Source organism: Haemorhous mexicanus, chromosome 3 (genome assembly GCF_027477595.1).
Source record: "Haemorhous mexicanus isolate bHaeMex1 chromosome 3, bHaeMex1.pri, whole genome shotgun sequence".
Classification (NCBI taxonomy): domain Eukaryota; kingdom Metazoa; phylum Chordata; class Aves; order Passeriformes; family Fringillidae; genus Haemorhous; species Haemorhous mexicanus.
In genome coordinates, this window is record NC_082343.1 from 94,636,257 (window position 1) to 94,697,204 (window position 60,948).

Genomic DNA, 60,948 nt, shown 5'->3' on the forward strand with positions numbered 1-60,948 from the left:
AACACGAGGTAGGCTGCTAGATGTGGGTTCCCCCCCCCCATGTTGCTGTGGATGCAGAGTTACAGCACTGAGGTTACCTTGGCATTGCACAGACAGTAAGTGACAGCAGAGAGCCATCCAGAAGGAGGGTTTTGAAATTGGAATGGGTAAACAGATTATCTTTCATTTTTCTTGTCTGCTTATCCACTCACTGGTGATGCTGTATAATCCACATCTGCACTCAGGATTTGTTTAAATGTATGAAGGCAATACCCTTAGAGTCCTTTGCAAATACATTGAACATATTTTGGGTAAAGTTTTGTTCAACATTTTTAAAAGAGGAAGACAGATCAAGAGCACAGCATGCCTGCTGTCTAGTCCTGTCCACTACAGCAGTTATTAGTATCCAATGGGTAGAGAGAGAAAGCTGTTTCTGAGAAGCATTTACCCCTTTTGAATGTTGCATTTGAATTGTGCAATTACGAGAACAAGGAAAGCAACAACAACAAAAAAAATTCCCAAAAAAGGTGATTTTGATAAAAGCTTCATCCTGTACAAAATCTAGAAGAGACAGTAGGTGACTACTGCATTTAGGCCTTGTCCTTAATAGTCCGTTTTGCAGGAGGTGTAAGGAATGGCATGAAATTTCAAATTACTGCAAGAGAAGAAAGTGGTTATTGCTCTGCTGACACATGCACTTACACACATCTTTCTGGCAAGATAAAATAGCCTGCCGTGTATCCACGTTTTAAAGCCTATTTCTACTACCAGAGGACACAAAAGTGTTGCAAAGTGCTTTAAGTGGTTTCACTTAAATTATTCTCATCTTCTAAAAGTTAGGATTACCACACAATTTAAGATTTTATGTGAGAACTATTATTTTGTCCTGTTTTCATAGCAAAACCAAAATCTCCTCTTGCTGCAAGCTAAATTTCTTGTGGATCCTGGAAGAGAGAGTAAGAAATCAAGCACAGGATTGTGCAGACATTAGAGCTCATTCTTGTGCTTTCAGTAAGGCCCTCTGTGGATGACTAAAATACAATCATACCTATCATCATATGTTTGGCTTCTTCAGATTCTGCCTGGAAATAAATATTGCACTAGTATATCTTTGGTAGTATTGTAAAAAAATCACAAGGGCAGCTCAGGAATATTTCAATGTTAATAATACCTTGAGCTTGTCTAACAGGCTTACTCAGTGACCTCGGAGCAAGCACTGAACTCTGCAGCTGGGAGGGAAAAGGGGAAAACATGGCTTTCAGGAGGAGTTCAAGTGTGCCCCAGCCATGGCTGGCTGTTTGCCACAGCTGGGGAACAGTTCACTGACAAAGATGGGAAGTGCCAATGCCATTTTCCCCAGCAAAGCATTAAAACTGTTTCCCCCTGCTACCAATGCCACTGCTTTTGACCATGCATTGAAAACAAAGGGCATCTGTTCTTATGGATTTAAAAACATAGTTTGCTTTATATATAGAAAGAATAAATCTGTGTAGCTTTTCTTCATTGTCAGACATGACTCTCTTTGGGCTTATAGCCATGCATGTTCAAATTCCAATTGTTTTCCCTTGTGTTTCCCAAGTGTTATTTTTATAAAACAGTTGTTCCTCTTTAACTGCGTAGTAGGAGAAGTAAATCAGCTTCCACATGTTGAGAAACAAAGGAACAATGAAACATTCAGCCAAGCTTGACTTAACAGATTACTCTATTTTTTTTTATACTTTCAAGGCAATTTGAAAGGAAAACTGCCCAAGAGCTCAGAGGATTTAGGAGGAGGTACTCTGAGCAGCAACTGTGACTCTCTTGGGAGATTAGGGGCCATATCCTCCCCTCACTTAAGCTCCTGGAAATTGTGCAACTGCCCAAACAGAGCTGGGAGAATAATGTGATCTGTTTTCTTCAGTGGCATGCTGAGGGTAAATTACTGTGATTAAAGATTTATGTTTGTCAGTTGAAGTTCAGTAATTTGGTATATGACAGCAGCTCCAAATTTCTCAGCAGAATAAGCAAAATTCAAGTGTGAAGAGACTCTGCTTATGGTTCTGGGGAGAGGTGAAAGAGCAAAGTGGGATCAGAGCCACCAGGTGCCAGGACTTTGGGAGTAAGAACGGCCAAGGTAGGCAGCCCACAGCTCCCCTGTCCCCAGCTCCCACAGCAGCTGCCCAGCCTTGCTTGTAGCATTGATAAGTCCTGCTCTGCCTTTCTCAGCCTGGGGCAGTTGTGAAAGAGAACTTGTTATTTCCATCCCTGCAGCCAACAGGTTTTACATGATCGTCCTGTGGGCTGACAGCAAACAGACAATGGAGGCCAGCTGTCACCTGGGAAGCTGACAAGGCACTTCTGTTCAATTGCTTGGACATACACTTCCTTAAGTAGTAGATGGCACTCATATGCAGGGTCTCTCCTGTCTGGAAGCACATAGCTGTTAATAAGGCTAGGGCCATATTTTAGACCTTGAAAGCAATTTCCAGTTATGTGACCTAAAACCCAGCAAAATTATTAAGCACCTTGCTCTAAGACATGAAAAAGTGGCAGAGATAGAGAGAGGAGGGCATCACCTCCATGCCTTCAGTCAGGAGCTGCAGTAAGGACACGGTGCAGACACATCTCCCCAGCACTCCTAGGACATGCAGAAAGATTCCAAACCTACCTCAAACTGTTGAAGATAATTTTAACAGGTAGAAGGCAGTCATGTGGGCTGGAAAACAGCCAAGATGATGATTAGCACTGTACAAAAAAAGGCACCAGGGATCAGTAATGACGAGGGCTATCTGATGAGCTGCTGCTGGCCTTGGAGCACAGGGTGCTGCATTTCCCACCATGCTGAGCGGTTCTCCTGCCATTTGCTCTTTGCACCAGCTGGAGAGCTGAACAGAAGTGCTGACAGCCCCTGGCATCTTTTCCTTCTGGTTTCCTGCCTTTCTTTAGCAGGAGGGAGGTTCAGGTACTTGGCAAAGCCAGGGAGATGGTTTACCTTCAGCTGGCTGGACTGCTGGTGCTAGAAAATATTTCCAAGAAAGTGAAGCTTACAGCTTCTGTTGCTGTTTTAAAATAAGATATGGTTCTGGGTTTTGCCACTGGTATTTCAAAAAAGAGAATGTTACAAAAGATTTTATATGAATGGATGTATTCTTTTTAGTTCTACAATTTATTTAGGCTGTTCAAATTGCCATCTTTTTTCCAGGCAGCATTTCCTCATTACCATCTCTTCAGACTTCACCTGATTTCTTCTGCTACTCAGCTCTGCCCTTAGGATAACTTCCTTTTGTTTTCTCACCAGTGTTCTACTAGCTTTCAGTTTTACTTTATGACTTTCTCTTTTGATTCTTTTTCTCAGCTAACTGAACAACCAACACCATAAATATTAGTGACTTTGATGATACTATATCATGTAAAAAGACGAGAGGTACAGGAAGGAAGTATATATTTTTAGAAGAAAAAGAGGATGTTCTGAAAGTATCTGAAGACAGATGCCAGCAATGCTGGTATTGAAAAAAAAATAGCATATGAAATGGGTGAATGTTTTTCTGATTTGAATTTATCTGAGGGATGAAACATGGTCGGATGGAGGAACTTTGGTCCTAACCACAGGATTTAAGATGACAACGTGACCTTGCAAATTTTGTGTGAGGAAAGAGACGTCTGTGTTCCTCTAGTGAACAAGGCCCAAACATCCCCATGCTGGGCTGTAAGGGTACACTCAATAGTCATGGTTAGTGGAGCACAGACTGACAGACTGGAAGAGACATCAGCCAGTGGACAGTCAGCGGGGGGAGAAAATACCAGGCAGAGGTTCATGTTCCTAATGCAAAACTGACCTGCAAATGGGCAAGACCAACAGATAAAGGTACTGGATGAGGCTGGAAGCAATTTGGGTCCCAAACTTCTGTTCAGCTCATGTCCATTCAGCCCCAGCCCACTACCCTTCCTGACAGGTAAGCACAAGTCTCCATAGTGGTGCAAGCTGAGATGCTGTGCCAGGCATGGCATCATGACAGCCACATCACTCACTGTTTGCTAGAATTTAAATTATTAAATTCAAATTTTAACAAAAATCTGAACCATCTAAACATAAAAAGATACTTGTAGGTGTCTCACAAAGCAAAGCTTCTGCTAATGATACCTACTGTATAAATACCATGCCCAGGGAGAGGGCTCCAAATAATGCCAACTGATTTTCTCCCTTAAGGTCCAGAAGATCTGCTGAAGAAGCCTCGTAAGACACAAGACACCTCCTCTACAGTCCTTATTTTACTTTTCAAAGCCATGCTCAGGACTTCATCCCTCCTGTCGGTTCTGGGACCCCTGTGCTGCCTTCCCATCTCATGCACACCAGAGATGCTTGCTGTGGCCTGGGCCACTTGCTCCTGGCCAGGGCAGGGCACATTTGTATCTCAGCTAAGGCCAAAGCAATGTGAAGAGGGCGTGGCATAAATAATTAGTCCCTACACATCTGCTGGGATGTTATCAGCACCTCAAGCTGCCCCTCGGGCACCTCCCCAGGCACTCCCAGAAGAGGAGCGAGCATGAATCAAGCCAAGCACAACCTGTTCATGCCTCTAGCCAAAGCTCCTTGGCCTCGCCAGCAACAAAAAAAAAAAAAAAAAAAAAACCAAAAAAACCCGTGCCTTGAAGTTTCTCAGGGAGTGGCCCGCAGCAGCACATCCTGAGGCAGAACTGACTGTGGAAAATAAAACACGAGCTTCCCGGCAAGGGCTGGGCCACAGCCGGCACCTGAGTCACCGCGGCTGCCCTGGGGTGCCGCGACGGGAGCCGGGGCACCCTGCTCACAGAGCCGGGACACCCTGCTCCCGCGATGGGAGCGCTGCTCCCCTCAGAGCCGGGAGGACTCTGCTCCCAGCGATGGGACCGCTGCTCCCCTCAGAGCCGGGGCACCCTGCTCCCCACAGAGCCGGGGGGACTCTGCTCCCAGCGATGGGACCGCTGCTCCCCACAGAGCCGGGGCACCCTGCTCCCCGCGATGGGACCGCTGCTCCCCTCAGAGCCGGGGCACCCTGCTCTCCGCGATGGGACCGCTGCTCCCCTCAGAGCCGGGGCACCCTGCTCACAGAGCCGGGACACCCTGCTCCCGCGATGGGAGCGCTGCTCCCCTCAGAGCCGGGGCACCCTGCTCCCCACAGAGCCGGGGGGACTCTGCTCTCCGCGATGGGACCGCTGCTCCCCACAGAGCCGGGGCACCCCGCTCTCCGCGATGGGAGCGCTGCTCCCCTCAGAGCCGGGGCACCCTGTTCCCCACAGAGCCGGGGGGACTCTGCTCCCTGCAATGGGACCGCTGCTCCCCACAGAGCCGGGGGGACGCTGCTCCCCACAGAGCCGGGGCACCTGCTCCCCGCGATGGGACCGCTGCTCCCCTCAGCACGGACCTGCCGAATCCCATCGGGATCTGAGCCACAGAGCCGGGGGCACCCTGCTCCCAGCCCTTGCCCCTAGAATCTGCAAGTGCACTCCTCCGCTTACAGTTTTTGCAGAATGTTGTCTGGCAGATAAAATTGAACTGAGTACAGAATTTGGGTTTTTTCCCCTTCACAAGAAGGTGGGGTTTTTTTCAGATAAAATAGCATTTAAAAGGAAATATGATAACTATGGGGGTTTTAAATAGCTTTTACCCAAAGTGATGTAATTAGTCATGATCCAAGACAAAAACAGTTTTCCGCACAAAATCCAATTTTTAGTTGTTGTCTAAAATCAATATGAGGCTCATTCCTTCTGCTGTTAGAATCAAGGGCAATTTGAGTTTAAGAAGACGCTGGATCCTGGTTCTGTAAAACTGTAAACCAGATCTTTCCCTCTTTGCCATAATCTTTTTAAAGAAAGAAACCCATCACACCTTAGCTATGTTAGTTTACTGCACCCTACCCAGGCAGGTTGCTGACACAGTTCTACATGTGGGTAATTAGGTGTGCAATGTTGTGCTGCAAGCACCAACTAGGGATGAGTATTTTATAAAGCCAACATTGCACATCATTCATTTGGGATTTGCAAGCTTACCCTGCTGATTCATGTCAAATCAATTCTACATACTGTAGAGTACAATGGCGCAGTAAGAAACACTGATAAATGTATTAAACAGAGGCACTAGTCTGTGGTGCTAATACATACAGAGTGGAGTTCAAAGCCCCTCAGTGCCTGTGTGGCCCATCCTGCCACCCCTGGGGATAGTCATCCTTTAAAGCCGCAGCACTGGGAACGCTAAGCCTCCTTGTCAGAGCAATGTTCCAGAAGAAATCAGATGACTGCAGCTTTTAAAGTCAGTCTGGCAGAGGCTAGGGTTGAGGAAAGGGCAGAGGAACAGCAAGCACCTTGAAATAAAACACAGGATCCAAGTATAACAAAGCCATGTGTTGGAAGCAGGAGGGGGGGTAAGCAGTCTTGCCCACAGGTCACATCCCATGGAGCTCCTTGTGGATGGGGCCGGACCTCTCTGCAGCAGGCAGAATACAAACACAGTTGAGGAAGAGATGTGCTGCCTCAACCCAACCTGGCATCCAGGCACTCATGGGGCAAACATACATTGCTGCTTCAGTGTCAGAAATCTGCCAGCTTTATGAGCTGAAACACACTTAATCTGCCTCCCTTTAAAAAAGACAGCTCTCCACTATCAAAAGACAAAGATGGACTCAGTTATTCTGCCATTCTGATCTTAATGGGCTTCACACTGTTGGCATTATTAGACAAGTCTTTACAGTGTAGGTGAAAGCAGAAATTCTGCCAAGAGCTCCAAAACAATGTGAAGAATGGGGGTTTCTGATAAGAGCCTCTGATGATGAATCTCCTGCTACTGCATTTGTGAGGACAGGGCAGAAGTCTGAAGTTGTGCACTACCTTTTCTCTGCTGACAGTGCTCTCACTGCAGGGCTGGAACAAAACTGCAATGATTATAAGAAGTGACACGATCAATGATCCATACAAGGGATATAACAAGGCAACTACCTTGTCAAAATGATATGAGGAGTGGCTATAGCAAAAAAGCAAATACACTCAGTGATGCTTTTTTTTCCTCGTAAAAGTAGGTTGAAAAAGCAGGATACATCAAAGCTGACAGTTCATTGAATTTGGCAGCAGTTAAAAGGTAGAATGTCTTGTCCATGCTGTGCAGGGCTCACACCCACTATCTGCAAGAGGTAAGAAACAAGGAGCATGGACACCTCACACAGAATAAAGGAGAGAACTGAATATTCTTCCAAGTTTCAGAGGATGTTTTATGCAGCCCCCTACACAGAAAATGCACATAGGTAATGAGAAACTACTGGAATAAAATAACAACTCCCTGGCTGGCAGGTGGCATAAAGGAATTATGTAAAAAAATACACTCCTTTGAGCCTCTAATGCTTCGACTGGTATACAATAAAAAGACAAGAAGAGCTGTTTACAGAGACTATCCATGTGTGATAAGTCCATGCAAAAACCTTTGTTCAAGTGAAAGGTGAGGAGGGTGTCAGGATATCACCTATCTGGAGCTAAAGCTTCAAAGCAGTTTTTCTCAGTGATAACTGCGCCTGGAGTTGAGTGCATTTCAGCTCAGACAATTTTTAACTTGTCTAATTTTAGCATGTTGGTAGTGATACTATAATTATGAGAAGAGAGGCACTCTCATATACATGCCTAGAAGAGCTGCTGATGCTGAGGAGAGCTGGTAGCAGCAGTAAGTGTCCTCAGCATACACTGCACTACTTTAGCTCTTGTTAAAATACACCTAAGGGCACAGGTGCCTGCAGCTGACTAAGTGCCTGTGCAGAAGCAGGAACTGAAAGCTCTCAGTTCCCAGCAAAAGCATAGCAGGCTACCTTTGATCTGCAAAGGTTTAGACTCATACGCTTCATTTCTCATTTCCAACAGAAAGTAAGAGCACAAACAACTTCATTCTGTGGCTTGATGTGGTAATTCACTAAAGACCAGTAATTTGGCACTTCTGAGTTCCAGCTGTTTTGTCCTGACACAGAGAAGCCATCCTGGAGATGAAAGGGTCCTAGGACATCCCACAACAGCCATTCCCATGCAGAGGCTGGGGGCAGCAGTGAACAATCCACAGCAACTTCCAATTTTAGAATAATTCAGTGAATAAAATTACTCCAACAATAAAAGAAAAGCAGCCTTTAGTCCAACTATGCTAAAGCACTTCCTTTTAAATGAGAAAAACACAATTACAAGAACACAGAATGCCTCTAAATTCAATTAGATACAAATTTGGTATTTAAAGGTATCAAATCATAAGAGTTCAGCAATTAGACAGTGATACAGCCAAAGGAGAAACAGAAATCATAGAAAAGATAAACCTTAAATGCAAGAGACAAAACTGTGGTAGGACTCAAAAAGAAGGACTTGCCACATTTAAAATGGAGTTATGTGGGAGAAATAAGGACAGACAAAAAAACAAGGATTGGATCTTGTAATTCCAATACTTTCATAAAGGTGGCTGCTTAGAGGTGTGGATGCATTAACCTTCTACTCAAGGAAGCAGCCAACATGACTCACATCCATCACATCATCAGCACCATGAAGCTAAGTAGGATGGATATGGATGTGAAAGGTCACTATGTAGATTCTGACAATAGTGTAATCATGCCATCCTCCTTTTCAAACAGACCAATAAACACAAGAAACCATAATAATTGTTAGTCAGATACTGCTGCTCAAGTACTGAAATGAAAATTTTTGTCAAAGGATTGGGAATAAAAATTACAGCAGACAAATAAACAGGTTTTAGCAGACTGCAGCTTGAAAATGCTAAAAATGCAATAAATTATGAAGGCAGGAAGTTGTAAACAAGACTACAGACCGAATTATGTACCAGAGGCACAGAAGAAATGTTTGGTGTCATCAGAATAGGTGTAAGACCTAATGAAAAAAAAGCATAAAACTAAAAGACAGGACTGTAAGCTCAAATGTATTTATACATAAAATACAAGTCTGGAGAAATGTCAGCAGCATTAAAAAAAAAGTTTTGGAAGCAAACGCAAGTATTTTAAATACTATTTTCATGCTGAAGTAAGTAGACACTTTATTTAAAAAGAGTTGTGAGGAAGGCAAGACACAAGAAATTAATGAGACTGACCAGAGCATTGTTTTAAATATAATTTCTTTTCAAAAGTGAAAATCAGGCTTGCTTCTTTGAAGACTAGTCCCCAGAGACTGCAGCCTCTGCTCAAAGCAAGAACTCTTCTTTCCCAGGACCCCATCATGACCTTCTGTAGACTTTAACATGGCTTTGGTTGGCAGGCACAGTCTCAACCTACACACTTGGGACGTGATGATCTGTAGGGCTGGGGATGTTCTTTTTGCCTGTTGACCTTGCACAGCAAGAATAGTTCAGTATATTTGGATATGCAGAGGAAAAATCTCAGTCTGCCTAAGGGTGAGGGAATGGACTCAGCTATCTCTAAGACTTTTGCTTATTTACAGCCTCATGATGAGCCCATGAGGCTGCTCTGGATAGCAACCAGGAGTGTACTCAGTCTTCTCGTAGAGCTCCTTGGGTCATTATCAAAATTGCTCCAGGGAATGTGACATTTTTATACCCTTCTCCCATGTAAGTATTTGGAGTGTACTATGCATGCACATAGTGGGAAAGAGTCCCTGCCCTGAGTTTACAGTGTGAGTGGTCAAAACAACATAAGAATGAGGGAGGAAGAGAGGAATATCCACCATTTTTTATCTACCTGTATCTTGTATTGTTCACTGCTCGGAAAAAACTGCATTCCTAGGAGAATAAAAACCAAACCACCCATCCTTCCCAGGGAAAGCCAAAATACTTTTCATCTGACAAGAAGGAGGGTTATGTTAAAATACCTCCCACACAAAACCTGACCAGGATTGGTTGCTGTATCCCTCACCAGGGATTACTCCCAATAGCTGGCAGGTTGCTAGTGATGGCTTACAGCTGAGGAGCCCCCCAAGGCCCCATCACAGTTCTCCTGAGGTCAGCAGCAGGGCAAGAAACATCAACAGCAGCCACTGCTTTGAGTGGTTCACTGTTCAGCTGCACATCTCCAGAGGGCTCTCTGAAGATGATCAGTGAGAATCTGAAAAACTCCAAAACACATCTATTTTATATGCTTTTTATCTTGGCTTTCTTTTTCCCAACTGCCTGTAAAATATATTCTCAACCCTCCTTTTTCCCAGGCCTTGTGCGTGGAGGTCCCAAGAAGGCTGCAAAGACCACAGAGCAAAGGCAGTTTCTGCCTTCCCAGGTGAGAGCTGGAATAATCCTTAAAAGTGGCAAAGGATATCTGAACACTTTAGCTGAGCACTGAGGCTTTAGTATCCTGCAGCCAGGAAGGCAGGCTGCAGGCTGGTCTGCACAGATAGTGATACTTCAATAAAACAGACTCTTGAAACAGTATAGTTTCAACTCAGGACAAATAGTTTTAACTCAGGACAAATGTCCAGGTATAATGGTTTTCTCAAAATGCGCAACAGATTTTCTATGCACACTTAAAGCTGAAAGAGGAAAGGACTTATATCAGGATCAGAGTGCTCTGCAGGGAAACAGTCTCCTCAAAAACATGACAGTGATCACTTAATAACTATCCTGACTATCAGGAGGTGGCACCATCAGGTCCACCAACAAAGCAGTCTGAATAGATTTAATACTTTAAAAATTCCAACACGTAATGACTACCATTCAGATTCATTACATGTTTCCAGATAAACCAGAGCATTTACAAAAATACTTTCCCTCATCTCTTTTTTTAAAACATGATTCACTGTTTGCTCTAAGCAGTAAGACAGTGTTTTTTCTCAACAATAGAATTATCTCAAACAATTTACACTGGTTGTAATTAAAGAGAAAGGGAAAGGCAGCATGGAGCACCAAGAGGGATCACAAATGCTGCCCTTAACTGATTCTCTAAATCAGAACACCTAATGCTCTTCATGGAAATACAGTGTTGCTCTCTTACCAGCTCCCTTACACTGAGAAATATGACAGGTCCACATCCCAGTCCCACTAGTTCGTTGATTAAGAAGAAAATTGTTGTCAGGCTGCAATGGACAATGATGGATTTATGATTCTTTGGAAAACCACACATTGTTTTGAAGGATTAGATGTTGTAATCCGTAGAGCAAGTCAACAAAAACACACCATAGCAGGAACAGGCAAGGAGCAAGCCATCCAATTACTAATGCAAAATAAAGCAGTTTATACTTTGTTCACCCTACTGTGATTAGCATTAGCTTATATAAAATCACTCTCTTCCAGCAGAAGCTGCTTGCTATATGAAGTGAAAATATACTTTCCCCTTAAAGAGATGTGCCCAAATTTTGAGAGGCCCACCCAAAAGCAGGCAGGAAGGAGAGAGCAGGGCCGGGCTCACGGGGCTCTCTGGGGTCAGAGCAGGGCAGTGGGACAGAGGCACACAGGGGTGACTCTGCCTGCTGGCCTTCCCTGGCACACTGCAGCCACCAGCGAACCCCCAGATGGGCTAAGGTGGACCATGCCCTGCCACAGCCTGGTCTGCCCCAGAGACAGAGGTGTGGGTTGAGTACAGGTTATAAACAAGCCAGTACCGATTTCTACTTCTCCTGCAGCCGCTGTGAAAGAGGCAGCCTGTGGACAGACGGCACTGGCCACACGTTAGCTGAGTTAATCACTGTGGAACTCTGCCTTAAGTGACTGCTTTCTTCATGCCCATGTTGGAAGTACTTGTCATCAGAAACACCTTGTTATTCTTTCTGTGTTAGCAGCCCCGGAAGTGGTACAGGAGCAAACTAGCTGTTATATAGTGGCAAGATGCTTGGGACTCTATTTTCTGAACTTGGGGTAATTAAAGCTGTAGCAGCATTGACAAGGGCAGGCTTCAATCACATTTTCTCTCTCTGAAATTATGAGCATGAGAAAGAAGAACCGACTAACACTAGCAAGGAGAAAATTCCATAATTATTTGACCTGTTTTACAAGAAACAAAATATTTTGGTCTCTTGGGACACTATTTAGGGTAAATATGGCTCTTGAAATACACTTAAAGTTTGGTGAGTTGGTGCAGGTCTTCGATATTATTCAATTTTTTGCCTACAGTACTGCATGCTGCAGGGAGACATAAGAGGAAGAGGAAATGCAGAATAGTAACTACTGTTAATGTAAATGGATTATAAACACAGGGTCAAGATTTTTTTTCCACTCTAGCCCATAAGAATTTTGCAAAAAGCTAAGACCAGTTTGTAACGTAATCATGCCTCAGAACAGAAAGTGAGCACCTTCATACCAGTTCTGTGTTGGAATCTCAAAACAGCAGCTTCATCCAGTCACTTGCTTATGAGTCCTGAAAATACAAACTTGTGAAGAAAGACTTGCTTGGAAGCTTTTTTCTACAACAGTCAAGTATTTAAAAGTTAGACAAAGCTGTACACAAAGCATGAGGCATTTGTCATCTGCACAACAGAAGAAAACACCATATTCAGAAGAAATAGATGTCGCAGTTTCAAGCCTGACTCTTTAGTCCAGTGTTTGATCTAGGAACAGTAATCACATCCCATTTACTGCACTGATAAAGAACATGGAGCTGCCACAGTCAGTTTGGATGGATGCCAAGGCAAACACAGGCAGAACTGAAAAATCAGTTAAGATGACTGAGTGGCAAATGATGGTTATTTATTCTAATCAATTTGTTAATTTACTTCTGGAAAATTTGGATTAATTTGTTTCTAATCAATACAAGGACCTATTCATTACAGTGTGTATGATGAACCACTACTACATAGGCATAGCTAGGATTTCTAACAATCTTTTTTTTAAAAAAAGAAGACAGATTTGGTAACTCACCCCCCAAAAGAATACCATTTGGGCTTGTTTCCGTGGAACACACACTTCTAACCCTTTATCCAGGCTAGTTTCAAACACCATGGTGGTGGGCCTTCCATTCCAAGCTCTTTTGTCCTTTCAGTGCTGCAGCTCTCACTGACTTTTCACTCCACTTCCAAATGTTCCAGCTGTTCTCTTCCTACGCATACTCTCAAACAGTAGTATCTATTTAACCTCTTCTCTTTGTGTAACATTGATTAAGTGAGGATAGCCCTATATGCTGAGGCCTCTTCATCACCTCTGCTGCTGCTGCCTAGGCTGGGTCACCTAGCACTTGACTTTCCACAGTGCTCAGATTCTGCCTCGTCTCTCTCAAAAGGCAGGAGTACAATACAATGAGATACAGATTAAAATTATATGCAAGGTATAACTTATTTTATATAAGCCCTAGCAATCCTTCTGTCTAAATCCTGAATAGTGTTTCGTTTGCCCTTCTTTAAACCCTGAAGCCCTTCCTGAGCAAACATACCACCAGCAATTTCATCAGTGCTCAGTGGAGAGGTCAATGGTAATGTCTTCACTCCTGACAAACCTGCAGATGCTGCAAGAAGATGAGGATGATGCTGGGCCTCAGTACATCTGCAGCCCAGAATGACACTGGCCAGCTCCTACCCTTATTAAATGCCAAACATTAATCCCAAAACATTTGGCATTGTTTGCTTAGTTCTCCCAAATGGGTAATTCTGAAATGACATTTCCCATGCTTGAACATTGCTCTTGTTCTCTGACTGATAATAGCATGAGCACTTTGGAAAGACCTGGAGAGGGATGAACCAGCAGGCCAGCTGGCAGTCTGGGAGTCTCACACTGGAGCTGGGCTGGCAAAACCAAAATCTCACCCCCCAACCTCATCGTTTCCTCCATCAGCTGTTGTGTCGTCCCTCTCCAGTGCCACTTACCTGGCACCCTGGGCATAGAGTCTCATTAAAACTCCACCACCAAACAAGAAAGGCAAGCTCCACAGTGAAGGGAGGCACAGCAGGTACATGCCAGCCTCTGGTGGGCCTGGGGCACGCTTCCCTGCCTGTGGGATGCAGCATGGGGACCAGGAAGCAGCACATCCCCTTCCTGCACAGGGTGCTGCTCACTGCCCAGCCACACTCTCTATGCCCCGCTCCATCCCCTTCTGCATGTTCTTATTGTTCTTATTTTTTATTTTTAAACAGCCAGATTGAGTCTTAATTATTTAAGCACCTTCCAGATTTAGAAAGCTGTTTTGGCTGTGAAAGTAATACTCAGTGCAATCATCTCTCATCAATAAACCATGGAAACAAATGTGTATGCCTGTTGGGAAGGAATTTTATTTAAAGCACACTGAAAAGGGCTTTAAATAAAGTGTGAAAGATCTGAAAAGACCTAATGCTGGTCATGTTTTAGTGAGCTCAGCACATTTTGGCTCCAGTGAGAAAAAATGGGACTTGTGCCTTATACAATTAAGATGGCTTGACTTCTCACAAATAGGAAGGGATGCCTCAGAAATATCCAAAACACAAACATGGGCGAAGGGCCTTCAGAAAGGCATACTCACCTGACAGTTGTGCTGGTTTTCGTAGGGTTTGGGGTTTTTTTCCAAAGTGTTAAAACACATATGGAAGGGTTTGGTCCTTCAGGGAAATAAATATTTGAGCTTTAAAACAAAAAAGAGGAAAAAACCCCTGCAACATCAATCAAAGAGCATTCCTAACATCCTACTCTAATAAAAGAAATAAGATTGAAGAGCAGTGGCATAGCCTCAATGCTTACTTTAGTGAGAGATTTTGTCTTACCCCAGAAGGAGCTTAAGGAACATAATTTCTGATCCCACTGGGAAACACTCTGTATTATTGTACTCATAAGAGTCATAGTATATCCTGGGTCAGAGGGACTCCCCAGGATCATTGAGTGCAACTCCTGACCCTGCACTGGGCACCCCAACAGTCACACCATGTGCCTGAGAGCATTGTCCAAAGGCTTCTTGAACTCTGTCAGGCTGTGCTGTGACCACTGTCCTGGGAAGCTGTTCCAGTGCCCAACCACCCTCTGGGTGAAGAACCTTTTTCTGATATCCAACCTACACCTCCCCTGACTCGGCTCCATGACATTTCCTCAAGTCCTGCCTCTGAGTGAGTGAAGAGATGAGTGCCTGCTCCTCCACTATCCATCATGATGATGTTGAAAAGTGCAGTGAGGTCTCCCCTCAGTCTCCTCCAGGCTGAACAGATCAAGTGACCTCAGCCACTCCTCATATGGCTTCCCCACAAGGACCTTCACATCCTCGTAGCCCTCCTTTTGATACTCTCAAATAGGTTAATGTCCTTTTTATATTGTGGCGACCAAATGTGGTAATTGCTAACTGCTTCCCATAGGGTGGAGATACTTGATCTTGAATAAACCCCATGCAAATTGCTGCTTGACTCCTCTCCTTTGCAAAGCAAAGCTGTTCTTTATTTATGTAGCATTTTCATTTAATTAACAAAGAGATGGAACAAACTCTTACAGAGGGGGGAAAATTAAAAGGTCATCTTCCATCACGAGGGAATACGTGAGAGAGGGAAAGAAACAAACTGGTTTGTTCCTGTTGGCCGTACAAACATCACGCACCCTCACTGTTGCCCCATTAGGACCTCGGGGAGGCAATGAAGTGTCTGGAGAGCGTGGACAGAACTTTTGTTCCTCTGCTGAGCATCCCTGACATTGGAAAGGAGCCAAAGAGGGTGCTTTGAGATTCCTTCCTCAGACATCTGACACTGTGGGGACCAGCTCAGCATATGCATGTAAATTACACAGCAAAACCAGCGGGTTTAATATATGACTGAGTTAAAAATACCATCCACTTAACTGCAGACAGAGCTTATATTCACGTTGCAAAGCCCGTTACTTCAAAACACAGGAAACATCAACTCCATCTGCCCGAGATCCTTAATGTAGGCCCGCGGCTCACCTCATTACGAGAGTCTTTAATTACACGGTCCGATATTGTTTTTCACAGGGCCCCCCGCTGCCGTGGCCGGGCTGAGAGCCCTGAGGGCCCGAGCGGCGCTCCGCGCTCCCCGTCCCGCCCGGGACCAGTCGGACGCGCCGGCCCCGAGGCCCGGGCAGCACGAGCCGCTCCCGAGCCGCCCCCGCCGCCCGATTGGCTCTCTGCCGCCGTGACGTCATAGTGCCCCTCCGCCGCCGCCCGTGAGCCCACCGCACCACTCTGACGTCACCGTCAGCCCACTGCCGGCGGGAGGGGCGGGGCCCGCCGCCCCGCGTCCGCCCCCCGGCCCCGCCCCGCGGCTCGCAGCGGGACAGACCGGCCGGTGCCGCCCGCCGCCCCCAGCGCCGCCGCTGCCGCCAGGTAGGGCCGCGTCCCCGGCCGGGAGGGAGCGCAGCGCCGGGGCTTCCCTCCCGGAGACGGGATGCGGCGCGGTCGCCCGGGCCCGGAGGGGGATGCGGAGGACGAGGGGGGCGGGGGGCACGGCGGGCGGGGGGCGCCGCTCCGCGGGGCGCGCAACAAGTGCGGCGGCAGCGCTGGCCGTGCGCGGAGCGGAGGGGGGGGCTTGGTGCCCGGCGGGGCTGCGGCCGGGAACGGCGCCGGCAGTGGCGGGCAGGCCGGCCGGCCGGGGAAGGGAGGGGACGGGGCGGCGGAAGGGACGGGGCTCTCGCCGGGAGCGTCTTTTCCCCGGTGCAGTTCACTCAAGAACATGATGCAATCCCGCATTGCCATGGATACTGCATCCCGGGCGGCGGCGGCAGCGCTTTCCGCCGTGCGGGGCACGGGTGGGGTGAAATAACAGGGGCAGGAAGGGAGGAGACCCCGCACCTCAGCCCCATCCTCGGCCGTAGCTGCCTTCCCGGGGAGCTCGCGGGGCGCTGAGCGCTGCCACGGCTCCAGACCGAAACCCTGATCCGTCTTTTTCCGCCGTGGCGGCTGTGTGGGGTGTGCATCCCGCCATCCCGGCTCCGCTGAGGCGGCTGCTGCCGGCCGGGGGAGCAGCCCAGCGGGGAGGCACGGTGTCAGCGGAAGGGCTCGTCGGCCTCGGAAGGGAAGGCTGTTACTACTTCTTCCCTGAGCTCTTGCCCGGCGCCCCTGACCGCCTTACTGGTTTAGAACTGGAGCCGCTGGCTCGGTAGTTCGCGGGTCTGAGTGTGGGACAGGGCAGACGCCGCGTTAAACCAGCGCCCTGGAGATGTGCAGTGCTCCTGAAAGGGACCCGCTTGTTTTAAAACCTAGGTGTTTAAAGCGTACATGTATTAGGAAATGAGCAGAAAAGGAAGGGCAGACGACAGAAATGTGTCAGTGTGTCAGATGCCTGTGCAGGGACTTTCTTAAAAACTTTATGACTTTTCTTTTATCTCTTCATCTCCTGGAAGCTCTCGGGCACCAGCAGCATTAGAAGCAGTGCCTGGGGTTATGTGACGTGTTGTCTTGGGCAGTGTGTTTTCTCCTCTGCCTGCGTGTGTTGCTTTTCTGCCCTCATTCCTTTCCCCTGATTCCCAGGGATGCAGCATCTGAGGATCCCGCTCCAAAGAGCTTTCCCGTATCGATCTGTGCTGTGAGTCTGCAGACAAAAGGTCAGTTTTGCAGACCTGGGTAGCAGCAGTAGCACCTTGGCTCAGCAAGGAGGGCTGCTGGCAGACGACAAGGGGCGTTTCTCCCTCCCTCCCTCCGGCAGCTGGGTGCATTGCCCGCTCCGTGCCCCGGCCGCCGCTGAACGGCAGTGCCCCGTACGGCTCATTTGTATTCTCAGTGCTTCTGGTGCGCTCTGGTGCTGTGGGATTCAGTGCCATGGCCGAGTTCTCGTGGCTGTGACAGAAAACTCCAGCAAAGAGCTCAGCCGGCTCCTGGCGATGGCGAGGGAAAACAAGGCAGGGACATGGCTGCAGTTGGGATGCTTCCCATCAGGAAGTCTCTAAAACCGCTCTGTGCAAATGGAAACACGCCCTGCAGCTGAAACTAGAGGAGGACGAGCGTGCAGGCGGAGTTTTGGGCCAGGTTGCTTCCAGGGTGAGGTTATCTCTGCCAGAGCCGCTCCCTGCCAGGACCTGGCAGCCGCGGCTGAAGTTATCGCCGGTGGCCGCGGCTGGGTGGAGGGCTGGCAGCTGCCAGGTTTTTGTAGACGCGGGCTAATGGTGCTGCTGCATCAGTATTAAGCTGCAAGCGTAGAGGGAGGGGATTTATTTGGTTTAAGTAAGGATTTGTGAATAACGGTGAGGAGTTTTGCGATGTATTTCACTCTAAGCCCTTCTTGCTCCTTTGGTGCAGTCACAGCCCGAGATTTTCCTCTGCTGTTCGAATACTCCATAGCTAGATAAGTCCTGGTGCAGGCTCACCGGGGCTAACAGCAGCTGAAGCTGTGTCGGGGAGAGTCAGCCTGTGGCACACGTGATCGTCTGATGTTGTTTAGCAATAAAAGCTGGAATTTTTAATATGACTATTCATGTATTTGTGGTGCACTAGTCTGCTTTCAGGGCAGCAGGTAGCCAGCGTATGTGCTCTGGCTGGAGGCAGCTGTTCTTGCACACAGAGGGAGGATGTTATCTTGTGGTACCTGGAGATGGATGGTGTCAGCTGGGTGGAGATCCCTTCCCAACTTTATGTGAATTTAGGAGCAAATGATAAGGACCACTGTGCTGAGTTTGCTGAAATTAAGCTTGGATTTGCCCTCAGGGATGCTGTTGCCAGCTGATACTGGTCAAGAGCACTAGAAGAGATGCCAGAATTTTGCTTGACTTTACTGAATTTGGTACAAAGTACACATTACATATGTAATGCATGCTGGAAGCTCTTTGTGTTTTTTATTCATAAGTAGCTAAATGAATTTGTCATGTGTTCTGACTTAAGTCTCCTGTATTTTAGCATTCAAATGCAACCAGGGAGAGCAGCAATGAAATGAATATGCAATGTGGCTTTGTCTTGCAAGCTGGCAAAGGTCTGCCTGATGGTCTCTGTGCCTTGTGCTGCTTTTTAAAAAACAGATGCACTTTGTGAGTTAGTGCCTTTTACCTAGCAGCAGCTGATCAGATGGACTGTCTTTGATTAAAACTCATGCATATTTGGTACTTAAATGTAGTATCATTAATGATACTTGTTTATGTGCTGTCTGACCAGTCTCTGGATTTACTTATTGCAGTATTTTTAGTAAGTTGATGTTGTTCTTAAATTTCTCTGCATAAATTCTTCTTGTTACATTCTTTGTCTTTAGTACAGCCAGAATTGAAATAAAATATTTTGAATTCTCTAGTCTAATCTCTTCTTTCCCTGCTGACTTTCATTTTATGTTGTTTATAAGAGGAATTAACCGAGAGAAAATAAGTTAACAGACCAAAAAAAAAAGTAAATTTGAAACAGTGCTTTAGATCCATCAGGCCTATGGACAGTTCCTTTATTTGCACTTTCTTTTGCAACTTGCTAGGAGCAGATTTTTGAAAATATGTTTGAAGATTCAGATTTTTGGGAATGATGGTGGAATTGAGAATATTTTAGGATTTCAAGCTGATCTGGTGCTCAAGCCCAGCAGCCACAGATGGAGAGCCCAGATTTAAGTGATCCAGAGTTGCCCCTTTGCAAGTACCTTCCTCATAAGGGACATTCAGTTGCTAATTGGTTAAATGCTCTCAAGTACTGAGCTGACCTCATTCCTTTACCTTCCTCATTTTTGGGGCAGTAAACATTGCAACATCAAAAGCTTCTGTTTCTGCTGAGCTCGGTGGAAAAAAAGGACACCCAGACAAAGCACAAGGTTAAAATACTTGTCTTCTGCCTTCTTCTGGTGGTCTCAGCAACCCTCACTCAGTGGCAGACAAAGCAAATCTCCCAGTTAATGCTGTCTGCACCTGAGAAAAAATTTTGGGAGAGAAACAGCGGTTGCCTAGAGTGCCCTGTTAAAACAGTGTCATTCCTCTGTGTACTGTTGTCCCCTCTGACCCTCTTGGGCCTGGTGCTAAAAGGATGTCACCAGTGAGCATTCATTCTTGCTGCTGCTGCCCCGTAGGCAGGGCAGGAGCAGTGTGGTGGTGTGGCGAAGTGGCTGGATGGGAGGGTGGGCTCAGCGCCGTGTCAGGTGTCACCTGCTGTCCACATGGTGGGGGACTCAGCTCTCTGCCTCTGGGTTCCCACCACAAGGGCAAGAAGCCAGAGTGCCTGTGCTGTGCGGAGTTGTTCTCATGCCAGGAAGGCTCTTTTGGACTGAGAAAGTCCTTAGGAGTGAAAGAGTTCTTGGTGGTGTGTTTTTGGTTTTTTGGGTTTGTTTAGGTTTTTTTGTTTTTGTGGTTTTTTGTTTTTGTTTTTTTTGTTCAGGATGTGGAGGCTTTGTTCTCTGACTTTGAACTAGGAGATGCAGGGGTGCTCTTTCATTGCTAAAGAGAAGAGCCACAAATACCTCTACCTATTCTTTCTTGGCATGTTGTTTTATTCCTGCTGTCTTAAAGTGGATCACAAGCAAGGTGTTGGCTCTTCACAGCTACAAGAGCTCCACTTGGATTTGGCAGCTCTTCCTTTAGGGTGAGAAGGCATGTGTAGGTAATTATGCTGTTTACTGTAACCTCCCTTGCATAACAACTCATTCATTTTGTCTTCTTAATGTCAATCCTCTTTTGTTACCTTCTGTCATTACCATGTCCTGAATTGGTTGTGTGGGGGTGCGATCTATAAAACTGTTTAGACATAGGAATACCATGGTGGCTGTTGGCCTCAGCTCTTGCAGTTTTTGGTTTTCTGTTTTTACAATGTACAAAATTACATTCTTCCAGGCTGCAGCATAAGCTTTTCAAAGCTGTTTTGCTATATAATAGACTGAATAAGTTGATGCTTTCTGCATGATAGTCAGAGCACACTTCTCCATGCGCATCCAGACACTTCAAAAAACGGACAATAATCTTTGTAATGTAGTTGCTAGTTTGTTTTGTGATTCTTAAATGTGCTAAAAATGCAGAGATTCCTGCAGTTTGTGCACACTAGCATTGAAAATGCTTTTTCCCTTAAATGGAAGAACACACAAAGACAAATGACAAGGATAATCAATGAATTACGTAGAAGTTGGTCTGTTTAAAAACTTTTTTCCAGGTCAGATTGCTTTGCTATGACCTTTCCTAAGGCTGTTTAAATTTGCTATTGCAGCAATATGGTTAAGAGAGCATTGCTTAGGCTGACATCCCTGCAGTTCCTGGGTGCTGATTGGTAAAAGGGATTTATAGCTGGGTTTCTGAGGGCACCTGTCCCCATCATCCAACACAACAGCAGTTAGATCTTTGTTTGATGAGGGTAATGCAAACAGTGACATGAATTGATTTTTTTGATTGACAAATCAAATAAATGCTGTCTTCTTTCTTAGTATTGAAATAACTTGTAGAGTTGCTGTCAACTGTGTATGTTTTGGGTCTCCTTATATGTATTTAATGAAATTAATCTGAAATTTATTGCCTTGGTTTCTGTGTTTGTGTTTTGGCATTTAGAGCATACTATCTTACAGGGCAAATAAGAGCACAAGAGCAAACTTGTCTGAAGTATGTGGTTGGTAAATACTTTCCTGCTGTATTGGATGCATTGGAGAATTATTTAATTTTCTTGGTGAAATAGTTGGCTTGCACGAAACAGGAATAAACATCCTTACCAAGTGTAGAGATTTTACAAAAAATGCATGCTGCTAAGTGCAATTGTCACTTCTCCATGAAGAAATGAATCATCCTACTTATGGTGAGCTCAGTGCCATGAGTTGAGATGGCCTTGGCATCCCATTGCATCTGGGTATTTTTCATGCCTTTATTAAAACTTTATTAACTGTAGAGTTTGTGCTTCATTAATGATAGTTTTGTTAATGACCATGGCATACTAGGCAGGTAGAAAAATACCAGACATTTGATGAACTTGTATTTAAGCTAAAGTTGTCTGTGTTTAATTGACCTCTATGTCAAAACTTTGTATCAAACATATGCCTGCCAACTGATATGCTGTGCGTAGTGACAAAATATGCTGACTTGCCCTAGAATTTGCAGGAGATAAAATTTGCTTGTGCAATACAGCAAATGTGGAATAAACCTTTTTTCCTGCATTTTCAAATTGTGCCCTGCACTTTGATCCCTGCATAACCCTCCTCTTTTAGACTCTGGGTCAGTGATTTGAGCAAAGTGACTGTTCTTCTGTTATCACTTGGAAGTGCTCCTCTCCCTCTTGACCTTGAGAAAACTGTTTCTCTTCTTGCCAGCTGTCTTTGCAGTGATTGGAGGGTAATTGCTTTCTTCCTGTGTGCATGTTCAGGCTCTCTGCTTTAAAACATCTACTTGATTTCAAAAAGGAGGTAGTCTTGATTTCAGGTAACATCCCAGCTTTTCTGTATGCCAGTGGGAGTTTTTGTTGATGTAATCTTAAGGAAGTTATCAGGGTTAGACAATAACTAACAAGTATTATTTTGCAGAATAATGTAGTTTAGTTTATTAAACCAAATACACCAATACACTTACACATTTCATATGTTTAGCTAGTAAATTCATAAGCAGGCAAGTTTGCAGTTTTTATTTTGTTCTCTCCCTCACTTTTTGTTGTTAAAAGTTTGCTGGGAAGCATTTTTGATTAAAGCAGTATTTCTGCTGTGCCTGTGTTGACTAAAGAGCCCTTAGCAAGGGCTAGTTGTGGAAAAATGCCTTCTTCCCTTAGACACCGTACAGTTGTGGTTTGGAGCAGACCACAACTTTGTGGAGGAGCAGCTCCTCTGCTGAGTTAAAGCCAGCTCTTAGAAATGAATGAAATAAATTTACTCTTACATTTGCCACTACAGTATCATTGTCACCATGGTGGTCTGAAAGTAGAGGTCTAGTCCTTGAGCTGATCCTGTGTCCTCAGGTTTGGGTTCACTTGAGACAATGAAGATTTGGGAAACTATAAGCCTATAAACCTTAATCTATAGGCTTCCCTTTAGATATGCTGTTTCTATGCACATAATTGAATCAGAAACCTTCAGTTAACCTTTTCCTGAAGGAATATTTCTTGCTCTTGGGTTACTTTTAAAAACACTAGTGTTTCAAATCATCATTTTGAGAATCATCTCCTTGCCAAACAGTAGGGACAACCTTTGACTTAAATAACAATAATTAAACCTTTAACCGATTAGGAGGATGACATTCTTCAATGTTTAACATTGTCCTGCCCTTTAGAAAAAGAAACTTGAGAAACCTTTTTGCATGTTGAAGTTCAAATGTCATGTTACTTCAGGGGCATGGCCTGTGTGTTTGCTGGAAACCATCTGTGGGGTCAGTTCATTCACATGGCTGCTCGCATGCTCGTGAGGAAGGGCCACTGTTGGGAAAGGCACATGAATCTGGATTTGGCTCTGAAGGACACAGTGAAAGTTGTGCTTGAATTTTATGTACGTGCTTCTGTGGATTGCAGGGCAGCAGATGCTTATGGTGAATGTCTGATTGTGGTTTGGTGGTTCATTTCTGTTTTGAAGTACTGATGTGGAGAGTTTGCTCTTAGCTGATCACAGACCCTGTGAACTGGTGCAAACTCATCTGGTTGTCCTAAACTAGGGTCATGCATTTATCCCTTGCATCTTACATTTATCCCTTGATTCGCTTGGTGTACAGTGGCATTTTGGCATGTTGTTAAGGTTTGCATTCATCTTGTGAGCATGACTTTGTGCATGCATAAAGCCTCATTAATGGGGAAAATACCTGTGTTTGTACAGCATGGTGCAGAATGTTCTTTTTTTATCAACTTATGTGATATAGTGACAAAAAGTAAGCTGCCAGTCCAGTAGGCCTGGTTACTTATGGATTTTTTTCTCTGGGTCTGTAGCATGCCTAAGCAGAAAAGCCTCTTTCAAAAGATTTGAGCAGGTTTTTTCATAATTTTTTGAATTCTGACTTGTTTGCCACCCAGAAGGTGCAGCTTAGACCATGGTTGCCTCTGCAGCCTCTTGTTTGCTCTGGCTGTAGGAGGGGTGAGTGGGTTTGCCCAGCCACTAGACTCAGCCATGGGCTGGGAAGTTTTATGTGAGTGTCTCCATCACCATCTGCAAAAGCTTAGAACACAGTGTAAGGACTAGAGGAGAACACAAGTTCTAGGGAACACCAGCAATATAGGGTGGCAGATCCTTACACAGAGATTGAGAGAGATGGTGCTGAGCAAGTCAGTAAGGAGTACTGCATTTGTTAGTTCAGTTAAAAAGGAGGAGTAAAATAATGGTAATATAGGCAATCACAGAAAGGCTACTGTGTTTCAGTGTAGATCATTGCCCTGCTAATGCATGAATTGTTGATGCTGCCCCTACTTTCTTATAGGTAAAAACTGTGCATGGCTGTAAGTAATTTTTAGAGTTGATGGTGTCAGACCACTTATCATGTGAGTTTCAATAGTAAGAGCTCTGTGTCCTAGATTCATCTGTAATAATTTTCTTAGTAGCTGGTACAGTGCTGTGTTTTGGGTTTAGTATGAGAATAATGTTGATGACACACTGATGTTTCAATTGTTGCTGAGCAGAGTGTGCTCTCAGTCAAGGACTTATCAGTGCTTCATGCTCTGCCAGTGAGCAGGTGCATAAGAAACCGGGAGGAAGCACAATCAGGAGGGGCTGACCCAGACTGGCCAAAGGGATATTCCATACTGCAGAATGTCATGGTCAGTGTGTAAACTGAGGGGAGTTGGTTGGGAGGCTCCAGTTGCTGTTCTGGGATGGGCAGGGCATCAGTCAATGAGTAGTGAGCAGCTGTAATGTGCAACACTTGTCTTTCTTGGGTTTTATTCCTCCTCTCTTTATCTCCTTTTTCATTATTATTATTGTGGTTGTTACTGTAATTGTTAATTTTAGTTCATTTATTAAACTGTTCTTAACACACAGACTTTATTACCTTTTTCTGATTCTCTCCCCTATTCCATCAGGTCTGCAGAGGGGTGAGCAAGCAGCTGTGGGGTGTTATTTACTAGGTAGGGTCAAACCATGACACTCTGTCCTCTGGTTTTGCAGCCTTCATTGGGTAATTTTTTCTAGAGGCCATACACAGCTCTCCACTTTTACTTGACAGGTTCCCAGAACCTCTAACTTCTTTATTCTTTTTTTAGCCCTTTCAAAACCATCATCATCTCCCTTTGAAGCGCACAAAAGCAGGCTACAAGTCTGGTCATGCCTTGCAGAATAAAAATAATATCCTTTGGTTCTTCTTTGTATTGATTTCTTGTTCTATCACCACTGCTAAGTGGCTGCATTATGGTGCAGGAAGGGACTGCTAATGTTGTTTTCAAATGCTTCTCTTTATTTTAAAGTCTGTCTTAATTGGCTCATACTTTCTAAATTCAGCGCTGCACTTGTTTAGATCGGAGACTCAAATCTAAACTCTAGTTGAACAATTGCAGAGCTATGATGAGTTTCCAGTTGTGCAGACTGAATACTTCTTGGTTTCACAAAACACGTCAGGCTCAAACGATGCATCAGCTCAGGTATCGGTTGCATATCGCACAGTGCGGTTTTCTGAGCATCTGTGGCATTAACTCTGTGTCTTAAAATACACATTTAGGAAGCTGTTAAAGTACAGTTTTGCATCCTGAAGGTTGAGAAGCAGAGATGTTTCTCTGTGAGAACACAGTAATGTTGCCAGGTTTTAACTACACTTTACAGTGTATGAAAAACAATCCTCTTGGAGTGTTTTGTTCACATCCTTTAGCATTGTGTTGCCTTCAAAGGAGAGATGCATGGCCTTGGCAGGAGATGACCATCTTTGAACCTGCAGTGACTAAGAGGCCAACTGCACATGTGAAGAAGCCTAGCAGAGAAGTGATGTGGTTTTCCACCCTTCTCCTTGCTTAATTTTTTGTTGCTGCACCTTTTCGTACTTTCGTATGTCTGCCTGTATCTCTTTTTCAGTGTTTGCTTTTTAAAATCTTACTCACCCAGCACCCTGAAGGGTTGTTTTGTAGAACAGAGGAGCAAGGCTGGGTTTTGCACCAAACCAATGAAAAATCTCTAACCACTGGTGATTCTGGCACATCCTCACTTTACAGCATCCTTGCTCTTCTAAGATTCTTACCAAACTCCCACCTAAGCTTTTAGTCATTAACGTGAGAATAGAATATTAACAAAGGTTTTTGGTAGTTTTTAATTTTTGGTTTTTCCCCTACCCTTATTCCTCCACCACATACCAGTTCCATTGTGGGGATATGAATTTGAGCATTTAACTCCCTGGTCGAGAATAGCAGGTCTGTTTAATTGAAGGGTCCTTTTGCTGCTGTTTGGTTTTGAGATGACACATCCATGTGGAGGGCTTGTATTACACAGAGATAAAAACATTGTGGAAAAATAACCTGCAACTATAGGAATGGTGTTTTGACACTTGAAAAATTGCTTAATGAAAGAGGTTTTTGCACAAAAACATGTTTTGCTTTTAGCATACAGTAAAAATAGAGATGTGGTCGTGGTGAGATTCCAGAGGGGAAGGCTTTGAGAGAGCTGCTGACATGAGTAAGCAATTTAATTGCCTGGAGCATTATTCTGTATCCTACACACTCTGTACAAAACATGTATGAAATAGGTGCACTCAGAATAGTACTCAGAATGTACTCAGGGTTTACTTGCTGAGCAACTTCTAGTATGTGGACATTTTTAAAATTAATGTGCAGAGTCTTAATATAGAGGCTGAAAAGCACGTCTTTTGCCCAGTTTAAAAAGTTGCTTTACAAGTGTGGCTGATGAAACACTACTTGATTCTGTCCTTTCGCTCCTGGCAGAACATGAGCACTTATACACTGCAAGTTAGGTTTTTCACTTTGCTTCAGTCAGCATTGCTTCCTATTTGTAAATCACAAATTGCACAGCAATGTTTTTATCATCTAACAAATTTAATAATAAGCTTTGGGCATCAAGTGAAAAATATTTGGTATTATCATAAAGTCAAACTTCCCGCTGAAATTTAGTGTCTCAAATCACTAGTGGTTGTTGTTTGTTGTTTCTTATAGCATAACATGTTTCTTACAGTATAACATATAAAGCTGAGAAATAAAGGAGATTCTTCCCCTCTGTCCTCAGGCCCCTCAGGCCAAGGTATAGCAAGAGGTTTTGGTGATATTCACTGTCTGCTTAGCTTTTTATTTCAGTCTTTTTCTGTGTATTTATTTTCTTTAGCACCATTTCGGTTGGAATACTTTAGCTGTGTTTAGATTGAATAAAACATTCAAGTTGTCTTTTCTTGAAAAAAACGTTTTGTTGGTTTGTCATGTATTTGGTCTCTTGATGGTGGCCTTTTTCCCCCTTCCCCTACCTAACCTGCCTTAAGATCATCCTTAGCCCTGCAGTTATCAAGACAGAAACAGGCTAACACATCCTAAATTCTGTCTCTTTCATAGCTTGAACATATCAAGGTTGGTTTTTTTGTTGTTGTTTGCTTTTTACAATAATCTGTCAGTTCATGCTGCTACAATTATAATTAAGAAATCATCTAAGCTAGCTCTGCCTGTCGTATCCTGTATGACCTTTTGTTACTTCATACTTTCTTTTTTCTGCAAATTTTGTACTTTTCACTAGAACCATTCTTAAATGTAAAATGTTGATTGTGCAATGCATTTTATTTTGGTCTCCTCTTAATAGCATTTTAGAGTTCTGCATTAGACATTCTACATCTTCCATTGTCTGTTTCACTTGCCTTTTTTTTTGCTGTGGTTTCTTGCTGGGTGCAATGTGCTCATCTTCAGCCATGTAAGACCTCTTGGTCACCCACATGTCCGTGTCATGCTGCTGCTTCTCCTGCAGTACATCAGCAGTGGGATGGACCCAGCTGAAAGATGATCTTGCTTGGTTGGTTTCTTTGGGGCTACCTCAGTTTTTCCAGGTTCCTTCCACCAAGGCATGGTGGAGAGTAGGGAAGGAATAAAAGCAGCCTTGCAGCCGTGTCAAATATGTTCTTGTCTATTCCTTGTTCCTGCACACACCCTGGGTATGGTGGTTATATGGTTATGGTTATAGAGTGGACTAGGCTGAATGGAGAAGCTGGAGCAAGGATCAGGTGATGTGACAACTCTGAGCCTGAGGGTTGCTGATGGGCATGAGCTGGCATCACAAGTGGATGGATGGAGATGCTTATCTTTAGGAGAGAAAGTTGCTGAAGATGTTAAGAGGCTTTGCACATGTTGTGAGGCAAAGAGGGAATGTCTGGTGCCCCCTTTTCCAGAGGACTGCTGCCCTGCAGAGAATGGGATAGTTGCAGGGTTGGGAAGGAAGCCTGTTACCTGTTTGGCTGAATATTGCTTTGTCCCTGTATTTAAAGCAGATATATTACATCAAGTTACAGTGCTGACTCTGCTGTTGTTCCAGCACTTGTGAAAGTAGGAAGCAAATATAGCAAAACCACCTGCATCTTGGTGCTGGAGCTGGGGGCTCAGTTTAGCTGTGTTCTTCCTTGGAATGGATTTTAGTGGCATCAGGGTTCTCACTGCACCAAGAATTTGATACCTCTTATTGAAAGAAAAGAGTGGCTAAACTTTGGAGGAAAGGTACCTGTTTTCCTAGAATTCACTGCCTGACTTCTGCAAGTAACTGAAGCCTTTATATATTATGAGCTTGCAGAAAACATCTTGGAAGTTATATGTGAGGTTTTTTTCCTCTAGTAGTCTATTTAAAGTTCATAGAAAGAGCAAGTGATAAGATCGCACACAGCTGTACCATCACAGAATTTTCTTTTAATAGGTTGGCTGGTCTTTCTACCCTTAAAACAAATAATAAAATATAAGAAACTGCAGTTCTTGCCTCCTGGAGCAGGGTCTTTTGATGAAGTACATTTCAGAAAGTTCTGCTAAAATCAAACAAAGGAAATGTGCAGGTACCAATGCTTTGTTTTCTAACTGGCTTTGAGAGAGCTGCTGACATGAGTAAGCAATTTAATTGCCTGGAGCATTATTCTGTATCCTACACACTCTGTACAAAACATGTATGAAATAGGTGCACTCAGAATAGTACTCAGAATGTACTCAGGGTTTACTTGCTGAGCAACTTCTAGTATGTTGACTCCAGGAGTCTGTCCTCTTTCATGGGCCTTTGTTACAGCAATGATTTGGTACCCCAAAAATTCTCTGCAGAAGTTGGTTTGACGTGCAGGCAAGGATGTTCAGTTCCTCAGGACTCACCAGGCTTTGCAGTCCTGAGCTTCTGTAACAGAAATGCAATCAGCTGGCTGCTTGGTTTTGGCAACAATAGCAATTTACAGATGTGTGAAGTGTTGTACAAGAAAGGAAAGGTGTAGGGGAATGATCTGACAAATGCATCAGTAAGAAATCTCCTGTCTCTTTGTTTTCTGTCCCTATGCTGGAACATACCATCTTCACTTTGAGTACTCCTTCTGCAACCTGGGCAGGAACAAGGTCAAAAACCTTGCTTTCTATAGTGTTACCACCGTTTTCCTTTAGAAAGGCAGTTAGGTCTTAAAAGGTAGTTGATTTTCTGAATAATGAGCCTATTTTTTTTTTTTTTTTTACTGTTTTGAAGGCAGAGGGTTTAACAGGGCATATAATGGTTAGGATTCTGTCCTGAGCAGTACAATGCCATGGCATAACGCTTGTACCCAAAGTATTATTTTTTCTTTTTTTACTTCTCAGAATGGTGGGAAGAGGAGGATTTTTTTTGTACCTTCTTCTATTCAAAGCCAGCTGTCATTCATACCTGCCTGACCTCTGTTAGTACTGTTTACTTATGTATGATGGTACAGTCTGGCATGATGTTTAGCATCTTAAAATGAAGGCACCAAGTACTGGTACAGCTGCAGCCACACAGGGTCTCACAGGTGTACAGCCAGAACATAGAAAAGTTGTAAGATTGACTTCTCATAGCATGGCTGAATATAAAGAAATGGCAGCAAGGCAAGCACTGGGGTGCATTTATAGTGCCAGTATGCATCCTTTCTTATTTAGGTAAAATTACAGAAATTAATTTGTATTGAGGAATGTAACTGCTTCAGTGTATTGCATGTAATTTTGTGTGCTGGGGCTCTCCAGAGAATTTCACTTCTCCCACAGCACTCCAGGTATGACCCTGCAAGCATTGGAAATAGAGTAAGCACACAAATAAATACTTATCATAGTGTAGCTTGCCTAAGGGTGACTTGTTTGTGTGCTTTTTCAGTGTGATCTGGTTTCCAGAACACAAGTGGTACTCCGAAAGGTGTCAGTTACCCACCTGAACACAGGGGTTGTAGTTTCACATCTTAGCAGGGCATCTTAATTCAGGTTTTATGTGCACTCTTATCCCTGTACAAGTCAGATTTGCATGGTGTAGCATTACCTTTGTGACTGTCATGCTCAGCTTTCATGGTCTTCTAATTCCTCCACTTTTTATTGGATTGCTGTATCTAGACAGCCTGTGAACCTGAGATAACCTTTTTATAGCTAAGCTTTGTTTACAGGATAACTGCACGCAGCCATTTTTGCTTTGTACAGTGTTTCACATGTGCAGGACAATTTCAAGTACTTTTATAAATTAGATGGCAAACTTTCATGTGTCAAGCTACTAAATGCAAAGGAGGTAACCAAGAGTTATATATCTCCATGCTTTGAGTTTTATTCTTGAGATGTCCCTGCATTCAGACCTCAGTGCAGAATTTTGGCAGGAGGAAGTGGGCAGGTGGGTGACAGATATTCTTGGTGTTCAGATTTGGTGGTGCGGCTCCAGGTGTTGGAGGAAATGAGGGACATGTGGATGGAAAGTCCCACTTGTCACTTCTTTTTCCTCCTACGTATTTTTAAATTTTATTATGCAATTATGAGGCTTAGGCATTTAAAGAAAAGGTAAGTTGAAGCTTACTATCTTGAGTACACAGTGTTCTTGAGTGTAATGGTCATGCAAGGCTGGGCTTCTCCATTCTTGGTCCCATTGACTGTAGTCTCATTGGTTCTGTTGTTAGAAAATGCAATGTTTTGACCCAGAAGGCTCATTAAAATAGGTTTTGGTGACTGTAACTTCATTTTTCTCCTGTGGAAGTAAAAAGTTGGTTTCAGTGAGGTACACAGAGATTACAAGAATCCCATTATTAAAGGAGAGAAAAAATTTTCAGACTTTCTTGCAGGTGGCTTTTGAATAAAAGATATGAGACCAGAAATGAAAGGTAAAATTCTTATGACAGTCTTAGTTTTTTTCTTAGTTTTTTTCCCTTCATTTTCTCAACTCTCTTTAGCTTCCCAGGCCTCCTGAGGCTAATTTTCAATTGTGAGCTGCAGTTATCACAGTTATCACAATAAGCTGAGGTGAAATGGACCCACAAGGATCATCAAGTCCAGCTCCTGGACCCCGCACAGGACCATCCCCAAGAGTCACACCATGTGCCCAAAAGCATTGTCCAGACCCTGTCAGGCTGTGCTGTGACCACTGCCCTGGGGAGCTGTTCCAGTGCCCAACCACCCTCTGGGTGAAGAACCTTTTTCTAATATCCAGCCTATACCTTTCTTGGCACAATTTCAGGCCATTCCCTCAGGTCCTATCACTGATCACCACAGAGCAGAGATCAGTGTCTGCCCTTCCTCCTCCCATCACAAGGAGCTGTAACTACAATGAGGTCTCTCCTCAGTCTCCTCCAGGCTGATCAGACCAAGTCACCTCAGCTGCCTCTCATACAGCTTCCCCTCAAGGCCCTTCACTGTCTTTGTTGCCCTCCTTTGGATCCTCTCTAATAGTTAAAATATCTTTTATGTAGTGTGGCACTCAAAACTGCCCCCAGCAGTTAAGGTGAGGCCACCCCAGGCAGAGCAGAGTGGGACAATCCCCTCCCTTGCCTGGCTGGCCATGCTGTCCCTGATGCCCCCCAGGACAGGGTTGGCCCTCCTGGCTGCCAGGGCACTGCTCTCTCAGACTCAGCTTGTCATCGGCCAGGACCCCCAGGTTCCCTTGTTTCCCCGATTACAATACCAGCACAGCTTTTGTAAAAAGATGGAGCTTCAGATTCAAAAAGTAGCTCTTAATAAAAACAAAATCCCTCCCATAGTGCTTTGGGAGGGGGGCTTTGAGCAAAGCTATCTAGCGAATGCTGTGCTTTGGCTTTCCTTACAGAAAGTCAACTTGTTGCTCTTGTGCCACGTACATATTCACCCTATTCCATCTAACCTAGTTTGTTACAGACACTCTCTTCTGTTCAATTAAAAAAGAAAAGGAAGCAGTTCTTAACCCCTAGGCAGAAGTTCTCTGCAGTGTCATTGCTGTATATTACAATTACAGCAGTTGAAATACACCTGCATGCTTCGCCTTTTCTTCCTCCACATTTTATTTCTGTAAATTCTCCTCCAGTGTCGGCTGTATTGCTCTCACAGCACGGGGCTGTAAGCTGGCAGTGGTGAGGAGGTTTCCAGGATGGCAGTGCTGGGGTACAGGCACAGGATATACCCCCTGGACACTTCATTGCAGGAAAATACATGCTCTTGTGAAAACCATAGTGCTGGGTGATGCCAGATCTGCTGCTGCTCGGGGGCCTCTGCAGCATGAAATGTCCTTGTCTGTAGGTGGATGCTGGATGCATCCTTCTGGCACGTAGAGGCAGTCATAAATCATTTTCCTCTGATTCTTAATACTTCCATGAGTGTGTCTGTGTGCTTGCTGCTAACTTGCTCTTCCTGCTTGGCCATCACCCTTGGTGTTTTCCCTCTGTCTGAAGTCATCTCATGCCATATCAAGAGCTGTTAAGTACAAGGGGATGAATTTTGTGTGAGTGTTCTAATCCTAGGACAGTCAAAACCTAATCTGAGCTATTTTTAGATCTGCTGAAGGTGTAAATAAAACTGCAGAAACCTGTTATTTCTCTTGACTTACTTACCTGAAGATCATTAGATTGTGATTTTTTGAAGTATTGTGTACTGAGTGCAATTAGTTATTCTGTTTTGCAGTATCCTTTCTTGTATTTATTTCTGTTCTGTAAAATACTTTCTTACAACATCTCTGTTTAAGTAGTAAAGTAACCATTACTGAAGGATTTGAGGGAATGGAATGACAGAGGAACTTATGTCATGAAATTACATATATATATATATGTAATATATATATGTAATTTCATGACATTACTTCTCCTATATATTACCCCCTGTATACACCCCTGCCCAAAGTCTTTCTTTAAACAATGCATTTTCAAATGGTTTGAAATCTCATTGAGGTTAAACTGTTTGAAACTCACTTCTCTCCTTTGTCCCACATTTGTTAACACTTCTCTGAATTTTATACAAATTACTTATTTCTAAACTTCCATATGCTGGTGCTGCTGGTGAATGTGAAAGCTCAGCACTGTGGGTCATGATGTGTCAACAGCAGGCTGGAGGGTTTGCTGCTGATTCCAGGGGGCCAAAAATCTGAATCACATTGCTAGAGATTCAAAATAAAGTTTAAAAGTATCTTCTTGTATTTTAACAAAACTAAACTGCAAAATCCACAGCACTCATGCTTCACCTAGTTTCCCATAAAATAAATATACCTACACTTTCAGATCAATATGGACTATAGTTTATTCTGAAGTCCTGTCTGTTGCTAACATTAAGCATGGTTGGGCCCTACAAGAGTGTTCAGAAAGGGAAGAAAAGGGTAATCTGCAGTTGGCAGGAAGCTGAAAGGCAAAGGGAACACATTCAAGGGGCGGTTAAGGCTTGGGGAATTGAAAGGAGAAACTGGGCAGCTTTGGCAAATGGACAGAAAACGGTGACAGCTTTGATTATCAGTGGTATCTTCCAGTTCTCAAGCAGCCAAGCATTTTCAGTTCCTTATATGTACAAAAGCAAACAGCAGTGTGCTCATTGGGTTTTTGGAGGAGGGATAGTTTGTACTTTTGGAGGAAAAAGAGGAGTCACCTCTGCAGTGGCAGGGACTGGGAAACATTACTTTAAAGAGAAAACACAAATCAAGATTTCCAAAAGCAAAAGCAAGTGCCTAAATTTAGGCTCCGAAGTCCTAATTTAAGAACAGAGAAAGTGGCTGTTTTCCAAAAAGGCTGAGCAGCCAGGCCTGACAGCACATTTCTCTCAGAAGCCAGAACAATTATTTGGATGCCTATTTTGGGGATTTTATTAGAACTCAAGTTCAGGCACTTAGCTGTGAAAACTGGGATCTGTTTCAGGGAGTTCGTGAGCAGCCGGGTAGGAGCTGGAGGATCCTTCTGAAAGGGAGCAGGCTCCTAGTGCTTTGAGCTTTCAGCTTAAAATGGTTTTCTTGGCTGCTGTTTGATTTGCTTAAAAAGGGTGCCGTGGGACAGAAAGCAAACCTTTGTATTTTTCTGCATCACCTGGAAAGTTACTTCAAGAAGAAACTCAAGAAACACCATCAAAATGTAATGAAAAATTCTTTAATTCCTTCATAGCATAAAGCCTCTAGAATGCATTTTTGTGGAAAGCAAAGGAGAGAATTTCCTTTGAGGCGGGGGGGGGCAGAAGCTGGTTGAAATCCTCCAGTATGTAGTAGCCATTTCCTCAGAGAGTAGTTTATATGCATTAGAAGAGCAAGCTGTCAATGCTGGTAGCTTGTATGAAACACTTTCTATAAATAAATTTTTGAAACATATTCTACGCAAAAAGCATATTTCTGTGTAGGCTTTAAACTGTGTTTTTGATTGTCACACCAAGAAGCACCAGGGCTATCAATGCCTGGACTAAGCAGTAGGGCAGAGCTTCACATCTTCTGCACAAATATTTGGGTGGCTGCTGGAGCATGGTGGCTGTCTCAGCTCATAGTGCCAGAAATGAACCCAGGATGCGAAAAGAGCTGAAAAAACCTGTCTGTCAAAATCCAGAGGATTATTGAAAATGTAGTATTATAATGATGTTGCTCAATCTTATTGGGGCAAGGTTCAAGTTTACCCTTTGTTATGTTTGTGTTGCAGAATTAAAGTCCAGTAATTTTGTTTGTTTAAAGCATCAGATAGGGTTTTTTTCTGGATTATATATTTGGACTTGAAGGAGTGAAGTGTCTTCCAGGTTGTAAGCCTGACTGCTACCAGACTCTGATCCAGTTTGCCCTGGTCAGGTGCCTTACTGCACTGGTAAAAATTGGTGGCAGAGGGAATGATTTCCTTTTCCATTGTAGAAAGGCAGGTTAGGAAAAAATGACTGGTGTATATAGAGGTACGTGTTTTAAAAAGCAGTGTGTGACCCAATTGGGTCTTTTTTCCCTGACTGTAGGTACTGAAAAAGGCTATGGATGTAATCAGTCATTTTCTACAAGGCCTTTGACACAGTGCCCCACAACATCCTTCTCTCTAAATTGGAGACATGGATTTGATGGGTGGATTGTTCACTGGAAAAGGAATTGGTTGGATGACCACATCCAGAGAGGAGTGGTCAGTGACTCAGAGTCCTGATGGACAAAGTGGTGTCCCTCAGGGGTCTGTAGAGGGACCAATACTGTTTAGTGTCCCCATCGGTGACATGGACAGTGGGATCGAGTGCACCCTCAGCAAGTTTGGCAACAGCCAAGCTGAGGAGTGTGGTTGACGTGCCTGGGGTGCCATCCAAAGGGACCTGGACAGGCTGAAGAAATGAGTCTTGGGAGCCACATGAGGTTCAGCAAGGTCATGTGTGAGGTCCTGTACCTGGGCTGGGGAAGTCCTCAACCATCAGTGTGGTTTGGGGGATGAAGGGATTGAGAGCAGCCCTGCTGAGAAGGTCTTGGGGGTACTGGTAGAGGAGAGCTGGCAACATGTGCTTGCAACCCAGGAAGCCAGTTGTATCCTGGGCTGCATCAAAGGCAGCATGGCCAGTGGGATGAGGGAGGGGATTCTGCCCCTCCACTCTGGTGAGACCCTACCTGGAGAGTTGCATCCAGCAAGCTGGAGCTGCTCAGCCTGGAAAAGAGAAGGCTCCATGGAGATCTTATTGTGGCCTTCAAGTACCTAAAAGGGGCCTACAAGGAGAATGGGTACAAACTTTTTAATAGGGACTGTAGTGTTAGGACAAGGAACAATGGTTTTGAACTAGAAGGCAGATTTAGACTCGATGTAAGGAACAAGTTTTTTCAGTGAAGGCATTGGAGCACTGGGACAGGTTGGTCATAAAGGTGGTAGATGCTTCATGCACAAAAAACTTTCAAGACTGGATGGGGCTCTGAGCACCTTGAGTGGAATATGGTGGGGTAGTTGGACTAGATAAGCTTCAAAGGTCTCTTCCAAACCTAACCATTCCATGATTCTATGAATAGTGTGCCTTGTGGTGGGATGACTTGTAGGTAAAGGAGCATTGCTGCTGATCTGCTCATGTATGCAGTCAGCTGCAGAATTTGCTTACCTTACTTTCAGTATTAGGAAATAGGCCAATCACAGTGTTTCAAATGGCCACTGGTTCAATTTTTCTGGGAGTCGATGTTTCTCTGAATTGGGAAACTATTCTATTTTAAAAAGAACCCTTGTAGTTGCTGCTGTTGAAGCAGTGTTTAATGTTGTGTGGCTGTTGGCAGGAGACTTGATGCATTTTCACATGACCCCCTCTGGAACAAAAGCAGATTGTTTCTTTCTGTTTTTCTGTTACACAAATGAGTTCCTTTTGAAACAATTTCTTTTTCTGCAGATTCTGGAAATCGACACCAGGAGTACTTTTTCTTTTGCTGTGTCTTTTACAATCTGCTGTCAGATAATGCTGGCTCAAAAAGCTGCTTTGGGGTACCAGCCCAAAAAAGCTGAGACCTCTGCAGAGAGCCTTCTCCTCTTGGGGAATGAGTTTTTCTTCCAGTTTTATGGAGGATTTCAGTGTGGACTTTCATTTCTTGCTGTCTTTACTATAGCTAGGCAGAGTTTGTTTTTGGTTTCTAACTTATTTGATTTACATATATGCATTTTTAGTGTCCAGTAAGTGTAGCAATGTATGTAGCAAGTCACTTCTGGCTTGAGCTTTTTTGTATATTTTAGTATAATAAACCTTTGGTTTTGTACCAGCCTCTGCCATCTGAAGCCTTTGCCTGTGAGCTGCAAGGCTGAAGTCAGATGCAGATTATTGGCTGCTGCAGTGCTGCATAACTAGGCCAATTAGTACTGGTTTAAAAGAACAACAAATTGTTTAAGTGGGGATCTCAAACAACAAAATTATTCATCCAGCAAGGAGTGGGTTTCGTGGCAATATTTAATAGCTGACAAATGAAAAAAAAAATGGGGTGACAAAAAAGGTGCTTTCTCTAAATATCTTTTTTTTCTCCTTCTAATTATATACTCATTTCTCATGGCCTTCCTAATGTTTGTGCTTCTGGTGACACAAGTTATGTTTCCTTATTCCTAGGACACCAGTGTACCAGTGCTGTGGCCATTCACACAAGTGCTCACAGTACCATGGTGAGGTGACATAATCCCAAAAATGCACTTTATTGTGAAGTGTTTGCTTCCTTGGGCTGGGCTTGTTAAATCAGAAAATAAAACCGGTATGAATTAGGGCTGCAAAATACTTCTAACATTTCTGGTTATTTCAATCAAGCCTTTTTGTTTGTGCGGGATGACCAGATTCCAGTGATGTTCCTGTGGCTTTCTGTAGTCCCAAGCACAATGACATGGAAGGGAAGGTCTCTTCTGTGTGTCCCTGAGAGCCCTGCAGGGAATGGTGGGTGGTGGTGCAGGCAGAAGTGCTCAGGGAGCCTGTTGGCCTCCTGCCTGGGGCCCTGCAGTGGAAGGGAAGAAGATCACAGAGTGGAAATGCGTGACCTAAGCCCCTTGTATTTGCTTGGTCCTGTGGGAAGTCAAAGCCCCTGCAGGCCTTCCAGCACTGGCTCCCAGTCCCAGTTGGGACTGGGGAGAGAGCAGAATTTGGATCCTGCTTGGCTTTTCTTGTTGGACCTGGATGAAATTGTGGTTTCAGTCCCAGCTGACTAAAACCAGAGGCTATATCATTAATTTAACTTGCATAAATCCCCTAGAGATGGGATTTTCACAGGTGGAAGGGGGATATTTCTTTAGGTAGAACTAAAAAAAAAAAGAAGATACTAACTTTTTTTTCTTAGCAAGTACATATTAGCTTGCATAATTGTTTTGGTTGGTGCTGCGGGTATACAGACAGCTTGTGTTGCTTATGTTGTTTTCCCATAGCTAAAAATTGTTCTTAATATTAGTACTTTAGGAAAGGAGAAACACCCCAAAGTGAAAAGCATCCTATTGGAAGTGGATAAATTTTTGTTAGTGAAATTACAGTTCAGTTCTGGATAGAAAAGAGGAAATTGGAAGAGTTGGTTTTTTTTTTTATTTGGTGTAGTTTTTTGGGGTTTTTTTGGTGGTTTTTTTTTTTTTTTTGGTTTTTTGTTTGTTTTTTCTTAATCAAGAAGAAAATTACTTCCTCTTCTCTTGAGAGCAGCTTTGTGCACAGTTGTCCCTGCTCGTGGACAGTTGCTGCTTCTTTCCTGCTTTAAGCATAGCGAGGTACCACAGCGTGAGTGCCTCCACGTACAGACCAGGTGCTACCAATAAACTGTGGCCGTGTGAGGACCAGACAGATGACATTTGAATCACTGTACTGATGTTGGATGAATTTTATCTGGTAATGTCTTACCAGTAAGCAGTTTCTGGAACTAGAGAGGCTCATGCCACAAGATGCTGTATTTTCTTTCTGGACTCTGCAGCCCTCTCTGTCACTCGGGTGACTCTTGATCTCTTGGTTTTATGGGCTGTTAATCAGAGCTGTAATCAGTCACCTATCTGCAGGTGATAGCAGAGCCAGTGTTTACATTTTTCCTTCTTCCCTTCTCTTCCCTAGCTAGCCTTGCTAGTTATTTGAGACTCTTTGTTAAAATAACTTCATAGTCTTTATCTGAAAATTTCAACGTTGCTGGCTTTCTCAAAGTCCAGTCCTTCTCCTCATTAAGGGATCTTTCAAGATGCCAGCCCTTATTTGCGTGTACAAAATATAGAACTAGGAAGAACTTCAGGTTAATCTGAGCTCATTATTTTACTGTGGTTAAGTACTTCATTGGGAAATGTAGCTCATATGCCAGTGACTCTCTGAGACTAGAATAAGCTTTATGTACTTAATATATGCTGAGAAAGTCCATTATGTTTGCTGGTATTTTTGCTTACTAGTATCTTCTTTGTTAACCCTAACAGAATGTGTTCAGATGCTGAACAGTAAATGATTTTCCTGAGCAGAAAAACTAACTTTCTCTTTTTCTTTCCATTTCAGTACGTTGTATAATGGAACTTCTGGATAAAACAATCAATAGTTACTTTGATGTTTGGCTTGGACCCAGAGGTAAGATTTCTCAAAAGTTAATAAATCATAAATAAAAATGACATGATATGATATATGATAAGGTGTATGACATGGTATATAATATAATATGTGATATGATATTATATAATATGTAATATAATATAATATAATATAATAATAAATTAAACTGATCTTATTAGAACACAAGAAACATTTTTTCTCTAACTTGACATTGACAGGTGACTACTTTCTTTAGATCTGCAAAGTATCAAAATGTCTGACAGTGTAATAAACAAGAGTCTATTCAATGCTCCTGATCTTTTGACCTGAAGAGGTCATTCTTCTTACCATCAGTCAAGCTCATGTTGTTTGTCTTAGTGGGTGACTTATCTCACCGAGATCTTTGCTGCTTTTTTTTTTTTTAATTTAGTAATAGCTTTTATTCTAAAAAAGCCACTTTAATTTGCATTTAATGAAATAAAAATACTCTTGCCTTCATAACCAGATCTTCTCTGGAATTTTTCCCTAAAAATATCTATAGTTTTTGGGAAACACTGCTTCTTTGAAACCATTCTTTTTTGAAGAAGCAATAGTTTTGGTAGGTTTTGCCCAGGGAAAAACTCTGCAGGTGGAGAACTGCAGTCCTGGTCAATGTGAGGAAGCCAGAGACTGTGGAACCAGGACAAGCAGTGGCCTCATGCTGCATGCTTGGGTAGGATGGTCCAGTTCCACCTGGTTCTGACCAGGAGAATTAAATGGCTGCATCCTGCACAGGGTGTGCAGAGCAGTGCTGCTCAGTGACATGTGCTTTCTTCTGACTGCTGCAGTAATGCCTTTTCTCTGTCCCACTCAAGATCCAGTGATGGTGCCCCTTCTTCTCAGGAGAAAGTCCGCAGGAGATGGAACAAGCCTCTGATTCTTCTAAGTGTGTTTTCTGTTTGCTTTATTAGTATCTCGGTGCCCTTGTTGCCCCTCTCTTCATACTAAGCCTGTTTATATCAGAACATCCTGGCTAATTTAACATACGTGCTGGCATATGGTCTCTATATGCTGTATGAGAAAAATCATGAACCATAAAGGTGGCAAATCCAAACAATTCCCTGTCTTGCCTACCGGCTTTGCAACCTACAGCTTTAAGACCTCCTTTCATACATTCAGGATCCATGTATGACTCCTTTAAAATTTGAGACTGTGAATGACAGCAATACTTGAATTGTTTACTTATAGTATGGTTAACTTGGTTTCAGTACTTCAGGCTGACTTTAGTGAGGAGTGGGGTACTTAATGTGCTGTTGCTGGGTGTGGTTCAAAAGGATCACACTCATGTCCGAGTAGTTCCCTACAATTCTCTGATTGAGGGTGGTTTATGTGCTTTTTCCTGAGAAGCTGATGCATTGCCAGCTAGACTGGTTACTCAGGCAGGACTGACTGCTCTGTGTTCCATTGCTCATACAAGGACTCCAAAATTTAATTCTTTCTAATAGCACATACATAAGTCTAATTGTGTTAGGATTGACTGGAAAACAATTATCAGGATCATCCACCTGTAACTACAGAGGTATCAGCTTCACTCCTAGGTTTGCCGACTCTAGGAAATAAGATGTGTACCATCAGGAAGGGTTGGTTTGAGAAAATAAAGGAGAGAGATTTGTTGAAGCTTTTCTTTATAATTATCTGTGCTATTCAAGTGGGTGACAGTTCTGAATGGTAATGAGTATTTAAAAATAATAGTGGTAATAACTTAAGAATATTTTTGCCTTAGGAAAAGAATTATTTCTGCTTTCTTAAATACGTAAATAAAATATTGTTAGTAATTAGCAACGTGGCTGTTAGTAAAAGGGCTTGCTGCACTTCCTTTGTCTTCCTTTGGTATTCCAGCACTGGAATCATTTTGGGTACAACTATTTTTAGTTGTGTTGAATTCTCTCCTTACAAAATCCAAGTGTTTGTATGTTTTTGTTTGTTTCAGACCCCAGAGTAAAAGGATGGCTTCTTCTGGAGAACTATACACCTACCTTTATCTTCTCAGCCTTGTACTTACTAATTGTATGGCTAGGACCAAAGTACATGCGGAATAAGCAGCCTTTCTCATGCAGGGGTATTCTAGTGATCTACAACCTTGGACTTACACTGCTTTCTCTCTATATGTTTTATGAGGTAAGAGAAAAAGGGTTGCTGAGGCTTATTTTGTAGTGTCTCTTTTAATTACATTGGCTCGTGTTGAAATTTGAGCAGTGCCTCTGAATTCGGGAAGCATCTGCAGAAATGGTGCAACCATTTTCAATGTCACTTGTCTGGGGAGAAAACCCTAATTGTAATGTTACCTCTAAGGATGGTGTGAAACAAACCTTACCTTAAACATCTTTGCTGACCTTGGTTAGCAATGTTTCAAATGCACTTTGCTCAGTCAGTCTGTGGAAGTTAAGTCCTTTCAGCATGAACTTGGCTACTCCTTCAGTAACGTCTCCTTGCTCAGTGTGATTGTGCTGGAGGACTGTACAAAGTACTTTGTAGCATAACTATAGCTTTGTCTGGAGGACAGAATATTTTCTTTACTTGTATTTCATCATGCACACACATGCATCTATTTCTGTAAGCTTGCAATAGGTTCTTTTGAATCCTCTTAGTTTTGCTGGGGGAAAAAAAAGTTGCTGAAACAATGCAACATGCAAACAATGCAATTGTGAATCACCTGTTTCTTTGAGCTTAAAATCTAAACATGCAAATAGATTTCAGACTGAATTGAACTTTCTGTGGACCTAATTCCTTTCATAAAAACCCAAAGATTTAGGCAGTGTAAAGTTTTCCACTTCCCAGAGAGCTTTTTAGCTGCTTTTACTCAGAACTGTCAGTTTTTGTTCAGGTGAAAATGAAGAACTATGGTAGTGAAAATAATGATGTGGTCAGAAAATTACTCTTTTGCTTTAATGTGCAGAATATTCTGGTACACTTTTAACCAAAGTATTTTTTCTTTCTGTAAGGAGATATTTGATTTTCAACATCCTCTTTTTAATTCTTTCAGTGAAGTATTTTCAAATACAGCCTAGGACTAAAACTACTAATCTCTTCTTTTTTTTTTTTTTAATGAGCTTACAAGTGTATATAAGCTGTGATTCTCATTTGAGTTTGTAGTTAATTCTATAGTGTTTTACAAGGTGAGTGTTTAGAGATGAAGTGATTTAAGTTCAATGTTATTTCTCTTGTGTAGTGAATTGTCTACTCAAAATTTATTGGGTTGCTTTATTAAGAAATTTGATACTTAATTGTTCAGTTGGGAGCAGTTTTGGATTCAGTAGGTACTTGGAACTACTTGTGTTCTTGATGTGCTTACATTTCTAAACTCCTTGTCAGGGTGTTATAATCCAGAAAAATGTGTTTAATCACATTTTAATCAGTTTAATTTGTCTAAATGTAGTGTTGATGTTGACTTCAATGTCCATCTGCATTGTTTGATGCAGGTATTATTTACATTTATATAGTGATCTGTTGTTTTAACCTTCAGTAATGTTATTGAGAGTTTAGAAGTGCAGACTTTTCTTCAGTTATACAAAGTGTGAATACTTGGAATAATACTCATAGTTTCTAAATTACTGTAACATTCTGCTGTGTTACAAAACCTGCTTGTAAATTTAAACAAGAGAAAATACCCAAACTGTTGATCCTATAAATGTCTTTTTCGTGCTAACAATAAACTTGTTACCAAGGGAAGACTGTTCATTATATACTGAAGAAGTCCTCATATTTGTAACCAGAAAATAGCTTTTCTATTGTGGAGCAATGACACAACTAAAATGCAGTGAATATTAAGACCCCTCCTTCCTATATAATGAAATACCTGATGTGAAAATGAGTGTTGCTCTTAATCTAGTATTATCCATATGGAACTGTTTGTTAGTATTGTAAATACACCTTTTCCTTGTAAATGGGCATACACGAAGCTAGAGCATTATGAAGGTTATTAAACACATTATAGTGGCAATAAAATGTGGTTGGCAGCACTTACAAGCTGGATGTGAGGGCAAGTGATGCTCTGCAACGAGGGACTGATCCCATAAAGATGCTGCAAAGCAGAGAGCCATGCTGACATAACACCACACTGCTTGATGTTTGCAGGGAGAGAAGCAAAGGGCATAGGGAAAAATGGTTTCTTGCACCTCTATGTATGTTCTCTATCTGAAGTACCTGCACAGCATGTGATACCCTTGCTCGTATCTCATCAGTCTTGGAAATTTTCCTTTGAAGGATTAGCCATATATCAGTACTTTATAGTGCACTTACTTGCTTTTAAGACAGAATTATGAGGAACAGCATTCAGAAAACTTGAGTAACTCTCTGTTCTCCTCCTTGTTGTAAGGAACTCTCAACTCCATTTTGAGTTTCTGTTGGATTAAAATTTTCCAATCCTACTGTGAGGAAAATCATAACATGTTGCCATTTAGTAGCAACTTGTTTAGTAGCTTGTCTGAAAAGAAGTTGCTTTAATAGCTTGTGTACAATACACCTGAAACCCTACTTTGAAGTTTTTCCTTTGTTACAGCTATGGTGATTCAGGTTGTGATTCATAGCATCACAGCTCAGTTTGCATATTATGTGACCAAAACAAGAAGTTAGGTGTCCTCCCAACTGGGATGAAAAGGATGACCTACTTGGTTTTCTGACCTTTATGTCTGAATGATTGTAAGCAATAACATGGGGAAATTTGGCATCATAGGATTTGTGTAACTCTAGGTGTTGTGTACTTCGGTCTAAAATCACTAGAGATTTTAGACCTGTTATGTGGAATTCCTAATAGTTTCTGTCTGTGCTTGCTATACCTTTTTTTATTAGGTTATTTAATGACCTGGCTGGGTTTTGGTACTCGCAGAAAAGTGGGCTGCTCTTGTCCCAGACAATATAACAGACAAGGCAGATCTAGGGGAGCTGGAGAGGTTTTTCCAGGCTAATTTGTCACATACTTCAGGAGGACAGGATGTTCTTTAGGGACAAACAATGCTTTATTCTGTAAAAGTCTACAGTGCTTGGACTTTAAGGAGAAATAACACTCTTATGTGTCAGCAGGAGCATCAAGGAATGGCTTCCTGTGTGGTGGAGAGGGTGCCTAGCAGGGACTGGCAGTGGGGTTATAGGGTATGGGCTGCTGACCGGCTGGCTGGCACAGCTGCGTCTGGAGGAGCTGCAGGAGCAGCTGGCAGAGCAGAGGCAGCACTGCTTCCCCTGTGCTGCTGCTCTGTGCTGGGATCACAAGGAGTCTTGCGACGCTGTGACCCGTGCCTGTGCCAGGGCCCATGCCTCTGCTTGAGTCTCAGCTGGGTAGCTTAGCTAAGAGGGGAGACTGCCAGGTACCCAGCTACACTGCACACAGACCTATGTTATTTTGGGGGAGTTTGTTAGCAAAACTGGCCAAGTGATCTGGAGAACCTGGGCTTACATTGGAGAAAACTGGTCAATGATGAAGGCTCACTTTCTTAAGTGATCTCTTTACTGTCTTTTTTCTCCATCTGAAAAATTCCCTATTGAATCTGCCTGAGAAAAGTCTTAGATTTTCCTGGTGAGTGAAGTGTTGCATATGCTGTAGGAAAAGTGTAACAAGCAGGGGACTCTGTGTAGAGGTTCTGTGTCACACGGGCCATGGGTGGCAGCTAGGCTGCTTTCCTCTCCCCTTTCTTTCTCCACCCTCCTGAAGCCCTTATCTCTGCCCTGGGGTAACTGCATTATTTTAAAGATAAAGTTCTGTATCTATGCAGGCATTTGCTTGCTTTGATCAGACCTCAACTTCTGTTTCTTTTTATTCTAATCTAGCTCTCTTTTGAGCCTTGTAAACCCATCAGCCTTGACTGTGGCATCATGCAGTGCTAAGTCCCTTATCTGCCCCTCTCCAGTGAGTCTCAGACTTTAGTTTTATCATGAGAAAAAATCCAAAGTCCTCCACAGTAACACCTCTCCTCCACCCAGTCAGACTGGTATTAGTGTCCCAGCCTGTTTTGGTAGCAGAGGTGATAAAAAAGCATGTGCCACAGCATTTCAAAGAATTCAGCAACAGTTATAAAATGAAAGTAATAGGGAAAAAAAACCCACTTCATTGCAGGGGAAGAAAGTGTGGACTGTTTCAGCACAAATGGAATCTTGAGCTGCAGGTTTTCCCCTAAGCTGAGGGGCTTAAACATTGAGTTTGAGTACCATTTTAATTGGCTGATGAACTGTCTTTTTGTGCTGCTTAGAAACCATGTGAAGTGGCTTGCTCAAGTGCAAATGGTTACAATTGGCCTTTTCTGGACATGTTAATTTCTGAAGAGAAGATTTTCCTGTGGTTGTCCATCAGCAGTATCATCAGCAGTGCCATCAGCAGGCCTGGACTCCTGCCAGCCTGAAGATGAAGGACTTCTGGAGAGAGCGGGCAAGGAAGGAAAGGTTGTCTAAGGCTGTGCTGGCAGAGGAGCCACTGCTCTGTTTGTGGGCAGTTTCAGACCTACTGTACCATGGTGTGAGGAGTCTTGGAAACGCTGGCATCCAGGAAACAGACCTCAACAAGTGTGAGCAAGGACTTAAATGCATTGCTGGAAATTTCTGACCCCTTCTTATTGCTTTTGGGGTGGCAGGGACACAGCTTCCTGGGACTGTACACCTGCGCATAATGGAGCCATTTGTGGTCATGTTTCAGAGTGATCTCTTGGTTTTGTTTTCTGAAGCCTTCCAGCATGGGATGAAAGCATTGTGGGTGCAAGAAATAATGCCAGGCAAAGGAGCAGCTGGCTAAATGGGGAAGAATATTACTTACATGTTGTATATTGCACTGACTAAGGTTTGTGGGCAGCAACAGCAGTTTGTGGGCAGCTATAGCAGCTTTTAACCAATTAGTTCCTTCTGGAAAGTGGGGAATGAAATTATTTTTGTAACTATACTAGCTATTTATATGATAAAACATGCTGACATTTCCTACAAATGTTGCTTTTCTTATGTCATTTGTGGCTGTGAGAGTATTATAGTTCCTAGCGTACAATAACACATTCTTTTGTAAACAAGGGAGTACTCAGCTTGAGGTGAAGCCACTGCTCATAGCCACACTGATGCCATTGTCCTTTAGAGAGGTGGCATCCATGGAGACACCTTTGGTTCATTACACTTTAGATGGTGAACCTGTACTGTCTGCAGGAAAAGTGCTGTGGATTCACTATGCCAGCCTTTACTGGGAAGAAGTTTATGGAGTGCAGCATTAATGGTGGATGTTGTTTGGATTAATTACAATGTAAACAATGTTATTATCCTTCTATTCCTAAGACTTCCTTGAACTATGAGAACTGTATGAAAGCATCTGTAAGCTCTTAACATGGTCACAGCACAATGTGGTGTTCTGTCTGAGGGACTGGCGGGCGCTTGCAAGGCACGCAGTCTTTCCCTTAGTGGCCTGAAAGTGGCTTGGTGCAGAGCTTGCTCTGGGGCACAGCTGCTCCTTGAGCAAGGTACCACTTTTAAACTGGTGTCTTCTGCAGAGCCCTGCAGCCAGGAGAGGAGTCCTTCCATAGCTGCCTTCCCTTTGTTGCTTGGGTAGGGAAAGTGCCCGGGTCTGCTGCTGATGTGCACGGCTGCCCTGCCCTTGCTGTGGCAGGGTGCTATTGATTTATCACTAATACAAGAGTGATAAATCAATTTCTATTTCTCCAAACTTTCAGATCTGTATATTATGATAAAACTAGATATACATTTTTTCCCCTAAATTGTAGCAATAATACTATCTCAGAAAGTCAAAACTAATGACCTAGGCTGACTGAGTATTTTAAAAGCTAATTTAGGAGGAAAATGAGGCATGAAGGAAATAACATTGGGGAAAGGTAGATCATTTAAGTGATAATCATTATTGAATGATTAAATTAGCTTCCTGTTCACAGTTCTGAGCAGCATTTAGTCATACCAGTTATTGTAGTCCTTTAATCAAGTTATCTTTAAATTGACTTTTAGTATAAGGGATTTCTACTGTGGCTTTGCAAAGCTATTTCTTATCCTGCAGGTAGATAAGGCCAAAAACATACATCTTGCTTCTGCCTTTCAGATGTTTTATGAGATACCAAACAATTTTTTTTTTTTCCACTTGGGAGTTTTGCCTCAAGTCGTTACTCTTCTCCTCATGCTATTCCCAGGAGGAAGAACATCTTTCTAAACAATGTTCAATCATCCCTTCTGTTGAGATATTAAAGGGGATTTTGTTCATGTATTTGCACATGCTCCCTTCTCCCATTCAACCCTCAACCTGTCCTACCATCTCCTACCACCTGTGAAAGGGTGAGAAGATCCAGCGTGGATCTTGTTTCTCTAGAGATTAGAGCCAGCCCCTCCACAGCAGACACCCTATCATCTGTCATGACTAATCTGTCACTCTTTATTGTCACTCTGTTATGTTTGAGGTTTTACTTGTTATGCCAGGAAGTCAGGAAGGCAGTGGCATAGCCTGCAGAGGAAGTCACTTATATTGGGAAGGATGTAACGTGCTTGGCAAGATTGAGTTGCTTAAAAAGATCTTGAAGAATGGCAATGCAGTGAAGCATTTGTTGTTAGCTGTTAAGGAGAGCAAAGCTGAAAATATGCTCTGTCACATGGTTGAAAAAATTGTAGTCACATCTCTTGAGTAAAACATTTTTTAAAGATGTAGCTCTTTCCAAAAGTAATCAGAAGAAAAATGTATTTACTGAACTTTGGTTCTGTACTTTCTCTAACAATGAGATGATCAGCAAAGGAGACTTCCCTCAAAATGCTCACACCGTGGGATAAGTGGGGATAAAATGTTTTCTCTTATTTTTATTCTGGTATACCCCAATTGGGAGAATTTATTAATTCACCCTTCACTATGATTCAGTCACTGCTTGAAACTTGAATTCGACATAATGCCACCCTCAGGTGCCCAGGATTTTCCTGACACCAGGTGTCTGGACAGAGCCCCTGTGGAGGTTTGCAGGTGCCATGGAGTTCAGCCTCCTCCCCAAATAATGCTTTATTTTTTTTATTTGCTCAGCTGGTGACAGGAGTATTGGAAGGAGGATACAATTTCTTCTGTCAGGATACACACAGTGGAGGAGAGGCCGATATGAAGGTACCGTAATGGAGACTTAGAGCTGGTTCAAATTGTCCACTTGAGTGTAAGTGGAGAGCAGAACAGTATTGATTATGCACATTTTGGTTAAACTATAAGCTTTTTCCCTCCTTTTGCAGTACAGTAGATAATGCACTGTCAGACATAATAGTTAATCTATGATATATTCATGGTATTTTTGTGAGTAATTATGTGTAAATTTTCAAGAGTCCTCAGATCAAAAAATGAGGGCCTGGTGTTCAGACTGTATCCAACCACTCTGTATTGAGACTACCCTTCTCTTTCTGAGATGTGGTGATGATTTCTTCTGGTCACACTTCTGACCTCTCCTTTACAGAGAGCGCTGCAGCACCAGCTCTGGTTAAGGATTGTCTTATTTCTCCCAGGACAACCCAGGTGCACAGCAGTAGCCTTCTGAAGCAGTCTTGAAGTTGTCCTGTTTTCAGCTGTAGCTGTAAATTTGTACCTTGATCTCCTATGGAGAAACCTGAGGCAGAAGTATTACAGAAGATCCCAGGAGTGTCTTCAATCCTAGTAGTGCAGGACAGAATCTGGATTTTAATCACTTACATAACATAAGAGTTGAAAACCCCACAATGTGCAATGCTTCTAAAACTTGTTTCCTCCTTCCAGATCATACGTGTCCTCTGGTGGTACTATTTCTCCAAACTCATTGAGTTCATGGATACCTTCTTTTTCATTTTGAGGAAAAATAATCATCAGATCACTGTTCTGCATGTCTACCACCATGCAACAATGCTGAACATCTGGTGGTTTGTTATGAACTGGGTGCCTTGTGGTCACTGTAAGTACTGGGGAACATCTGCATCAGGGGCTTTGTTTTGGTTGCAGGAATTAAGCTGCCAGCACAGCCTCTAGGAAAGAAATGTCTGTGTAGATTGAAGAATTTGTGTGGCAGTGTGACATTTATCAGGTGCATAGATACCCATCAACCTTGCCTTCTCTATTTCTGCTGTAGTTACAGACCCTCTGATGTAACAATACTCTTTTCCAGATCAAGCCAGAAGCTTGTTTCAGCTGTAAAACAGCTAAAAGTGACTCTAGTCCTTGTATCTGTAAAATTCACTTGAGATATGACTTTCTTAATTTAATCTTATTATACCACTGGCCATAATAAATTATTTCAATTAAAATCTTGTCCCCTGAGCACTAATGAACATGAGCAAATGAACCTTAAGTGGAAAATTTCCGTGTCTCTCTTATCCAAATCCTGCTAACTTTTGGCAATCTGACTTCAGTTCTTCTACTGCATTTAGCTGGCATCTGATTTCCCAACTGCATTATCATGGCTTAGCTGTGGTTAGGATGTGCAGCTTATAGATACTGTCTTTGTTGAACACTCCATTCAAGAGAAACCTTTTCAAACCCGATGGATGTGAGCTACTGGCAATGCAGACTAAGAGGCTGCATTCCTTAGGAGTCTGGTCTCTGAGCCAAGCAGCACAGAAACTTGTATTTGTTTTGTGTTGTCAACACAACAGTGAGTAATACTGAACTTATAAAAAATCTGCCTGTGGAAACACATTCTCCTGCAAGGAAGTCAGTCCTTGTTCATACAGCAATCTACATAGAACCTATCTTGTGCTCATGTGATCTTGAAAACACTTTTGTACTATTTCTAGTCATGTGTTTTTCTTCTTCCAAGCTTTATATTTTGTTATGTAATCACAGCTCGATGCAGTTTGGTGTTAAGCTAGAAGTTTCTTTAATGACTAAAGGTGCTGTAAACAAGGACAAATAAAATAGCTAACTTGCAGTTTCTGAAGGTAACTGAAGCTTTTTTGGTTATAAATGACAAAATTGGCTCCTGCCTGGAAGGAAGTGAAATCAGCCTAAAAGTAGATGGGTGAAGCTATTGATTGTTTGGTATGTGAGCATTCCTCCTTTTTATCAGTTTCCTCAGTTCCCTTGAGAAACCATAATGTAGATGTAAAAAAGAGTAACTTGAGGAAACAAAACCAGAAGGCTGGTGTAAAGCACGAAGCTGCAAAGCAGCTCAGCTACTCCATTGGGTAGGCAGAATAAAAAACGGGGTAAAAAAAGAACCCTCTTGCTTTTCTTCTAAGAGAAATAATATTTTAAATAGTAACATTCTGAACTTGTTATTTTTGTAGGTTCCATGAAACAGCATGTTCCTTCTTGGTAATGCAGTGTACTTTCTTTTTCCCTTGCCCTTTTTTTAGCTTACTTTGGTGCCACACTGAACAGCTTTATCCATGTCCTCATGTACTCCTACTACGGATTGTCTGCTGTTCCAGCAATGCGTCCTTATCTGTGGTGGAAGAAGTACATCACTCAGGGGCAGCTGGTGAGTGACTTGCTCTTCAGTGCTTCAGCAGGCTCTTGTATTCGTGATGAGGACCTCTTGTCTTTACCAAGTCAGGAAATTTTGGCAGGGGACAGAAGAAGAGAGAATGAGAGCTAGTACCTCTCTAGGGTGCCTACGTCACCTTAGAAATCCAGCTTCTGCGCATCTGTTTGCTCTGTTTTCAAGATGATGGGGGAATGGGGATGTACATGAATCAATGCTGAGGTCTGTGGGATCTTTCTCCCCCATACCATGTTGTGTGGCTAGATGCATTTGGGAATTGCAGTGCTGAGATTTCTGGGACTCAGTAGCCAGGGATGAGGCTTTTCTTACAAGCCCTCTTGAGCTAGCCTGCTCTTCCCTGTGCTTGGTTGGTCAGGCTGGGACAGACCAGAAACTGAGTGCAATGCCATCCACAGCTAACAAGGGCCATTCTAGTCCTGAGGGACAATGCCTTTTCTGTCCTACTTTTGCATGCAGTTGCAAATGGTTTATTAAAAACTATTCAATATTTCTGCTCTCTTCTGCACTTTAAATGGGCAGATTTTTTCTTGTAATTCTGTGTTGGACTCCTTGTATCCATTTGCATTGTCTCTAGTGTGTGTGGTGATGAAGCCTGACCACTGTATGCTGGAGGTGGTAAGAGCAGTGAAATTAAGTAATACAGCACATGCTGTAGTGATACTGCATGAGAACCGGGTTTCAATGTGTACAACATGTCAGAACACCACAAGGAAATGTGCAGGAGTGTTCTCTCTTCCCCATATTATAGAGGGGGAAACTGAAACCTGGAGATAAATTATTTTGTTATATTCTTGCCCCTCCACCCCACCCCTTCTCACAGCTGTGAATAGATTTAATAACATTTGCTGGTGATGATTAATAACATTTACTGCCAGCAATTCACAGTGTTGATTCTCAACATGTTTTTTTTAGCAGTGTTCTTCCTGAAGGATGGCTAAGTATTGTAGTTAAGGGCTCATTATTTTCATGGGAGGCATGGGGGGGGGGGGGGGGGGGTTGCTTTGATTTGAGGTTTGCTTCTGTTTTTCTTTCCAGATTTAGGCACTATTCTTCATCCTGGTGGTTCAAGTGCTACAGAGTGCAGTGTCTTGGTGCTTCAGTTGCTCCCCTGGCTATTGTCATAGCTGCTTTCACTTCCTTGCTTGCTCTGCATGCATAGCTGTTAGGGCAGCAAAATAGCAGAGCAGAACAGTCTTTCCCTTTTTAAATAAACATTCCCTAATCTGGTAGCCTTTATGTGAGGATGAGTTTTGCCTAAGGCCCTCTGCATCACATAAGCCCAAACTCTGTTTTTCCAAAAGAGACAATTAAAGATAATTGAACCCTTATCCTCTTCCCTGGTTCCCCAGCTTCCTTGCAGCCTTAACCCCAAACATTTTTCCACTGGAGCCATATGTCAGACAGTTCCTGTCTGTGGGAAGGGATTGCAGAGGTCTGTGTGTAGATCAAGTGACCCCGGGTCTTTTGCAGCTGAAGCAGTGAGATGCAAATCTACTCCATTAGGATGGTAAAGTCAAATCCCACTGAACTCTCACTAGGAAGAAGGTGGTCTTTCTTCCTTGGGACACTTATATATCAGTTCTAAGTAAGTTACTCTAATGTTCTAAAATGGAAAAATACAAATAAACACTCTTTACAGGATACCACAATCTGAATGTCTGCTAACTCAGGTTTATAGAGAAAACACTTGCCAAACACACACTATTGCATACTCTTTTACTTGTTTTGGAAATAACTGTTGGGGTTTTGGTCACTCATGGTTTTTTTCCTCCTTCCATTAATGTGCTCCATTTCTCTTATTTTTGTTTTCTCTCCCCAGATTCAGTTTGTCTTGACAATCTTCCAGACCAGCTGTGGTGTTGTTTGGCCGTGTGCATTTCCTATGGGGTGGCTGTATTTTCAGATTTTTTACATGATTTCTTTGATTATCCTCTTCACAAATTTTTATATTCAGGTAAAAGTAATATTCATCAACTCTTTCTAGCATTCTGCTGGCTATATCTCACTGGAAAACTGTGACAGAAAGATATGCTGGAAATGTCCTTTTGCTATCCTCCACTAACATACATTCATTCTTGAAGTACTATGCTTGTTGATCCACTCCCTGCTTTCAAATCTTCTGATGCCTTGTACCCATCATTCAGAATGCCTAGTAATTTCAGTAAGCCAGTTATTAAAAAAAAAAAAAAAGGCTTATTGCAATTTTAACTGCAGGTAAGGGAGAGGAGGAGCTTTATGTGAGACAAAGCTTTCCAGTCTGAAATAAACCAACAGCATGTGAACCTGTGTGAAGTACCCGAAGGAATTGTTCATTTCTGCTTTTACAAGGGGGAATGCTTGATTTTTATCCAGAGAAACTTCCTAAACACACAACATGCAGAAATATGGATTTTGTTCACTTCTGCAGGCACTTTTTTGTATTTTCATATGGAAAATAAGTGGGTTTAGTTGTGTTTCTACAAATCTGATTTCATGTTTGAACAGATCCAGACTTGGTATGTGTTATTCTGAGCGGTTCATAATTGGGCTCTGTACAAAGATGTACAGCTACTGTCTACAGAAAATCATGCACTACTGTCTGCAGAAAATCAAACCAACAGCCTGCTGCCCCCAAACAAGCAACCTCTGTTATATGTTTCAAATGTCATTTGAGAGATTGGGCATTTTGGTTCCTGTGAGAATGATTCATGGGGGGAAACACAACAGGCTTCCCTGTCTGTTCTTCTGGAACTTCCGAAAATCAGTCCCATGATTTCTATCACTTGCTGCATGTGAACGTGCTAATTAAACATTATAGTATATTCCAGATATTACTTGTTTTTGTCAATTTTGCTTATCTTTTGACTTTTAATTGTTTAAATTCCTTTCACACAGAAATTTGGGGAAATCTGCTTTTGTCAGGTAGCTGAGCCCCTTTGAAAAAAAATTATGTATATTTTACTGTCTCTAATTTTTTAAACAGTCTCCCCAGTTCTGTTAGTTTTTGATTCTTGTCTTAGCCAATGGAAATTCCCATCACATTTCTATCTCTGAACTTCCCTCACTTTTGTTGTTTACCTACTTCTTGTTCTGGCTTTGTTCAGGGTACTGTCACCTGCAGTGACTAACCTCCTTCCTCACATATAATTTTTGAGTATATTTTTATCCCATCATCTGCTCATAAAATTGCTTCCCTTGTTTCTGATTTACTATTAGTATAACACTGCCATCATACTGCCAAGCCTTTTTCTTTTCAAGTGAACTACTCCTCTCACTGTGATGAATGAAAGGCGTAGTGTACTCTCATAGACAAAAAGTGGTTGAGCTTGTTAGACTCTTACCACTGGCACAAGGTCTTTAAAAATGATGAATGCAAGTTTACTTTTTTGTTTCTAGAATTACTGTGAAGAAGTGGTTATTTATATCCAATTAAGCAAACCCATGTATCTTTCCATGTATTTTAGACTTACAACAAGAAGGCATCCTCGAGGAGGAAAGAGTATCAGAATGGCTCCACGGCCATTGCGAACGGGTACACAAACAGCTTTTCTTCCCTTGAGAACAATGTGAAACAAAGGAAACAAAGGAAGGATTGAAGACCAAACTGAAAAACCATTTTGATAACCCCAACAACAAAATCATCTGATTGTAAGCACAATGAGAGTTGTGCACTAATACTCTAATGGCTACTGTAACTATTCCTGCCTAGAATAGTGTGATTTATGTAGGACTTAACCAGTGCAAACACCCTAGAAACTGTATACAGAACATAAAAGTAGGTTAAAGTTTAAAAATAATTCTGGGCTGTCACTGACCCTGCTATAGACTATGGAAGGGAGTATTATCATATTATCCGACACTGCTGTTGCCTTACTAGTCAATATGATAGGTGCTGAATTATGATTCACAATTTGAAAACACTGTAATCTAAACCTCCATTTTTTTAACTAGATCATGCATGTGATTGTAGAGGTAATTTGTATGATGCTGGTTTCAGTAGATAAACACACATGCCTTAAATTAAAAAGCAGGGCCCAAAGCTTATTACTGGTTTAAAAATTAGGGTATGTTTCAACTTTTTAGTTGATTGACTTTTTGTCAAAAAGTCACTTAGAAGAATCCATTGATCATTTTACTGTTCTGTATGTGATACACGATGCTACGTATCTCTTACTCGATACAGTGAAATTGGAAATGGCGCATTTAGTTTTGTATATTTGGCTTTAATTGACTCAACAGTTACAAAACAGATGGAAAAGTTATTTTACCTTTTTAATAGATCTTATTTTTTTATTTGAAGTACATCACTAACATAAAAGCAATTGGCGCTTACAGAGTCGAGTAAGATTTAAATATTGTCTCTAAAGTTTAGAGCATATACAGGGTGGACCCATCTATTCTTTTTACTTTTCTTTTTTTCTTTCTTATTTCTGAGAGTTCTTAAATGCTAAATGAAGAGTGGTTTTTAATATAAAACTGGCAGTTTCAAGTGTTATTACCATAGCCATATCCATATTTTAGGAGCTACTGTTCAAGTCTGTGACATATCCAAAAGTATATTTAAAAGTGGAGCCAGAAAGATGCTTTTCTGATTGAACTGTCTGTATGTAAGTTGGTATCTGAACTGTTTTTCATGTAGCATACATTCACTTTCAAAATGTGCCTAACACAAAGATTTTTTTTTTCCCAAATAAGCAAGTTTAAACAGTTTAAGTCATAGCTAATGTTTTTAAAATGTTACTGAAATGTGCTGGAAATGTCTGTTTCTGTAATGTGAGTTGTGTATATCACTGGTAATGTTTTGGCTTGTTATCTAAGGGTTTGGTTTGAGTGCTGGTTTAAGTTACTCCTTCTTGTAAAATGCTGTCTTGCACAAATAAGGAGTCAGTTGCAGAGCCACTATCTGTTGCTAGTATTCTGGTATCTTCCATGGTGGAGTCCATTAAGCTCTGAAAAATAGAATTGTGCAAGACATTCTGCTGGTCATTGCTCAAGTTTAACTATTTGGTTTTTTGATATTTATATAAATGCCAGTTTTAACACATTTAATTGTTTTTAAATCTTTTTTAAAGTTTTTGCACATCTCTTAAGGAATTAATAAGTTCTCTTACTAGCCTTGTGGGTTTTCATTCCTCGTTTTGAAGGAGACAGTGTCTGTTATGTTTACATTATCAAAGCTTGTGCGTGTGTCTTCATTTCTGGGTACTGGTTTGCAGAGTCTTTACATAGCTCAGTACAGCAGCTATAATGTTCAAAATAGTCTGTCTAAATGTGCTAGAAATAAACTCTTGGCTCATCTGAATATACTTCATTGTTAATGTTTGACATGGTTTAATCATTAAAACACTTTTGATGATCCCTGCCTGAATTCTGTGGGTCTGTACAATGATTCAATGCATTGCCCCATCCTGTGTCAGGCCAAGGAGGAGCCACCATGATGGAAGAACAGCTGCAGATACTCAGGGACATTTAGTGTACCAGAGATTTGGCAACACAATCTTCACAGAAACCTTTGGCAGTTACTAAACACTATTCCCTTGCCTGGCTGTAGAAATACTGGTCCGTGTGATGGATTTAACTCCCACTGGGATTACTGACTCACTGAATGCAGAGCAGCCTCAATAGCTTGAGATGAGTGCCAGGAGCAAAGCTTAATGTGACTGAGAGGAGCTTCCTGCCTCAGCTGTCCTGTCTGTAGAATGGGGATAATACCTCTCTCCAGAATGAGAGCATTTTTGCAATTTCCTTTTAGCTCCCCTTGCCCCTAGGTGATAGTTTTAGAACCCTCTCTGATTTCAGTGTTTAACATTTCAACAACCCCAGATAGGCTGGTGATGGACTTGGTAAAAGAGAGCTACTTACATGGCTGGCTGTCTTTTCCCTTGCAGGCTCTTCAAACAAAAAACATAGACCAGGGAAGTGGGTTTACACTTTGTGTGAAAGGCTCAGAGGTTTCATGCTCTGTTGGTCTCCTCTGGGAGGGTTCTCTGAGTGCCTGAGGTAGTTGCTAAGACAGTTTCCTCTCCTTCACATGCCAACTCAGCTATGAGATTGTCTGTGTTTCTAAGCAAGGCTCAGGAAGATGCAGTTCTTTGGCTGTTATGCCAAATCTCCAGGAAGTACCTGGAAGACAGAAGGCACAGCACCAACCTGGCCTCTCCGTGTGAGCCAGTGGAGATGGGGCTGCTGCACTGCAAACCTTTCCTTCAAGGTTAATGGCACATGGTGACAAAACCCAGTGACTTTGTCCAAAACTGGCAGATGTGACCTTGGGAACATCAGCAGTGTCTACACCTGTGTGACAAAAACTGTGGCTCCTGGATACTCTTCTACAGTCTCAGCAGCGTCTGAAAAGTGTCTGAGAGCTGGCTGGGTTAGATCAGACATGATCTTGCCAAAATTGATGGACCCAAGCACAAGCCTTGGGTCTGCCCAGCTGGCTCAGCTTCCAGTGCATCATCTGACCTGGGGCAAGTAACAGGGTTGCCTCAATTCCCTGATCACACATAGTTTTCCTACTAGCTGGGACTGGTGCCTGGGACTATGAGAGAGTCCTCAGAAAGGACTTCTTGTATTGTGAAGGCAGGAGAGTTAAAAAAAGATGAACTGCTGCCAACAGGATGGAGAGGTGTCATGTAAAGGTGGCTGAGGAGAATGTCACAGTTCAGTTATTTGCAGAGAGAATGACCAAGCTACAAACCATTAGGTTAAGATCTTGTGCAGTTCAAGAGCTGACCATATCCTTCCCTGCACTCAGGCTCTGCAGCCTCAGTGATGAAATGTTAAGCTTTTGTTCAGCTGTGAATGGGATAGGTAAGCTCAAATGCCAGAAAGCAGCTTTTTTAGGGTGATCCTGCTGTTGACATTGAGTGCTGCATCCTGGATGTGCAAGCCAACTGTGGGACTGGGATCACTCAGGAACTGGGATTCTTAGGTTGGCAGGAAGAGGAAAAGCAGAGAACAATTATGGAAATCTTTGTGGTTGACTGTGCATTTTACTTGATTCAAGAGAGATAGTAAGTGTTGAAACTTATGATAGGACTTATAGCCCCAAAACTGGGGTAACAAAAGCCCCAAACCTCATAGAGAGCTATTCTGGGCATTGCCTCTTGATATTTGATATTTGGTAGCTGTCTTGAGTTTAAGTTGATAAAATGTGTTTCTTGTATGAGACTGGAATGTATGTTGTTAAAATGTGTGCATTATTCAAAAAAAGAGATGTAAAAGATGGATGCTGAAGAGAAGTAAAAATAAAATCAGAGGCCAAATTACTTGAGCTGTGTGGGTTCTGCAGGGAATCCCTTTGAGGCAATGCAGGGAATGATGAAATACAGGTAGAGGTTTGTGAGAGAAATGCTGCTCCAAGTTGTATTGGTACAGAGGATTAACTTATATTGTCACTGTCATCCTCTTGCCAAGAATTCCCGCACTAGCAAAAGTGATTAGTTGTGATCATCAGGATGTTTCACAAACTGATTTACAGAGCTAACTTTGATTCCATTTACGATTCTTAATTAATTTACTTTAAATATACAGATATACAAAACAAGGTCCATACGTTTCTCAGTTTCAGTAGAACACATTTGTATGAGCAGGGGATCCTGGAGTCCCCAGGGCCTCCCATGACGGTAGCAGAGGCATTTTGATTTAAGTCAAAGGTATTAAAATAATATCCAACAGAAAGAAGGGAAAAGAGCAACAAAGGTATAGTTAAAAAAATAAAAAAATTAAAAAGTGCATTATTTTAAATGAGTCAAACCAGGATGTGGAGAAGGAGGAAGGAGACTTACATGTCTTGTGTTTCAATTATATATAATGTAGATACTATATTTTCTATAGGAGGAATGTAAAAAGTCTCTGGCAGACTTGATAGTCTGATTTCAGTATGATGACAGGTTTCAGAATAAATGTGAAGAATGAGTAAAAGGAAGTAAAAAGAAAAGGGGAGAAAATGTAACAGTGCTTTTCTGGAAGTAATCACATCTGATTGACCCATATTGGTTTTTAACAAAAAAAAAAATACTGTGTAGACAAAGAAAACATATCTTCCATCCCTCTGGAATAGGTAGTATTTTTAATCTTGGAAATTATTATGTAAACTAGAGGGTGTGGTGACCAGCAACAGGATCCATGGATAAGCAAGGTCAAACTGATGAGCAGATGCTTTGTCTCAATGCTTTCAGCCAGAACGGAGCCCATTAATAATGTTTTAGGAGAAACCCTGGTATAAAAACCAGGACGATTTGCAACTGTGTTTGGAGATGACAACATCAGAAAGTACTGTCAGTGCCAGGAAAGAGTACATCTCCTACAGCAGCTACCTTGATGGCTGGAGTAAGAAATGGAATCACTGTAAATCCTTCTTAGGCACCAGTAACAGAATTTCAGCTGTTTCCATGGGAGTTCCAGTTGGACATGACTGAAGAGAAGGAAGATATATTTAAAATCATCTCTTCAACAACTTAAAGTTGCAACTGTGAAAAAAAAAAAAAAGGGGGGTGGTAATCTCTTATTTGCTAATTGGTCCATTTTTAGTAGGAAGAATGTGGGAGGATAAGGCTCTAGCAGGACTTCCTTTTGATGAATACATCATCTCTCAAGAAAACTGATTTTAAAAGATCTGCTGTACAGAAGAGTTACTGGGATGGGCAAAGAAATGGAGAAGTTCTGCAAAACAGATGTTAACAAGAACAGTGTTGAGAAGGCATGTAACCTCAGCCAATACAGGCATCACATCAGTAGATTCAAGTTTTCGTGAAGGAAAATGAGCTATTTTAAGTGTATGACACAAATCAAACGGGTATAAGCTACCCAAGAGTCTTCCTAGGCTAGAAATAGGGCGAGTGCTTTTTTTAGTGGAATATGGCTCTGGAGCATTCTTCCCGTAAGAGTAGTGTGGAGGTCTGGGGGATTGCTTGAAGATGGGTCACTGAGCACTTTTAAAGCTGGTAAAACCGGGGATGGGACCCCCTGGTGTGCTGCTCTGCATTCTGGCAAAAAGCAGCTGTTGGTGGCTCTGTGAAAGTGTATCTAAGAAAGGGCAAAACACAGAGAGGAGGGATGACAAAAGTGTGAGAAACAGCCCTACAGACACCAAGGTGCGAGAGGAAGGAGGGGGAGGAGGTGTTGCTGGAGCAGATTCCCCTGCAGCCTGTGGAGAGGCCTATGGCAAAGCAGATACCCACAGTGCAGCCCATGGGAGGCCACGTGGTGGAGCAGGTGGACATTCCCTGAAGGAACTGCAGCCTGTGGAGAGCCCATGCTGCAAGTTTTTCCTCCAGGACTTCAGCACATGGGAAAGGCCCACACTGGAACCTGAGTAGCAAGGAGGAGAGAGGAGCTGCTATGGACTGATCAGAACTACCCCCACAGCACCTGGAGCATGGAGGAGGTAGAGGGGGTGGGAATGAAGGAGTGAAACAGCCTTGGAAGAAGGGGGTAAGGAGTGTTTTAGTTTTTTGTCTTTGTGTCTCACATGCAGCTCTATTTGAATTGGAAAGAAATTAAATTATTTTTCCCAGAATCCATTTGGGCCATGACAATTATTGCTGAGTAACCTTCCTGTCTTTATCTCAAACCTCAATCATTTCATCTTATTTCCACCCCCAATCCTGTTGAGGAGAGGAGAGAGCAGCTGGGTGGGTGTCTGGCAGGTGGCCAAGGTCACCCCACGCCACATGGACGCTTTTTTCTCTTACAAATCAGCAGCCAGGCAGAAGGCAGCTTCTTTGATCAGAAGGAAGATCTGCCAAAGGCCACGAGGTACCAGGCACCAGAAAACCTGAAGGCCATCATAGTACAGCTGGCAGTCTTGTAGTCTGGGAAAATATGCTCCCTGGAGTGAACCAACTGCTTTGGTTTTGGTGGTTTTTTTTTTTTTTGTTTTTTTTTTGGTTTTTTTTTTTTTTTTTTGGTGTGTGTGTGTGTGTGTGTGTTTGTTTGTTTAAAAAAAAATTCTTATTTTTTCCAGATCTAACACATGTTAAAGGAACACATTTTCCAGGAGTCTGTCCCATAATTCCTGGAAAGTTTTTAAAGGCAGTGTAGGAACCTTCTGTGTGCTAATGGAAGGTACTGCCGTGGCACAGCGTGTGAAGGAAGCCTGTGTTCAGAAAGTCCTGAATTCCCTCATGAGAGGAGTTGCTTCACACCCTTCAGAGGCAGCTGGAGCTCCAGGGATGGTCCAGCCGTGTGACAAAAAGAAATGCAAAACCCTACTCATTGTCACATTTCATTTGGGAGCAGGTGAGACTTCAAGTGAACCGAATGTGTTGACATAAAAATGAAATCCCACAGAGTTGTTTACCCCTGTGCATTTGCTGCTCCTGCACTCGTGTAATGGGGAGTGCACAACCCCTGGGGCACAATTGCACTTTTACTGCCTGAGACTTGCCTAAATGGATATTCACAGCATTTCCACCAGGATTAGCCAGCACCAGAGGTAATTTTATGTGGTGATAAACTACTTGGTAAAAATACTTACAGTGAAATGAAGTGAATTTTTTTCCTACACATACGGAAACAAGGTATTGTGGTATTTGTGTAATTGATTAGACATCTGGTGTCTCATCCCATTTAGCAAGCAGGAAGCATGTCTTTATCAGCTGTTCTGTCTGCTGCTGGAGGCCAAATGTTTACTAAATGCCAATTCAATTTTACCAGCTGTTGTAGGAAATCAGAAT

At 42.6% G+C, this 60,948-nt stretch overlaps 1 protein-coding gene across 3 annotated transcripts; it reads left to right on the top strand.

Annotated features, from left to right (window-relative positions):
• Nucleotides 1–16,037: 16,037 nt before the first annotated feature.
• Nucleotides 16,038–55,622, top strand: ELOVL5 (ELOVL fatty acid elongase 5). Of its 3 annotated transcripts, none has more exons than XM_059842736.1 (8): nucleotides 16,038–16,112; nucleotides 38,826–38,894; nucleotides 40,825–41,012; nucleotides 47,857–47,934; nucleotides 48,568–48,739; nucleotides 50,139–50,263; nucleotides 52,107–52,241; nucleotides 53,731–55,622. In XM_059842736.1, exons 2-8 carry the CDS (start codon nucleotides 38,837–38,839, stop codon nucleotides 53,860–53,862), a joined length of 888 nt encoding a protein of 295 aa, XP_059698719.1. In that variant the 5' UTR covers nucleotides 16,038–16,112; nucleotides 38,826–38,836; the 3' UTR covers nucleotides 53,863–55,622. The 3 variants fall into 3 exon arrangements, with proteins under 3 accessions (XP_059698719.1, XP_059698720.1, XP_059698721.1); XM_059842737.1 differs by lacking the exon at nucleotides 16,038–16,112 and adding an exon at nucleotides 17,307–17,329; XM_059842738.1 differs by lacking the exon at nucleotides 16,038–16,112 and adding an exon at nucleotides 36,977–36,997.
• The last annotated feature ends 5,326 nt before the right edge of the window (nucleotides 55,623–60,948 follow it).

Coding starts and splice junctions, on each gene's coding strand:
- ELOVL5 (XM_059842736.1), top strand. CDS start 38,837: ATGGAACTTCTGGATAAAACAATCAATAGTTACTTTGATGTTTGGCTT. Junction 38,895..40,824: donor TGTTTGGCTTGGACCCAGAG/GTAAGATTTCTC, acceptor TGTTTGTTTCAG/ACCCCAGAGTAAAAGGATGG. Junction 41,013..47,856: donor CTCTCTATATGTTTTATGAG/GTAAGAGAAAAA, acceptor TTATTTGCTCAG/CTGGTGACAGGAGTATTGGA.